The sequence below is a fragment of the Ascidiella aspersa genome, chromosome 1, assembly GCF_963924565.1.
Source record: "Ascidiella aspersa chromosome 1, kaAscAspe10.2, whole genome shotgun sequence".
Lineage (NCBI taxonomy): Eukaryota > Metazoa > Chordata > Ascidiacea > Phlebobranchia > Ascidiidae > Ascidiella > Ascidiella aspersa.
Genome location: NC_139447.1, coordinates 31,387,099 through 31,448,796, shown reverse-complemented (window position 1 = coordinate 31,448,796; position 61,698 = coordinate 31,387,099). Strand labels below are relative to the sequence as shown.

General features: G+C 36.1%; 6 protein-coding genes and 1 pseudogene across 11 annotated transcripts; 4 read left to right on the top strand and 3 right to left on the bottom strand.

The window, feature by feature from the left end:
* The first annotated feature begins 11,068 nt into the window (after positions 1 to 11,068).
* On the top strand, positions 11,069 to 11,994 carry LOC146169771 (M-phase phosphoprotein 6-like). The gene has a single exon (XM_083391009.1). The coding sequence runs from the start codon at positions 11,117 to 11,119 to the stop codon at positions 11,657 to 11,659; it is 543 nt and encodes a 180-aa protein (XP_083247135.1). The 5' UTR covers positions 11,069 to 11,116; the 3' UTR covers positions 11,660 to 11,994.
* On the top strand, positions 11,917 to 22,869 carry LOC146169770 (arylsulfatase-like). 3 transcript variants are annotated; one of them, XR_014501089.1, is made up of 9 exons: positions 11,917 to 12,166; positions 12,347 to 12,496; positions 12,867 to 12,979; positions 13,588 to 13,807; positions 16,633 to 16,797; positions 19,191 to 19,328; positions 19,961 to 20,115; positions 20,728 to 22,670; positions 22,833 to 22,846. XR_014501089.1 is itself a non-coding variant. In XM_083391007.1 (8 exons), the coding sequence occupies exons 1-8, from the start codon at positions 11,917 to 11,919 to the stop codon at positions 21,073 to 21,075; spliced, it is 1,539 nt and encodes a 512-aa protein (XP_083247133.1). In that variant the 3' UTR covers positions 21,076 to 22,869. The 3 variants fall into 3 exon arrangements, 2 of the variants coding, with proteins under 2 accessions (XP_083247133.1, XP_083247134.1); XM_083391007.1 differs by having other exon boundaries at positions 20,728 to 22,869; XM_083391008.1 differs by having other exon boundaries at positions 19,191 to 19,332; positions 19,974 to 20,115; positions 20,728 to 22,869.
* Positions 22,870 to 23,403: 534 nt separating this feature from the next.
* LOC146169769 (arylsulfatase-like) lies at positions 23,404 to 29,377 on the bottom strand. Its single transcript, XM_083387260.1, is given in 8 exon segments — positions 23,404 to 23,745; positions 24,229 to 24,380; positions 25,585 to 25,722; positions 26,425 to 26,589; positions 26,751 to 26,970; positions 27,574 to 27,686; positions 28,384 to 28,533; positions 29,197 to 29,377. Coding segments are annotated over 8 exon segments (1,425 nt in total). The 5' UTR covers positions 29,342 to 29,377.
* Positions 29,378 to 30,757: 1,380 nt separating this feature from the next.
* On the top strand, positions 30,758 to 33,602 carry LOC146169768 (M-phase phosphoprotein 6 pseudogene; annotated as a pseudogene). 2 transcript variants are annotated; one of them, XR_014501354.1, is made up of 3 exons: positions 30,758 to 31,160; positions 31,835 to 32,040; positions 32,999 to 33,602. The product of XR_014501354.1 is annotated as an M-phase phosphoprotein 6 pseudogene, transcript variant X2 (transcript). The 2 variants fall into 2 exon arrangements; XR_014501353.1 differs by having other exon boundaries at positions 30,758 to 32,040.
* A 248-nt stretch (positions 33,603 to 33,850) lies between these two features.
* LOC146169767 (arylsulfatase-like) lies at positions 33,851 to 41,629 on the top strand. 2 transcript variants are annotated; one of them, XM_083392588.1, is made up of 8 exons: positions 33,851 to 34,100; positions 34,281 to 34,430; positions 34,800 to 34,912; positions 35,521 to 35,740; positions 36,981 to 37,145; positions 39,604 to 39,741; positions 40,371 to 40,525; positions 41,013 to 41,629. In XM_083392588.1, the coding sequence occupies exons 1-8, from the start codon at positions 33,851 to 33,853 to the stop codon at positions 41,358 to 41,360; spliced, it is 1,539 nt and encodes a 512-aa protein (XP_083248714.1). In that variant the 3' UTR covers positions 41,361 to 41,629. The 2 variants fall into 2 exon arrangements, with proteins under 2 accessions (XP_083248714.1, XP_083248720.1); XM_083392594.1 differs by having other exon boundaries at positions 39,604 to 39,745; positions 40,384 to 40,525.
* Positions 41,630 to 42,555: 926 nt separating this feature from the next.
* Positions 42,556 to 59,947, bottom strand: LOC146169765 (arylsulfatase-like). The gene is made up of 11 exons (XM_083387249.1): positions 59,944 to 59,947; positions 57,792 to 57,960; positions 57,094 to 57,253; positions 53,987 to 54,227; positions 53,148 to 53,297; positions 52,367 to 52,479; positions 51,544 to 51,763; positions 51,212 to 51,376; positions 51,002 to 51,139; positions 43,366 to 43,517; positions 42,556 to 42,882 (listed from the first exon to the last, which is right to left on the bottom strand). Exons 1-11 carry the CDS (start codon positions 59,945 to 59,947, stop codon positions 42,556 to 42,558), a joined length of 1,839 nt encoding a protein of 612 aa, XP_083243375.1.
* Positions 44,025 to 49,037, bottom strand: LOC146169766 (uncharacterized). The gene is made up of 4 exons (XM_083391719.1): positions 48,907 to 49,037; positions 48,205 to 48,400; positions 46,694 to 46,885; positions 44,025 to 44,111 (listed from the first exon to the last, which is right to left on the bottom strand). The coding sequence occupies exons 1-4, from the start codon at positions 49,035 to 49,037 to the stop codon at positions 44,025 to 44,027; spliced, it is 606 nt and encodes a 201-aa protein (XP_083247845.1).
* Positions 59,948 to 61,698: the final 1,751 nt, after the last annotated feature.

Below are 61,698 nucleotides of genomic sequence, written 5' to 3'. Positions count from 1 at the left end.
TGGTCAACCAAATGTGCTTGCCATTCAACCAACACGCAAGTCCTGTCGATTTCCTCAGCAACTACCACTACTGTTTGCAGTCTGGTTGCGTGCTCGATTCGTCATTGAGCTACCGCAAAGTTCGCGACGTCCTTGATAACATCACAACCACCGTTGTGCCCCAACAGTATCGTCATGCATTCTGGAACAAAGTTTGCAGCGGCCATGTTCGACCAGACAACTGGAGAGTGATCCTTCGACAGATCAGCTTCCCAATATTCACACCACAGCCAAACCCTTACGTTCCGCTCCCGTTTTCGCATGAAATTAACTCATCTGAACCAATCGCCCAAGAAAGAGATTATGGTCTTGGGGACTTTTTCGGACATGGAAAGAACCCACTTCCCTATTGCCCAGGTGACGCACCAAGTTACCCAACTGGAGGTCAAGGTTAACCAACCGGGGGTCAAGGTTACCCAACTGGAGGTCAAGGTTACCCAACTGGAGGTCAAGGTTACCCAACTGGAGGTCAAGGTTACCCAACCGGAGGTCAAGGCTACCCAACTGGTGGTCACGGTTACCCAACTGGAGGTCAAGGTCCTCTTAACCCACAGCCATATTCTTACCAACAACCTCCATCTCATCCACGACCCCCGACTTATCCACTTCCACAATATCCTCCTTTCCCACAATTCCCTTACCCGCGACCCCAGCCTTGCCCATACGCCAACCACCATCTTAGAGGATACCTCAAACTGAAGGGAAGCTTCTCCGGTTGTTGTGAAAAGAATCTTTGCTACATCCCGCGTCCCCAGCTCTATAACCCGCATTCAGGCATCGCTCCTTACTATTCGCACTGGGAATCGTGGTCCGCATGCTCCAAGTCGTGCGCTGGAGGACAGAGGACAAGGAAGCGTCCCTGCGTCTCATACAAGAGAGATAACTGTTACGGCGGACAGGAAACCCAGACTGAGACTTGCAACTTGGGCGAATGTCCTTCCTACCAGAGTTGGACAAACTGGAGTCCTTGCAGCCAGACTTGCGGGGGAGGACGTCAGAGCAGGTCACGTGTTTGCTACCCCAATGGAAAAGGATGCTCTGGTAGTTCTGAAGAGTCTCGTGATTGTAAAACCGGCAATTGTCCAACACTCGCCTGGAGTGCTTGGAGCAAATGCAGCTCTTCATGTGGAACCGGTCAGAAGCACCGCACGCGCACTTGCACAAACCCCGGTGATTATGAGTGCCCAGAAGACAAGCATGTGTCGGCAGATTGTTGGATCTACTCGGGCAAGGTTGTTCTTACTGCCACTTCCGCTTGCGAATACCCACTTTGCAAAGTGACCAAGCATTACAAATGTCAATGCCCAGACGGCGGAAACGGCCACTGCATCGATTTCAAGCCTAAAGTATTTGAAACATGCTACGACGGTTACTGTGGAGGATTCTTTGGAAAAAAATAAATTTGTTCTGTGATTTAATAATCTGATCATATCAAAACTTTATCGATCGATTTATAGTTATTTATACTGCAATAAAAATGTTAATGAAAAATGGTTGTGATTTGTGATTTGGATCCAAAAAAAGTTAACTGAGATGCATGGCGGACAACATTTGTCTATAGCTCTAAAGATTTTGTAAAGCTTGACATTAACTATAAGGAAAACAATATTTGTTATTAGCAATAAGTATTTTGGCTAACCAACAAAAAAAACACTGATAATCAACCCATAAACATAGTTTAAATGCCTAATATATATATAGAATGCTCAGTCACTCTGAGTAAAACTAAATTGTTTTGCTTACAATATTTGAGCTGCCCTTCTTAAGCTATGGCGCACGAGTTTTCGAAAAGTTATTTTGATATTAGAGATCAACCATTATAAAAACTTTTTAAGAAAGTGGACGAAATATTTCTACCAGATCGCGAAGCAAATTAAAGTGGAACGCTTTTAATGTCTTCATAGCAGTCTTTAAATGCACGCGATTTCTTTGCGATACTCAACATTATTTGTTGAGGCTCAAAACAATTTACACCTCTTGCATATCAAAAACCTACTCTAATTTTGCATTTTGAAAAACAGCCCACCTCAGAAGTAATAAAATTCATTGGAAAGTGCACTTGCATAATTTTACCTTATTCATGTTATTAAAATATTATATACACATTACGAATTCATTAAATAGTTGTGTTTTAAAACAATTAAAAATGCGGTACTCTGGCCCACATCTATGTCAGTAACGTCGCTCTGAATTTCAGCTACTCTTGACAAAGAAAATTGTTAACTAAAACAACATGTTAGACTAAAAATTGATTATGACGAAAAGTAGAAAAAAAATTCTAATGACACCTCACCAATAAACGTGTGCCTATAAAGACAAAACAGCTTGAATATATGACAGTTAATTTATACTATTAAAATATTGTCGTGTTAAGTGACAAATTTACACTCCGATAAGGGAATTAGTTTTTTTTTAAACGACGCCCTATAAAGGTTGTTGTTTGGCAGTAATGCGACTTGTGCAAATAACGAGCTTTGTCGTGAGTTGTTCTATATGAAATGCTTACACAGTTGCCGCGATGTGTGACTTACCAACTTATTCAGTTAATTTTGTGTCGTGGACCGCTGTATTAAGCCAAGCGTGTAACGTCATAGAACTCTTACCTAGTTAAAAAGGTAAACAGAAATCAAACTATAATTTTATACTCATTAAATCAACGTTGTGATGTGTTTATATCAGCGTTTCTCAACCGGTGCGCCGCGGCGCACTGGTGCGCCATGGAAGGCTGCCAGGTGCGCCGCGAGAAAAAGGAAAAACCATGTCGAAATAGGCTAAGTCCAAAATTAATCGGAATAAGACTTTAATGGACAGAATAATGCTTTTAGTCTCAAAGGCTGGACCCCTTTAAAGATATGCAACTATAAAACCCATATAATAAAAAATGCAAGCAATTTAAGACAAATATAGGTACACCTAAAATATTTCGCGCTCGCTTCGCTCGTAAGGTGCGCCGCCACGTTTTCATACGTCTGAAGCAGCGGGTTTTATTGCAAGTCTTATTAAATTAATTTGCCTCGGCAATCAACCTCACTATTATTTCAATAAGTATTGCTGTTGTCTGATTACAATTCCACACAGTTTGTGTTGGCTATTATGGGCAAACCGGCTAATGCCGGCAAGCACAACCACTCACTGTATTGACTAGACAAGACTGGATATATATTGATATAACGCGCTGCTTATAACAAGGTGAAAACTTGCATGAACAAAAACAAAGGCGACACAGAAAAGCGCAAATGTTTCATATCCCGAAGCCTTTTTGTCAGCCGGGAACTGTTACAATAACGCGTTCACACAGGTGAAATACTTTTATCTATAACGAAAATATGTGTCACGATATAACATTATTCATGTGTGAAACAGCCGAATGCTTTGTTCTCAGAATGACAGCGAGTGTAGGTAAAAGGCGTGAAAAAGTGACAAATCATAAATCGTAACATATTTGATAAATACACAGATTCTATAAAGGTTTAAAATATTCAATTAACCTCTAAATTGACCCCTGTCGTTACAGATTTACTCGGCCGCTAATTTTTTGGGCCAGGGTGCATATAAAGCCCTGGCTATTTGTTTCATTGTTTGTGTTGTTATGTTTTTGTTGTTGTGAAATGTTTGTGGAAAACGTTGGACGCGAAATGCGAGAATTATCCGATCTTGCCCAATATGTTCTTTGTTTTGGATTCCTGTTTCTTGATTCATTTTCTCTTTTGTGCCCTGTTGATCCAATTTCTTTTGTCTTGGGAAACGCTGAATTGATGTTAGCTTTCGCTGGTTGGCGATCTCGTTGTTTCTTCAACGCGCCGGCAGAGCTGTGTTTTGGTTTTGTAGACAGCAATTTTGCAAATCGGGTGGGGAATCCCCTGTTCGGTGTTCGACAATTCTGACGTCACCGGAAATCATTGGCTGCACTGCGCACTCGCACGTCGTCCAACGCTTTGTTGTGATGTTTTCTGAACATCAAGTTGCATTTCGGCAGCTAAGTTGTCCAAATTAATTCAGAGTAGTCTGTTGCAACTTTAGGTCATTCAAACACTTACACTTTGACTCTTATTTAATATATATATAATATAAATTTTTCTTTTTGGTTTTGCATTATTTAATTTTTTTTTGTTTTATATATATATAGGCACTTTTTGGTTACATTTGAATAACGCACAAATTTGTTATTGCAATTCATAATTACTCACGTTACACATATCTTGCGATTCAATACAATAACACATGTAGTTTATAGCGATTACACATTTACTCAATCTCCATTATATGCGATTAATAGGCGATAAATGCAACGATTTAGGTTATAATGATTCACACAAGTGAAACACTTGTAGTTAGTGCTCGTGCAACGTGTATTTTCATTGAAATTGGCTTCATAATTTGATTTTTTTGCGCGGCAACTCTACGATTTGTTGGTTTCTGAAGTAGGGAAAAGCGTTGGTGGAGGTAAGTCTCCAACCATTTTGTAATTGCGGCCGTATATAGGCCTAGGCGGATAAGAGTAATTTTCTTATCATATTACCAATAGTAGTAATAGGTTATTAGGGTCAACGTAGCAAGAACATTACGCTAGCAATGGGGCCCGTGACCTGCAAGCAATTTGTAACGTGAAATACATTGGGCACTGGTGAAAGTTAGTTTACATCGTTGATGCTGTGCCATGTATTCTTTTGAAAAGATAAGTAAAATTTATCTTGAAACGTAGAATTATGCTGTACGTTTCGAGGAGTGGGATTTTAGTACTGGCGCCGAAAAACGCTGAAGTACTAAAACGCCGCTAATGGAGTTAGCCGGATTCGCGACTTCCGGCCTTTACCAAAAGAGATTGAGTTGGCAATTAAGCCTTGTAAGCCAGGCACGCCTTGGCGTAAGATTACAGATGAACAAGCTATTTTTTCAGATAGGGTTCAGGAGTCCTTACGGTACTTTTGTATCCTTGTTAATTAGAAAGTTTCTGCGCTTACTTGCGCAGATTGGTTCATGAAATAAAGTAATATAATGCAGACATTGCAGTGTACACTCGAGATTAGTCAATTTGATTGGCTTGCGTTTTGAAAGTGTTTGCGAATCCGTTTCTAGAAACGCTGTGTGTTTAAGGGTGAGAAAATACGGCTAGAAATGCGGTCAGAACACAATTGTAGAGCGCCTTAAGGAAATCGCTTGATTTGCGCTTTTTTAATTTTTAATTAGGGTTGCATTCGGTGAGCACTAAAGTAAGCGATGCATTGAAATTATTTACATAAAATATTTAAGACATTACAAACGTGAGTAGGGTTTACTCCTAAAGTCGCGTTTAAAGACTTACACGAATTGAATCATATAGTTTGCAAGTGAATGAATTACTATGCTTTTAAGTACTTCCGACTCGCGTGCAGCGTAGCCCATACAATTTAGAGTTTCCTGAACTAAAACTGAAACGCGTGAATTGTTCAAAACAATTTGGACATTACACAAAATTGTTTCGCGCACAACAAATTAAATCTTTTTGATATATGCATGATTTGCAAAATTCGACACATTTAAATGGTTTAAGAAAAATCGCATAAAAACAATTTACAGACCTTTCAGTCGATATTTTTACTTATTATATATATATATATTACTTTATTTTTATTTTAAAAGTATAATAGATTTTTCACCTGATAAACTAGGCAGAATCAGTTATTGTGAAATCCATGATTCCAAACGGTGGTGATGTCTTTATCGGCAACGCTAGTTTATATTTTGTGTTCCTTATTCCAAGCAAATGCTTTGCTGACGAGATGGAGCGTCTTTCGATGTATCTTTCGACGAAATCAATTCTTCCAACAGCTAGCTTCTTGCAGGTTTCAAGCATAATAGTTTTTAGGCGGTCGTTTGTGGTTGGTCCGTACAGATTAAGGCACATATTTTCTTTGAGCTGCGTTCAACGACTTTTCTTGGCCATAAGAAATAGAGTTCTTTCTTCCTCACTCGCGCGGAACCAATTTGATGCAGTCGGGTTTAATTACAAGTCTCATTAAACTAATTTGCCTTGGCAATCAACCTCACTATTACTTCAATAAGTATTGCTGTTGTCTGATTACAATTCCACACAGTTTGTGTTGGCTATTATGGGCAAACCGGCTAATGCCGGCAAGCACAACCACTCACTGTATTGACTAGACAAGACTGGATATATATTGATATAACGCGCTGCTTATAACAAGGTGAAAACTTGCATGAACAAAAACAAAGGCGACACAGAAAAGCGCAAATGTTTCATATCCCGAAGCCTTTTTGTCAGCCGGGAACTGTTACAATAACGCGTTCACACAGGTGAAATACTTTTATCTATAACGGAAATATGTGTCACGATATAACATTATTCATGTGTGAAACAGCCGAATGCTTTGTTCTCAGAATGACAGCGAGTGTAGGTAAAAGGCGTGAAAAAGTGACAAATCATAAATCGTAACATATTTGATAAATACACAGATTCTATAAAGGTTTAAAATATTCAATTAACCTCTAAATTGACCCCTGTCGTTACAGATTTACTCGGCCGCTAATTTTTTGGGCCAGGGTGCATATAAAGCCCTGGCTATTTGTTTCATTGTTTGTGTTGTTATGTTTTTGTTGTTGTGAAATGTTTGTGGAAAACGTTGGACGCGAAATGCGAGAATTATCCGATCTTGCCCAATATGTTCTTTGTTTTGGATTCCTGTTTCTTGATTCATTTTCTCTTTTGTGCCCTGTTGATCCAATTTCTTTTGTCTTGGGAAACGCTGAATTGATGTTAGCTTTCGCTGGTTGGCGATCTCGTTGTTTCTTCAACGCGCCGGCAGAGCTGTGTTTTGGTTTTGTAGACAGCAATTTTGCAAATCGGGTGGGGAATCCCCTGTTCGGTGTTCGACAATTCTGACGTCACCGGAAATCATTGGCTGCACTGCGCACTCGCACGTCGTCCAACGCTTTGTTGTGATGTTTTCTGAACATCAAGTTGCATTTCGGCAGCTAAGTTGTCCAAATTAATTCAGAGTAGTCTGTTGCAACTTTAGGTCATTCAAACACTTACACTTTGACTCTTATTTAATATATATATAATATAAATTTTTCTTTTTGGTTTTGCATTATTTAATTTTTTTTTGTTTTATATATATATAGGCACTTTTTGGTTACATTTGAATAACGCACAAATTTGTTATTGCAATTCATAATTACTCACGTTACACATATCTTGCGATTCAATACAATAACACATGTAGTTTATAGCGATTACACATTTACTCAATCTCCATTATATGCGATTAATAGGCGATAAATGCAACGATTTAGGTTATAATGATTCACACAAGTGAAACACTTGTAGTTAGTGCTCGTGCAACGTGTATTTTCATTGAAATTGGCTTCATAATTTGATTTTTTTGCGCGGCAACTCTACGATTTGTTGGTTTCTGAAGTAGGGAAAAGCGTTGGTGGAGGTAAGTCTCCAACCATTTTGTAATTGCGGCCGTATATAGGCCTAGGCGGATAAGAGTAATTTTCTTATCATATTACCAATAGTAGTAATAGGTTATTAGGGTCAACGTAGCAAGAACATTACGCTAGCAATGGGGCCCGTGACCTGCAAGCAATTTGTAACGTGAAATACATTGGGCACTGGTGAAAGTTAGTTTACATCGTTGATGCTGTGCCATGTATTCTTTTGAAAAGATAAGTAAAATTTATCTTGAAACGTAGAATTATGCTGTACGTTTCGAGGAGTGGGATTTTAGTACTGGCGCCGAAAAACGCTGAAGTACTAAAACGCCGCTAATGGAGTTAGCCGGATTCGCGACTTCCGGCCTTTACCAAAAGAGATTGAGTTGGCAATTAAGCCTTGTAAGCCAGGCACGCCTTGGCGTAAGATTACAGATGAACAAGCTATTTTTTCAGATAGGGTTCAGGAGTCCTTACGGTACTTTTGTATCCTTGTTAATTAGAAAGTTTCTGCGCTTACTTGCGCAGATTGGTTCATGAAATAAAGTAATATAATGCAGACATTGCAGTGTACACTCGAGATTAGTCAATTTGATTGGCTTGCGTTTTGAAAGTGTTTGCGAATCCGTTTCTAGAAACGCTGTGTGTTTAAGGGTGAGAAAATACGGCTAGAAATGCGGTCAGAACACAATTGTAGAGCGCCTTAAGGAAATCGCTTGATTTGCGCTTTTTTAATTTTTAATTAGGGTTGCATTCGGTGAGCACTAAAGTAAGCGATGCATTGAAATTATTTACATAAAATATTTAAGACATTACAAACGTGAGTAGGGTTTACTCCTAAAGTCTCGTTTAAAGACTTACACGAATTGAATCATATAGTTTGCAAGTGAATGAATTACTATGCTTTTAAGTACTTCCGACTCGCGTGCAGCGTAGCCCATACAATTTAGAGTTTCCTGAACTAAAACTGAAACGCGTGAATTGTTCAAAACAATTTGGACATTACACAAAATTGTTTCGCGCACAACAAATTAAATCTTTTTGATATATGCATGATTTGCAAAATTCGACACATTTAAATGGTTTAAGAAAAATCGCATAAAAACAATTTACAGACCTTTCAGTCGATATTTTTACTTATTATATATATATATATTACTTTATTTTTATTTTAAAAGTATAATAGATTTTTCACCTGATAAACTAGGCAGAATCAGTTATTGTGAAATCCATGATTCCAAACGGTGGTGATGTCTTTATCGGCAACGCTAGTTTATATTTTGTGTTCCTTATTCCAAGCAAATGCTTTGCTGACGAGATGGAGCGTCTTTCGATGTATCTTTCGACGAAATCAATTCTTCCAACAGCTAGCTTCTTGCAGGTTTCAAGCATAATAGTTTTTAGGCGGTCGTTTGTGGTTGGTCCGTACAGATTAAGGCACATATTTTCTTTGAGCTGCGTTCAACGACTTTTCTTGGCCATAAGAAATAGAGTTCTTTCTTCCTCACTCGCGCGGAACCAATTTGATGCAGTCGGGTTTAATTACAAGTCTCATTAAACTAATTTGCCTTGGCAATCAACCTCACTATTACTTCAATAAGTATTGCTGTTGTCTGATTACAATTCCACACAGTTTGTGTTGGCTATTATGGGCAAACCGGCTAATGCCGGCAAGCACAACCACTCACTGTATTGACTAGACAAGACTGGATATATATTGATATAACGCGCTGCTTATAACAAGGTGAAAATTTGCATGAACAAAAACAAAGGCGACACAGAAAAGCGGAAATGTTTCATATCCCGAAGCCTTTTTGTCAGCCGGGAACTGTTACAATAACGCGTTCACACAGGTGAAATACTTTTATCTATAACGGAAATATGTGTCACGATATAACATTATTCATGTGTGAAACAGCCGAATACTTTGTTCTCAGAATGACAGCGAGTGTTTGGTAAAAGGCGTGAAAAAGTGACAAATCATAAATCGTAACATATTTGATAAATACACAAATTCTATAAACGTTTAAAATATTCAATTAACCTCTAAATTGACCCCTGTCGTTACCCGTCTCTAGGTGCGCTCCCACGAAAAAAAGGTTAAGAAACACTGGTTTATATTATTTCTAGCTACATAAATATCGATTAAATAACTCATTCGCCTCTACAATTAAGCAACCCCTTAAACGAGACATTTGAGCCCCAAACGTAAATACATTACCATGTGGACGAAATTTTTTATGGGGATTACCCGATTTTTGTAAGGCATTGGTAAATTTTGTCCATTGCCCATGCACTCAGACTTTAAAAGTTGTAAATTTTTTAAACTGTCCAAGTGTAAGTAAACTTAACTAAGTCAACGTATGAAAGACAATAGCTTGTTTAATGCTAATAAGTATGCAGATTTACAGACATACAATAGCATGTAAATGTAAGAGAGTTTTAAATTTTAACGAAAACCATGAAATTACGGAATAATCCATTACATAAATAAATGAATGCTTAGTAATGCTGATGGCAAACTGTATTAAATGATCTATGTCACAGTTATCCATTGCTAAACAGCTTTATAAATATTCCATTATTAAAATAATAAATAAAACTGAATGGTGTGTTTGCATGGATTTTATGTCTCCTGTGCTTCTAAAATTATGTATGTCAAATAACCAAAGGGAAGTACACAGCTCGAAATTCTTTGCGTAATATCTCCGGAAGTAAACAAGATATCGATCAGAAATTTTAACACATTATGCTGGTTAGGATTCTATTATTATAGCCTACAGGTAAAACAGATTGGAAAGTTTGGATTTTGCGTGGGGAGACGATTCTACAGCTTGAAATTGCACGGCTGCAGTAACATTTCTGCCCAAATTTGCGCGGCTGTAATAACGTTATTCGTAAAATTTGGACGACTGAAAATGGAGTATTATACTGAAAACAATTAGCGCGACGAGAGTTTCAGCGATTTTTCGCGGCTGACCGTATTTAACCTTGACTTTACATGAAATGCGCGACTGTGACCGCGGCTGAGTGGGAAATTAAAAGCAATATATGTACACACTTTTTAAGTAAGGTACTAACTTTCAGTAAAAGCGTTAGCTTTTTCAACTTTCATGAGTGTTAGCTTTTTCAACTTCATGTGTGCATAAATTCTTAATTGCACACCTCAAAGTTTGGTGTTGTACACCCAGCATATCTTTAAAAAGTGACATAAGAAAATAGACCAAGCGATTGGACCCTATTAAAAATACAAAACTATGTGAAATCAGCATGATACAGTGTATTTTATATTTTTCACCCCTTGAAGGCAGTAGTACCTAAACAATATATATGTTAACCAACCTGTTACTAATGTTATATAATAATTGGTACTGTCCACCAAGTCCATTTACCAATCCAGTTATTAATAAATATGGTGCTATATTTTTAAAAAAATATTAAATTTTATAACAAAACTGAAGTTTTTAAGGAAATAGTATTTATGTCTACAGAAACCATTTTGTATTTTTGTGGACATATATTTAAATAATGTTTAAAAAATTCTTCGTAAATTTACCAGAACTAATCACCAAAACTGTTTTATTTTAGAAAATAGAATTTGCTCACTGTTGATTTTTTCTTACTGAGTCAACAATCAAAAATGACGCAGGCCAAGTCAAACAACAATGTCAAACTTTCGACGAACGTACGCAAAATGAAGTTCATGCAAAGGGGCCTCAGCGAAGCAGAAAAGAAGCTCTTAGAAGAGAGTGAAAGTAACGTTTCGACAAGTGAACACTGGGAACTTGATTTGCCGCCTTTGGGCAAAACCTGCAGCGTGTTTGAGAAACTGGAAGGACACAGCTTTTGTCTTACCTTAAGGCATGGACACATGTCTTTCGGCGGATACAACCGAGCCATTGAGAAGCTAATGGCCGACATTGAGGCAGCAAAAGGAAGCATTGTTGCCAATACAAGCGACAATAGCGACTGTTCCATTTCGGATGAAGAAATGGCAGAGCGCTTTTCCACACTTGTTGACACTGTAGCAAAAAAGTATAAAACAAAAAACTCACTCAAGGAAAGTAAAGTATCAAGAAAAGCTATTAGCACTGATAGGGACGATTCACCAGTGCCAAATAAAATTGCTAAAACATCTCCAACGCAAGCCTCTAAAAGATTTCTTAAACCACCCTCTGATTGACCTTAATTTGTTGTTTTAGTTTTATGCTTTTAGTTTATTAACCAATTGCATTTTGTGCAAGATCTGTGTGAAATTGAAATCAGAAAAAAAGTTTTCATTTTAAGGGTGCTTTGTACACAATTTTGGTATTATCTAATGTTGAACATGCTTTGGTTACCTTTTATATATTAAAAATTTAATCATACAATTTCTGCTACTTTCTGTTAACACATACTGGTGGTAGACAAAATCCTTGTCTTTCTAGGCAAACATATACAATGTTACATAGCCATGTATTAATGTTAGGCTTGGCCTTAATATGGCCCATGAGCTTAGGCGCCATTGTCACCAAACCAAATTTTGTAGTGATATTGGCGGATGATATGGGATATGGTGACCTACAAAGCTATGGTCATGCAACGCAAGAAAAGGGACCCATTGACATCTTGGCTGATGAGGGAATGCGTTTTACTCAGTGGTATGCAGCAGAATCATTGTGTAGTCCAAGCAGGGCTGCTCTGTTAACAGGTTGGAATTTTGTCATAGCATTTTCTTTTCTTTACAAGTATATTGTTTTAAATATTCTTTTAACTTTAAGCTATTAGAAGGTTTTGTTAAGTACATGCATTTTGATTGTCTCAAAGTGCTATTTGTATGCATATTGTTGCTAATTCTTTGCAAAAATTATTATATTTTACCCTTTTAAAGGCAGGCTTCCGATTAGGAATGGAGTTTATGGACCGGAAAGAGTTTTTTTGCAATCTGACTCCGGTGGACTCCCGAAGAGTGAAACTACAATAGCTGAAGCATTAAAGTTACATGGATATTCCACTGGAATGGTTGGGAAATGGCATCTAGGTTACTGTTTAGGGTCAAATAGTTATAACTGAATTTTATCATTAAATGGTTCGATTTTCTAGATGAGTAACTTATATCATCAATAAAATTTAAAATGCTTTATATCAAATATATAAAAATTAAAAACATTGCTCTAAATAAGTTTGATAACTTTGATATAATTTTATTATAATTGTTATTGTCATGCTTTAGTAGTAAATAAGCCCTTATTTTTTATTTTTGCTTTTGACAGAATTAAAGTGTTCTGCTGTAACTCAACCTTGTTGTATGTTAAAGTACTATGTTTTACTTAAACTTTAAGATTCTAAAAGCCCCTTAAATGGGGCGTCCCTGAATCACCAATGATTTAGTGTTTGTCTTGTTGTTGTAGGAATAAACGAACATGTCGTTAACGATGGAAACCATCTTCCGCATCACTACGGGTTCGACTACGTTGGGACCAATTTGCCGTTCACCTTTCACTGGAGATGCGACCCTGAAAAGGTTCGTAAATAATTCTAAAGCGTAATTTAATTGCGATGCGCAGAGGCCGAACATAGTAAGTCGTGCCAATTGCCTCTTACTTGCACATAGTCCTTAGGGTTTGAAACGTAGTTAGGCGTCTATTTGGTCTGTGTGTTTACCGACTTGGAAAAACTGGAATGGACGTAGTACAACATTACTTTGTTAAAAACCGTCTGTATTTATATTTTTTATGTCACAGAAGACTCCAGATATTAATCATGTAAAAAAATACTTTGGAGCATACTGCTAGAAGGTTGTAGTAAGACGTAGTAGGAATATCGATTTCAGAATGCTACCTACTCCAGTATGGGCTTTGATATTCTTAGTAAGATTTGCTTTAAAACATAATCTCAGTTTGCTATTGTGCTTGTCTTTTCCTAAGGTTACAACTTGGCATGTTAAGAAAATCATTTTTTTAAATCTTGTATGTGAGACGCACTTGCGCACAAAGTTTGTGCGATTTATCAGACTCAAACAAAATTATAACTTCTAACCGGATATATTTTTTGCATCTGTTCCTATCCGGGTACGGGCATTAGTGCACTAAAAATAAGTCCAGCCGCAGCAAACATCCCATTTTGTCGCAGTTTGAAGTGGACGCGATGGCGGAGAAATGCTTCCTCTTCAAAAACACCTCGTTCATCGAGCAGCCAATTCAGCCTGGAGTGCTTACCAAACGAATTGCCGACGACGCTACTGAGTTTATCCGGGACAGTCGCTCATCACCCTTCTTTCTCTACTTGTCAATGCCGCAAACTCACACGGCCATGATCTGCTCGGAACAGTTTTGCAACACCTCGAAGCGAGGTACTGTAGATCGTTTTAGGGCTGCTAAATTTAAGTTCGCCAAACAACCTCCACTGACATATTTTCTCCTGGCGAGCTTTTCGACTAAGGTCAACTTAATATGTAAAATCCTGTTGCGTTTCTTTATAATTTTGGTTAGTCTAAAGAAGGAAATTATAAACAGTTATGTATCGTTAAGTAAGGTCGCACTATTTTTGTCATATCATTGTGGCTTTTTTTACCAATGTCTGTATATAAAAAGTATGTCGACATTCTACTCGACAAGGCCTAATAATGTACGCCCCCAGGCAGTCTTATTATTTAAATAAAATTTATTACTAGAGAAAAATCTCTATAACCTAAAAATAAAAAAAATATTACTTATTAAAATATATGACATTATATTATTTTTTTAAGCATCAAGTTTATGCTTATCTCGGTAAATAACAACTCGCATGCAAGTTTTTTTTTTTTTTAATAATATGTTTTTGACAAGAACATGTTCGAAATGAACAAAACACATGTTTCAGTTTAAATCACTAGAAAACCTTAAATGTCGTCATTCGTCAGTAAACATTTACGTACAACTTCAGGTAGTGTTTAATGTTTCCGTCTGCAAAATTCCTGTTTGGACAAAGCATTGCTTTCAAAAGGGAAAATGCTCGCTCAATAGAGGCTGGAGAAGGCTGCCATTTTTCCTATTTCAGTGTTGGTGATAAATTTGGACACTTTTTTGTTCATACGTAGCTCGAATGTAAACAATTTTGAAACTTTAGAGTAAAAATTGTGTACCGAAGGTAATATATGTATACCCTTGGATTGCACAATTCCATGAAAAAATGGGAAGTGCCCGAAATTTTGCAAAATATGCGCTCAGTCCAGCAAGCTTCATGTTGTAAATATTTACTGAACAAAGTCGAAGTCGCGCCGTCAAACTATGGCTTGGCATTGGCCAGTGGCCAACACCTATTTGATTGGCTTTTGTTATAGGTTGCGCGGTATTTGTACTTTGACTTGTTGTGCTTCCAGTTAATCATCACAAAAGTTAGATTGACGCTATGAATGTCCAAAGCTATGTTAAAAAGTAGATAGGGAAGAAGTATCCAACATAAAAACGTATTCTTTAATATGTAAAGTTATTCAAAACCTAAACTGAAACTTTGTGGTTTAAGCACTGAAAACAGACAAACTTGGCATTACGGCTGATTAAAGTACTATTGAAGGATAAAATGTAAGCGTTGGTGGACATCTATGGTGGCCCATGACTGCCATCCTGTTTTTTTTCAATTTAACAAAAAAAAAATAATTTATAAAAAAAAAAAAAAAATTTAAAAAAAAAATGAAAATAAAAAAAAAATAAAAAAATTATTAAAAAAAAAAAAAAAAAAAAAAAATTAAAAAATTATTAAAGAAAAAAAAAAAAAAAAAAAAAAATTAAAAAATTATTAAAGAAAAAAAAAAAAAAAAAAAAAAAATTAATTAAAAAAAAAAAAAAAAATTATTGAAAAAAAAAAAATAAATAAAAAAAAAAAATATTAAAAAAAAAAAAAAAAAAAAAAATTAAATTTCGACGTGGCCCAGGACTGCCATTCCCATATAAAACGCATTACGGTCGGACCATCACTGCCAATCATAGAATACCTTCTATTGTGTGCTGTTAAGTTCCAAGCCAGCGCAGGGAGGTTTGCCACTTAGTCTTTTAGGCCTTCTGGTGGGATTCACCAAAGGGAAGTTGGCAGAGTAAACAAGATATCGATTAGAAATTTTTACACATTACTCAAAGCAACCTAACTTAGCCAGCAATCAGACTTTAAAAAAAAAAAACCATAAAAATATTCATATTTATGAATATTAATATTCAGTAATATTCGGCTCTTAAATTAAAATGTGCCCTAAGTGACTTACATAGGGTGATAGCTACGAGTCTACTCTTCAAAATGAGATAAGACTCGACCGCCAATTATTCGGGGATAAGTTATTAATATTCCTTCAAAAATTCATAAACGTCGAAAGTTTCAACAGCCTATAAACGTTTTGACAAAATTTGAAACTTTCGACCTTTATGAATTTTTGAAGGAATATTAATAACTTATCCCCGAATAATTGGTGGTCGAGTCATATCTCATTTTGAAGAGTAGACTCGTAGCTATCACCCTATGTAAGTCACTTAGGGCACATTTTAATTTAAGGGCCGAATATTACTGAATATTAATATTCATAAATATGAATATTTTTATGTTTTTTTTTAAAAAAAGTCTGATTGCTGGCTAAGTTAGGTTGCTTTGAGTATTGTGTAAAAATTTCTAATCGATATCTTGTTTACTCTGCCAACTTCCCTTTGGTGAATCCCACCAGAAGGCCTAAAAGACTAAGTGGCAAACCTCCCTGCGCTGGCTTGGAACTTAACAGCACACAATAGAAGGTATTCTATGATTGGCAGTGATGGTCCGACCGTAATGCGTTTTATATGGGAATGGCAGTCCTGGGCCACGTCGAAATTTTCAATAATGTTTTTTTTTTTTTTTTTTTTTTTTCAATAATGTTTGTTTTTTTTTTTTTTTTTTATTAATTTTTTTTTTAATAATTTTTTTTTTTTTTTTTTTTATAATAATTTTTTTTTTATTTATTTATTTATTTTTTTTCAATAATTTTTTTTTTTTTTTTAATGTATTTATTTTTTTTTTTTTAATAATTTTTTTTTTTTTTTTTTTATTTTCATTTTTTTTTAAATTTTTTTTTTTTTAAATAATTTTTTTTTTTGTTAAATTGAAAAAAAACAGGATGGCAGTCATGGGCCACCATAGACATCTGCGGTTGGTTGTCTTATCGTTTATTTTTTTCTTCAGGTATTTACGGCGACCAAATAAACGAAATGGCCTGGGCGGTCGGCCGCGTGGTCCAACAACTTAAGGACTTGCATCTGGAAGAGAACACCCTGGTGATTTTTCTGTCCGATCATGGGCCAGAAATAGAAATGTGTTTTCATGGCGGATCGTCCGGCCAGTTAAAGGGTAAGATTTGGGCAGCAACTATAGTTTTGCACATGATGGTACTCTTTTTTCCATTTTATTATAGTTTTCAGCTATAACAATTATTTCAAATAATTTCATGCCTACAGGTACTTGATATCTTTGCCATAAACGTTTAAAAAACAATTGCAACTTTGCCACTTGTCTGTTTGGAAAAAAATATTTTTTCCAAGAGTTCAAAATTTTTTTGAACATTTATAATATTTCAATCATGCTGTAACTTTAAGTAATGCTTAGCCCATAACAACATAAGTACGTGAGTCGTCAGGTTAAAATGTGAATTTCCCCTTATTGCAGAACTTATCGCGGTTAATTCTTTTTGTGCAATAAGCGCATAAGTTTTCACTGTGCGATAAGCTCATAAGTTGGTTACTATACAGAATAGACTTTAAGTCAAATATGTTGCCTCAGCGCTTAAGTTGTGTAAAGTGTGGGCATAAAAGCAAAGAATATTATTAAACGTAACCCCAAACTATTAAGTTCATATGATTATTATTAAAAACTATTCAAAAAGAACCAAAATATGGTTAAAAAGCGATATTTTATCGTTTCAGTTCAAATTTAAAACGATTTCATTTTGCTTGTATGAATAAATTGTTTTTTTTTTCATTTTTAGTCAAATGTTTTTACTCGGCATGCGTTGATTGTTCCTGTAAATTTGTCGTTTATATTCACTAGGACGTTGTGTTATAGCAATGTCTAGTTCTAAACATCCAACGGCGTATACTTTAACTGTTACACTAATATTAATTCGTACATTTTATTTATAAATTTATGGGCAAAAAAGTGCGCGCAGGACTGTAGATCCTTAACACTAATATACAGGTACCAAAATACCGAACTCAAATATACAAATTAAATAAAAATTAAGTTGTCCATTTATCGCAGTTAACCTGAATAAAGCTTGCCAGCATATTTTCATACCCGCGTCACTGTGAAAATAAGCAAGTTGGGTTAAGTGGCGGATTTTGTAAAAGCATCAAATCAGCTCAATTTCAATGACGCAATATACAGGATATCCGGGTTGAAGGATTTTTAGTTCGATTTGATTTGTTGTGATGTGATGGCTTTGTATTGCGAATGTTAGGCTTGCGAGGAGATACTCTACAAAACTTGAAAAAACGAATTAGATCTATGGAACACCAATGCAACGTTTGTTTTGTGGGTGACAAAGTGTTTTATTAGGATAATGCAATTCACACTAACATTTGTTCAGCGAGTTTTTTAGTACGTTTTTTTCTCAAAATAATTGTTTTTGCATTGTGACATTAAACAAACGAATTTAAGCTTTAAATATCTACTTTTTAAATATGTACGTAGGAAACTTACAAAAAAGTCGACTTGAATTTAACCCAAATACGTATTGGTTAACTGCAAAAAAAGCCAAACAGCGTGTCTATGTGTCGCAGTGGTTCTCAATCTGTGCGTCGCGGCATTCTGTTTAATTGTTCAAGGGCGCCACAAATTATTTCGATTCGTCTACTCTAAACTAAATTGCAGTAATAGATTGTCGGTATTATTAACTTATGTAATGACATATGCATTCGAGCTGATTGTGTTACGAGAAAATTACAACCATTGATTATGATTTTCTGATACACAATACAAGTAGATTAAAACTACGAAAAATTTCTACAGTTTGAGATCGCAGCAAGTCCAGCCTTATTTTCCAAAATCGCAAGAAATAAAGTTTGAGAGCCACTGGTGTTTTGCGTTTGTTGGTTATTTCCACTTTGAATAATGTCGTTCAGAGATTGCACGATAGTTGCCACGTATTCTTGCAAGCAGACTTGGACAACTACATAATTCTAGTTTCCTAATTCAATGAATTAGAGCAAAATGCAGCTAATTGTAATTCTAATCTAATTCGGTTTTACCAAAAATGCTTCTTTGTCCAACGGCATTTTTAGCCTTTTAGTCAAAACAAGGAATTTGAATTCAAACGCTTTGGTTGGAACGTAATTTTGACAGTCTGAAAAGCATGTGTCATGCTAAAAGGCATCAAAATTAACACACATATATTTACCATTCTTATTCTTATTAGAATACTTCTCGATTTGAATGAAGTTGATTGTGAATAATAATCAAATGTAATTCTAGTTCAAATTATTTTTTTTAATAATTTGGTAATTCTAATTCTAATCTAATTTGAGAAAACTCAAAACGATCTAATTCTAATTCTAACTCTAATTCTAATCTAATTTGAGAAAAACTGAAATGCTCTAATTTTAATTCTAATCCAATTTTAAAAAGCTAAAATAAATCTATAGTTGTCCAAGTCTGCCTGCAAGTACAAATCCAAGTCTTAAAAAAATAAGGTACAATCAGGGTTAAAACGTAACAGGAAAGCCGAGTAACGATGTATTAAAATGCAGGAGGAAAGGCAACCAGCTGGGAAGGGGGATTACGGGTTCCTGCCATTGCTTGGTGGCCTGGAACCATTCCGGCGGGAACAGTCAATTCCGAGATAATAAGCACCATGGACATATTTCCTACCCTTCTCAAGCTGGCGGGTAAGTTTGTCGAAAATTGTTGTGATTATAATGTTATTACAAACAGACTATATTCTCGCTGATCTCACCAAACTTTCATTGTGTAGTTTGAAAAATAAAAATTGCTCCAGAAAATGTTATCGTTTACTTAAAATAAGTATTGTCTGCCAGCGTTTAACAGCATAGTATTTTTCTAGACCTTGTTAAATATTATCTATAAAACAAAAATCCCTACCATTCACTTTTATTTAATAGTTTGGGATTTTGAACTCGAAAACCGGTGAGCACTGATTACCTATTTCTGTCTAGAAATAAATCCATTCCTGTCTAGATGTTTTTTATTTGCTTTAGGAATTTAATAACCCTTGCTCGGTTTGTATTTTTGGGTGAGAACTTAGCAAGTCTAAAGTTAAACCGATTTGGGACTCGAAAGGTTTCAAGTTTTTAAGTTGACAGTGAAGCGAGGGGCGTTTGAATTAGCTTCGTGTTCAGTATAAAAAAAACAATAATAGAGGGAGAGAGCAAAAGAAAAAAAGAAATCTTCCCGGTTCGGAGCAATTATAAAGTATGCGCCAGGAAACATATAGGAAAGCCTCTTTAATAGCAATATATTCCTTACGCCATTTCTTAACGTAAATTCATATACCCGTTAGGCGCTGCCCCAAGGAACGAATCCGATGTTGTGTTGGACGGAGTGCCAATCGACCACGTGTTTTTGAATGACGATCGTGACACCACTTCTCCACACGAGGCGCTGTTTCACTACTGCTCCGACATACTGATGGCTGTTCGCTTGGGCCGCTACAAGGTATGTGGCCTTGCACAAAGCGAATATATATAATAATACAACCAGCAAGTGCCGGTATAAAAATGTGCGCCTGTTACTCAAATCGAGTTTTTAGTGATTCGGTATTTTCTGGTAGAACTTGTTTTTCTTTTTCTATAACATTTATGTCTCCCAAATTGGCTGCAGTTCTTGTTGTTTTGTCTTACGAATACGTTTTACCGATATAAAAAAACGAAAATACTCACTCGGTCAGGATTTCTTTTTTACTTTTTAAGTTGTGCGAAAATAGTTTGAGCAGATTAAGTTCGTAGAAAGATTTTTTTTTGAAAAGTTGGAAAATGTTTGCTTCTTTTTACAAGAAATATTTAAATATAAAACAAAACTGCCCAAATGGGAGCTTAATTGTTTTGTCTACTTTTTGCTGTCTAACTGTTTTTTTCAAACTATATAATTTTATTTTCGCCAAATTCTCACTTTTTTCTGAAAAAAGCTATGTGAGTATTTTTTAGGGGTAGGAGGTTAGTGATTTTTTTTGCTAAAAAAATCTGTATAAAATACAGTCTACTCGTGTCACAAATTGTCATTTCCTCCCCCGTATTTGTAAAAGCTTCAGTTTCGGCTTTTTTCCCGCAGATCCACTACCGCACGCAAGACTTCTCGCTGTACCAGTCATCCACCCTTTGTCGCGATGGCGTTCCCACCCACGAAGAGCTCCTGAACCTGGCCTGCGAAAACGGCCACGCCCACGACCCGCCCCTTCTGTTCGACCTTGACTCCGACCCAGGCGAGCAGTTTCCGCTTGATCCGGAGCGCCACAGTACTACACTAGAGGTCGCTCGCGAGCTGGTTGCAAGACACCGCGAAACGCTGGTTCACGTTCCCAGCCAGTTGGGCCGTTGGAACGAGGCGCTGCAGCCTTGCTGCGACCCGCCTTTGTGCAAGTGCAATTTTGTTGACCCAAGTGCCAAAACCGAGCTTTAAGTCAGTGTTGTAGGCTCCCCCCCTTTTTTTAGCTTTTTTGCGTTATATTTCTAATTCGAAAGCTGTAAATCTGACGGTAGTGCAGAAAAAAAAATTTTGACATGCTATGGGTATAACCGTGCTTAAAGATATATTAAACATAAAAAGCGAGAAATAAAATGCATAAGCGCGGAAAACAACTTTCTTCTTTATTTGTTTTAAACACTGTTACCTGATTAGTAAACTTTGACGCAATACGTCGTTTTTTCTCATTTTATTGTCTCGTTCAACCTATTAATTGGGCCAGTTCCGCCAGGCTTTTAATTTTTTTGTTTTTAAATTAAATCCTGCCTTAGTATCCTGCACTTTCTTATTTAATTTATTTCTGATTTTTGCTGTATTTTTTGTTTCGCAAGTCGCAATCATGCTGCAATTTAGCTACTAAATGTATTCGCGAATGTCTATTTCAGGGATGTCCAACCTGCGGCCCGCCTGATATTTACGTGCGGCCCACTACTAATTCTCACTTTCAGTAACCTTTATTAAAAACAGTTGTTTCGAATATCATCAAAACGTGAAGATCGCGCAGTATTTGATGTAGGCATAATCTTGTGTTTTTTATAATCGAGTCTAATGTCGCATTTCAACATCCATCGAGCACTTTGTGCACCCATCATTGCTAAGTAAGATGTTTGTTTTTCTAAATGTGTGTTTTTCCGGACCGTTTTAAGGAAATATGTCAGCCCAAACACGTGAAAACTTAAATTTTTGCATATTTGCGCATAAGTTCACTCTCGAAGAACAGGTGTTTATAAGTTAGGTTGTTTTATGACGTCACGATATGACGCAACTTATGACGTCACCCCTTTAATTTGAGAGATTTTGCGGCCCATCGAAATTTTTAAAGTGGCAATGCGGCCCATTCTGCTAAAAGGTTGGACATCCCTGGTCTATTTAAACTTCTGATATGTAGCCGATTAAGATAAGCGAAAAGACAACTAATTGTGTTCTAGTGTTACGGACAAAATAACAATATTTATATAAGTGTTCTATGTTTCTCTGTCAAGTGCAACCATGCGTTACGGTATGATTCCTTTGTGTATTTCGGCTTTGTTTTCGCACCCCTTTTTAGTGCAGTCTTTGTTCACTTTCTGTTGCAGTCTTCGTATGGCAGTTATCTGTTGGAATCGGCTAAGTTTAGTTGTTTATATGCTCGTTAATGTAAGACAATTGCAATTTAGTTAATGTCTAGTTATGTAAAGTGTTTTGGTAACATTTTGTTCGTTGTTATTCTTTAAATGTTTAGACGATTAAACCAACACCGTAATGCTAAACACCTAGGTACTGTGAACTTCAGAAATCTCAATGTGTCCTCTACTGTATAATCCCAACATGTTCTGTATGATGTAAACGCCTTTCAATGTCATGATTTGGAATGAACCCTCTTTGGATACGAACAGTATTTGTTTATCCGTTGCCGAATTCGTGCACCGTTCTTTCACCTTCATCGCCATAATATAACACTGAAAACCACAGTTTGTGCAGTTAGAGGACAGTTGTGAATTTCTGACTTATCGTGCCCGATGACGTCACCTACGACAAAGGCAAAAGCCTAGGTTTGCTAACTTGTAAGCCTATGCGTGACCGTCCTAAAATTTTGGACGTCACATTTAGTGATATTTATTTACCTTTTGTTTCGATAAGTTTGATGTTTATGGTAAAATCTTGGGTGTGTTGCTCAGCTGTAGAAAATATTTGCCTTTGTAAACTTCATGTAGGTCACCGAAAAGCCCTGTATGATATGCTGCTAATGCAAACAGGTAAATAGCTCATTTGTTTTGATAAATTTTAACGCTAAAAACTTGAATAATAAAGGAAATATTGCTCAATCCTTTCTGCTGTCTGTATCAAACTAATATTTTTTACCTCGAAACATTTATTGGCAAAAGCTAAAATTACGTATTTATTATTAAAAAAGCATTCCATTGTTGCAAATTTGCAGAATTTGTTGTTAAAGAAGATATATATTGTTACGAACTGCAGAATGATGGCAAAATTATTTTAACACCCAACACTCAAGTTGTGCAGGCCAAACTTGACTTGTAGCCTAACTTTTGGTCAATTAGTCTAACTTCAATTATTGCGCGTAACGTTGCTCTTTTTGAAAATTATTGCAACTTTTTAGTTTCATTGTATTCGGAGGGCATAATACAATTACACCGAAAAAAAAGTAAAGAAAATTTAAACATAATTACGCAACCTTTTTATACGAACACCACCAATAAAGAACCACACCAAATTATTTAAAAATCATCTTATTGTCGCATAACATGCGGTTTGCAGTTAAAGCTATTTTCCCAGGAATTGATTATAATTACATAAGCACGAGGGCGGTTCGCAGCAAGGGCGCAATTCATCGTTAAAGTTGCCGAGTTGACTCGGGGCTTTCACGATTGAAGCAAGATGCTGGGAAACCAATTCATTGGCGCGCTCCAAAGTGCTGCTGTACAGGTGCGGATGAAGCGGAAACATCTCGCCAGGGTCAGAGTCAAGGTCAAAGATCAAAGGTGGATTGTGACTTGTACCGTCGTGGCAGTTTATATAAAATACGCGATTATCCACAGGAAAACCATGTGGGCAGTTGTCTGACGCATTGTTTAGCTTCAGCAGATCTTGGGTGTGGAAAGCTATCTGCAATCAAAAACACAGCAATATCATGAATGAAGTACATAACGAAAGGAGAGATAAAGGGCATTAAACATGTGACAAAAATGTAGTGTCATACTGTCTGTCATAAAAAAGCTTTTCTATCAAATGACAATTGGTCTTGTAAAAATACGCATGCAATTTAACCGTTTGTGGAATATTTTCTGTTCTAGCCATAAGCTTTGATTTTTATAATAAAGTTTGTCAAGATAGGCCTAAATGCAGATATATTGAACTCCATTAAATATCTATTACGTTTTCTTAATGCCGCAAAGCGACGTAATAACTTGGGATTTATCAAGTTAAACAAGATATATATAAAAATTAACTTTGCACGAGTGTTTAGTGTCAATCGAAAGGGGGGCCACGACTCCTAAAAGGTTGAGAACCACTGCCTTAGTGCATTTTTTATGTTTACGTCAAGGATCTGGTGGGTATATGTATTACTAGACAATAGATATAGGCTACCTTGTAGCGGCCCATGCGAACAGCCATCAATCTGTCAGAGCAGTAGTGAAACAAAATTTCGTGTGGAGGACTGCTGCTGAGTTTGGAATTGTCGCCGAACAAAATATGCTCGATTGGCACTCCGTCCAAGACACCAGGTGGCGCACTTGCACCTGTAAGACAGCAACAATAAACGGTTAATTTCGCCTAAAGTTATACCAAAAAATACCACTTAGAGACGTAATAACAACGTACCAATCTACACCGCTAGTCAAGGATAAAAGCTTTAAACATCGGTGTTGTAATAACTTAAGTCACTGTTTTCAAATACCTTGACGTGACTTGAATCGATTTGGTAAAATGACTAGACTTCACCTAATTGTTTTAGACGTAAGTCTTCGGGTCATTTGCATTGGGTTTAAATTTGGTGTTTTTATTCACCCGATCCGTTAGAAATTAGTGCATTTCCAAGCAAAAAGGTCTACGACAATTAGTGCATCCAAAGGATCAAAAAGTCCGACTTTTAGGTCTCGGACAATACACTAATTTGACTTAACAATGTGCTTCAAAAGATTAAGCTTAATAATACTTGACCCACCTAAACCCAAACGCTAACCAGCACCCGTCCCTAACCCAAATAAATGTGCATTTAATTAACAATTACAGAAACGCTTTAGGCTCCAATACCTCAATTTGTGACGTAACAATCCTATGGTACCATAGACGAGAAACTTTCTTATGCCCATCCGAGTTTTGGCTTTTTCACCAGCATTCAAATATTTATTACATTAACGCACATTATTTGGGTTAGGGTTCGTGTTAGCGTTTGGGTTAGGGTGGGTCAAGTGTTATTAATGCCATCTCACACTTTTTGTAATCTTTTGTGAATGTTCAACGAATATTTTCAATTTATCTACGCCGGGAGTTTACCTAAAGGTCCAAATTAGTGCATTGCCAGGACCTCAAGGTCTAAAAGTCTAGACTTTTCTGCCATTGGATGCCCTAATTGTCGTAGACCTTTTTGCTTAGAAATGCACTAATTTCTAACGGATCAGGTGTTTTATTTAACATTTTATTATAAAATTGATCTATTTATCTCAAGTTTCGCACGTAAAACGATTAGGTTGATACATGTTGAATCTGGTTATTTTTTGTTTAAATTATTGCTCATAATCGGAAGAGTTTACAGAATTTAATGGTTTACATTTTTATTCATTATAACTGTTTTGACTTGACTTTGGCAACTGATGACTTGGACTGAGTTTATTTTTTGTTTTAGGCTAAGTCCATAAATAAGACTTGACATGCCAAACCACTTTGTTTACAATATGGTAAATCCTACATATACTTAAAGCTAGTTTACAGGTCGCAACATACCCGCTAGTTGAAGAATTGTTGGAAATATATCCATAGTGCTCAAGATCTCGGAACTAACCGTTTCGGCTGGAATTGTGCCCGGCCACCAAGCAATAGCAGGAACTTTTATACCAGCATCTCACGTTGAACACTTGTCACCTAAATAAACAAACTTCATTACACAATTTGCTTTTCTTTCAATAAATGATAATATAGTCCTACTGCAGATCCTCTTCAATGTAAAGTTGCGTTTTCTAACAGAATGTAGCAAGCATTTGGTATAATTGTTTGTCTAGCCTGCTTTGCTTACATCAGTGGTCGCCAAACTGTAGGCCGCGGCTTAAATGTGGGCCGCAGAGCCATTATAAGTGGACCTTCGAGTTACTTTTGAATAGCTTAGTGTTATAATGTAGTTGTGGGTTTGCTTAGCTTGGAAGGGCCCACGTGCCAAATGTCTAACTATATTTTTTTGACAACTTAAACGTTATGTTATTAAAAAAAATTTCGCTCTTCGCACGTATTTTCTTCGTTTTAAAGTATGTTTTACATCATGATATGTCAGTGATTTGGGCATAAAGGCGCCGTGTAATATTTCACCTTAGAATCAAATATCCTGAATCCGCCACTGTTTCTTAATGGTTTTACGTTATTGGGCCTTCAATAGCTCTGAAAAGAGTACTTTGGGCCGCGACAAAAAAGTTTGCCGACCACTGGCTTACATCAATGATCGACAGATGCGGTGAGTCTGCGATTGCTTTCGGTGTACAAACAGTTTTCTTCTATTTGTGTTAAAGTTCAAACCTACTTTTGTCCCATTGCCTGGGAATAAAGTGGTTTGCTTACCGACATTGACGTACTTACCCGAGAGGTGTCCAGCAGACCCGCCGGTGAAACAGAGCTCTATGTGAGGGCCGTTGTCCGACAAGAAAAGCACCAACGTGTTTTTGTCCAGATTAAGCTGCCTCAGTTCGCTTACCACGCTACCAACAGCCCAAGCCATCTCGTTTATTTGATCACCATATGTCCCTAAATCAGAATATGTACTAAAAATTTAACAACAAGATAAGCGGGATTCCAATACAGTACAACAAGCGGGATTTGAATACAGTTGGCTGTGCGAAAAACTGCTTGTGAATTGTCCCGTGTTTAAAGCAGAACGTATAAACATATTCAGCAAGAAATAATACCTCGTTTGGATTTGCCGCAAAATTCTTCCGAGCAAATCATTGCGGTGTGTGGTTGAGGCATCGACATGTAAAGAAAGAACGGCAGGGTTCGACTCTCACGAATGAACCCCAAAGCGTCGTCCACAATTCGACGAGTTAAAGTTGCTGGATTGATTGGTTGTTCAACTATAGTCGCGTTCTTGTAGAGAAAGCAGACATCTGACATCTCGCCTACGTCAAACTGAGAAAAAGAAGATGAGGGTTAATTTTAACTGACAATCCTTTGAAAACAGTTAGTCGAATTTGTTGTATTGCTATAAACGATTGCATTACAAAAACCACTGCGTCCAACAAAAAATACGGTTCGTTCTTAGGCTACGATCTTTATGGGAGTGCAGGGAAACAAGCATATATTAGCGCCAAAACTTCAAGCAGTTCATTTCTGTTCCGTACAAGACAAGCGAACAATTAAACCAAACATCAATGGAGCCTGATGGGGCTTCGCTTTGCCAGCCTTGGTGCTGTTTCTGACGAAACTCAGAAACAGAATGAGTGACGAAAGTCTTGATGCATTAATTTTAATGCGTCATTATTACGCAAATCAGCGAAAAAGTGTGATTTCTTAAAACAAACCGAAAATTGACATTTCGTTAATAAAACACAAGGTATTTTATAGTACATATCGATTGAGTCCATTATTGAGAGAAAAACTCGCTTTTATTCGCCCCCTAAAAATCGGGTTTACCCGGTTATTTACTGTCACATATTCAAAACCCGGGTTTACCCATTTGGCCCCGAATTGCAATCTCTACTTGCCGGGCCTTTTTGGCCTCTTTTAACAAACCTGCTCTGGATCGCAATTGTAATGGAAAGAGAATGGTAGGTTTATTCCGACAAAATCGAATCCGTGGTGAAATGGAAGGTGATTTCCGTCGTTGGCAGCATGCTCGTTTATTCCTAGCCAAAGCTAAACAGGTTAAAGTTGAGCCAAATAAAACAAACGCTTAGCTTGGTTTTAATTAAATCGTTTCCAGGGTCAAAATATTGCCATAACTTAGACGGCTATACAATTTTTGTACAACCCAAGCGTTTGATTGGCAGTAATCGCATGTGTATAGCATAACAATGCATCATTGAATTCTGGTAATGGGCCTCATTTTGCCTAACATGTTCCTAATGACTAAAATGTTTAGTTCAATAACACAAGGATATTAATAAGTTCACTTAATCAATTTGATGCAAGAAAGTAGCAAAAACGTAACGGCATAACGGCTTTTGGTTAATCATGCTTTAGTGAATGCTGTTTGTTCTATTAAAAATATCTTACAAATAAACCACCCTATTCACTGAGCTCACTATTGAAATTCAACAACTGTTGTAACAGGCATTGCTATTCCGCAACATAGGTCTTTACCTGGTCTAATCTTGAGCTAAACAATCTCATTGCAAAAAATGAGCGCCGATTCTTACCTACATTTTTTTTTTTTATTATTTAGAAGTACATAACTAGCATATAAGCTTAAGGCTCATTTTTGAACAGTTTTACATAGCAAAGAATGTTGGTTTCATAGCGGTCAAGGCAAATTCCATTGATCACCTTATTGCAAATTTTTGCAAAACGTTGCGAAATCACTGCAAGAAAAGATAAAGTTACCTAAGTGCCACTTTCCGACCATTCCAGTGGCATAACCTTCAAGCTTTAACGCTTCAGCGATTGTGACCTCGTTCTTCGGAAGACCACCGGAGTCATCTTCTCGAAATCCCCTTGAGTCGCCGTACACCCCACTTCTGATCGGCAGTCTGCCTAAAATATACAGGAGTATGTGAGTCGCCAAACGTCAACGTTGTTCGAACAAATGAATGAAAGACGTCAACTGTTATTAAACACATATGTGTGTGTGTCTTTCATTGATTGATACGGACTGCTGATCCCCCAATGTAAAGTTGCTTATACTAACAGAATGTGCAAGTAGTGGCGTATGGTTGTTTCTCGACTCGCTCCTCTCTAAGCCTGCATAGCTCAGGTGGTAGAGCGACGGTCCCGGCTTGACCGGAGGTCGTGAGTTCGAACCTCACTGCAGGCCAGTTGTTTTTCTGGCTTGCTCTGCTTGCATCATAGATCGACAGATTCGGCGAGTCTGCGATGGCTTTTCGGTGTACTATTGTTCTAAGAAACGCATTCAGTCAGGAACTTTAAAAACTGGGAAAACATGGATTTTGGAAGGCAATAAGCGACTTACCGGAAGAGCTTAATTATTTCTCCTTAAATTGATTCGCCTACTTGGTAATACGTCTATGTGGAATTAATGTTACCATGACGGACGCGATGTAGTTAGCATGACTGAAAACGATACAACAAATATTGTAGTATCAGAAAACATATATATTTTTTTAATTAGTATTGCGAAATAGTATTATGTCCAGTCCAAAATTTAACCGGCACAAACTGTTGTCTAGTATAGTTTACCTGTTAACAATGCAGCCCTACTAGGGCTGCAAACTGATGAAGCCGAGTACCACTGGGTAAAACGCATTCCCTCACCAGCCAGAACATCTATAGGTCCCTTTTCTTGCGTTGGATGACCGTAGCTTTGCAAGTCGCCATAACCCATATCATCGGCCAATATAACAATGAAGTTTGGCTTTTCGGCATTGCATTGTGCAAGCCACAAAAGCGTTAAAGTTAAAACTATGCCATACATCCTGGATTAGAATTACATACAAGTGGTCAGTAATTACATGAATTTAATTTTAGTTATTACTGAAGTATTCCTGAAAAGTAAATATTATCGACTTATTGTCTTCTGGGCTAATCGTAAACCAATACTTTCGCCAGTTTTATATTCCGGATAAACCAAGCCAACTTAATTAACAGCACATATGTACAAAGACGCACGGATAGACTTGAGCAAACGGTCTGGGAAAACAAAGTCAACGTCAAGTAGTCTAGTGACCTAGTCTATAGGCGGAACACATGACGTTAAGATAAAACGATCAATTGTATAAACTTTAGAATGTTTACTCATCGATATAAAGTGTACTCCTACCTGTTGGTGTGAGATCGACGTGCGACAGTTTCTTTGTATAATTGTACAGCAACGTGAGGTAATGACAATAAACACCGATATCTGAAAATAAAAGCGAAATTTGTTCTCAAACCTCTATTAGCGAAGTACCAAAATTATGACTTGGAAAGAGAAAACTTGCATACCGTGGATATATAAACAAAGAAAGTTGCGACCTAATGTATCTGAATGCGTTTCGCATAAATCCAGTACGTCTATGTAAATGTGAATATAACATGGAGTACTATGGTGGCCATTTTAAATTACACCATATACTATATCAGGGTTGGCGAACCTTTTGATTGCGCGGGTAACAAACACGACCTTAATCCTTACAAAATTTACAAGTGGGTCATATATTTAACTATATTCTAATTTCATGCGAAACTTTTTTTCTGCGTCGTTTGAAGTTTGAGTGTTATTGTCTGGGTTAGTAAAACAAGGTTTTTGGACGATTTCCAAAACGGATTTCCCCGAATATTTAGAAACTAAATAGTAAACAAATGCTTCAGCATTTTTTATGGGATTGTAGGAGTTCAGCAAAAAGCTTTTCAGCATGGCTTAACCAGGGTTTTCAGAATTTTAGTCTGCCAGCTCCTAATTTTCCTTAAAGGATCGCCACCCTTAACGTTTTACAGCAATAAACAAAATTATTTTATTTATCTGCTTTCCTGCGCTCATTTGTTGAAGTACGGTTAATGTAGGCCTCCTCATCGCCCCTAAATCACTTTTGCACAACCCACAGATTAGGCAACCCTGATTTAAACAGTAGGATATATAATGCCATCTAACGAAGAATTGTTTTTACATTTATACTTTCCTGAAAATGATTAATAACATTTCGGTATTTCATAATGTTGTTTTCATTTTGGTTATGATCTTGGATGACACCGCGTGGACTCAACACTAGAACGGCAATTTTTTCAACCCTTATTGTTCGCCTTTTTCTTGAGTGTAACCAAACCCATTTTCAATTGGAAAAATTGTCCTTGATTAACAGTTGTTGTCATAAAATGCTTGAAACAAACGTTTTAACAAAAAAATTGTCAGCTAAATTTATTACGGTCCGCCAAAACTTCCTCCTTTGACTTTAGCTCGAGACCTGGCAAAAGTTCACCACTGATTTGGTGGAAGGATTTATTAGTTTGCTATATCGAATAATAGTATTCCAAAAACAGTCATTTGTTCATGTTTAGTAGCAGGAAGCTTAAAGTTTTATCTCGCTCGTCGTGTAATCGTTAGCAACTAATTCTGTAAATCACTTTTACGGAAAATCGCCACAATGTCAGTAAAAGGAACTTGCTCGCGTGACACCCAAAACTGCTTTTGTCACAGAGTTCATTTGCCTAACTATACTATCAAGCTCGTAAGTAGAAGCAAATTTGTTAATTTTTGGTGAATCGCGTAATGTCGGATAAAGAAGTTAAATGTGGTTTTCCTTGTATAACTGCAATACAAAATTCCATAAATCGTTGTTTAAAAAATAGAAATAGATATGTGCCGTTTCTCAAACAAAAATTTATTTGGAGCAATTTGAAAGTTCCGGTTCAGCTCTGATTTTCATAACCGGTTCATAAAGTTCTCGTTGGGATAGAACATAAGTTGGGTTAAATCTCAAAATGTAGGTCAATAAAGGTATAGAGAATAATTATTGAACTGTAACTCGTTAAATCAAATTTTTGTGGCGTATTAAAAAGCAACCAGCTCAATATTAAAATATGTGAAAAATTGAAGACAACGTTTTAATTATTAAATATTTATTTTTTTCATAAAATTTTGAACATTGCATAACTTAAACCCGCATAAAAAGTTGTGTCGTCGTGCTAGGGTGAACTGTCCTTTTTTTGACAGTTTCGGTTCAGGTTCTTTTAAATTTTACGAAAAACGGTTTAGATTCAGTTACGGTTCGGAAAAAATGGCCCAAAACCTGTTCATTAAGTTCCAGTTCAGGTTTGGTTCGACTTCCTAAAACCAACTTTATTATTTTTAATCTATTCTCATATTGATTTTTTTATCATTTAAATTGTTTTTGAATTTTAGGCTCCTTCCACGGCCGCCAGCTCAGCTCGTAGACGCGCTGTTGCTGAGATTATTAACTTGATCGCGACATGCGCTCTCTGCTTGATCTTCGGGCTACGGTTTTCAGGTGCTCAGCCCACAAGGGGTTGCATTTACACTTCTATAGACTTCCATAGAAGTTTGCCACTATGAGAACTTCAATAAAGGAGATGGCACAAAGCCACAAAGTGAGTTATTTTTTGTTATTTTGCTGTTACTTCTAAGTATGAGTGAATAACTTAAGACAAAAACAAGGAAACAAACTATAAAACACTTTTAGAAACTTGGAAAATGAAAATGCTGTTTGAAGGAAAAGCTGGAAATTCTACACATGGGCAACATTGCCTTTGGGGATTTTTTAGTTAACAAGTGGATTTGAATTTAGAACACGAACGAACACAAAATTTTGAACTTGTTTCAACAGTAGTTGCATTTAGTGTGATGGTTGCGCATGTATAGTTTCCACTATAGTTTTTGCAAACGCGACTCCAGTAGTAACATTTCTGCCCAAATTTGCGCGGCTGTAATAACGTTATTCGTAAAATTTGGACGGCTGAAAATGGAGTATTATACTGAAAACCATTAGCGCGACGAAAGTTTCAGCGATTCTTGGCGGCTGACCGTATTTAACCTTGACTTTACATGAAATGCGCGACTGCGACCGCGGCTGAGTGGGAAATTAAAAGCAATATATGTACACACTTTTTAAGTAAGGTACTAACTTCCAGTAAAAGCGTTAGCTTTTTCAACTTTCATGAGTGTTAGCTTTTTCAACTTCATGTGTGCATAAATTCTTAATTGCACACCTCAAAGTTTGATGTTGTACACCCAGCATCTCTTTAAAAAGTGACATAAGAAAATAGACCAAGCGATTGGACCATATTAAAAATACAAAACTATGTGAAATCAGCATGATACAGTGTATTTTATATTTTTCACCCCTTGAAGGCAGTAGTACCTAAACAATATATATGTTAACCAACCTGTTTTATAACAAAACTTTATAACAAAACTGAAGTTTTTAAGGAAATAGTATTTATGTCTACAGAAACCAGTTTTGTATTTTTATGGACATTTATTTAAATAATGTTTAAAAAATTCTTTGTAAATTTACCAGAACTAATCACCAAAACTGTTTTATTTTAGAAAATAGAATTTGCTCACTGTTGATTTTTTCTTACTGAGTCAACAATCAAAAATGACGCAGGCCAAGTCAAACAACAATGTCAAACTTTCGACGAACGTACGCAAAATGAAGTTCATGCAAAGGGGCCTCAGCGAAGCAGAAAAGAAGCTCTTAGAAGAGATTGAAAGCAACGTGTCGACAAGCGAACACTGGGAACTTGATTTGCCGCCTTTGGGCAAAACCTGCAGCTTGTTTGAGAAACTGGAAGGACACAGATTTTGTCTTACCTTAAGGCATGGACACATGTCTTTCGGCGGATACAACCGAGCCATTGAGAAGCTAATGGCCGACATTGAGGCAGCAAAAGGAAGCATTGTTGCCAATACAAGCGACAATAGCGACTGTTCCATTTCGGATGAAGAAATGGCAGAGCGCTTTTCCACACTTGTTGACACTGTAGCAAAAAAGTATAAAACAAAAAACTCACTCAAGGAAAGTAAAGTATCAAGAAAAACTATTAGCACTGATAGGGACGATTCACCAGTTCCAAATAAAATTGCTAAAACATCTCCAACGCAAGCCTCTAAAAGATTTCTTAAACCACCCTCTGATTGACTTTAATTTGTTGTTTTAGTTTTATGCTTTTAGTTTATTAACCAATTGCATTTTGTGCAAGATCTGTGTGAAATTGAAATCAGAAAAAAAGTTTTCATTTTAAGGGTGCTTTGTACACAATTTTGGTATTATCTAATGTTGAACATGCTTTGGTTACCTTTTATATATTAAAAATTTAATCATACAATTTCTGCTACTTTCTGTTAACACATACTGGTGGTAGACAAAATCCTTGTCTTTCTAGGCAAACATATACAATGTTACATAGCCATGTATTAATGTTAGGCTTGGCCTTAATATGGCCCATGAGCTTAGGCGCCATCGGCACCAAACCAAATTTTGTAGTGATATTTGCGGATGATATGGGCTATGGTGACTTACAAAGCTATGGTCATGCAACTCAAGAAAAAGGACCCATTGATGTCTTGGCTGATGAGGGAATGCGTTTTACTCAGTGGTATGCAGCAGAATCATTGTGTAGTCCAAGCAGGGCTGCTCTGTTAACAGGTTGGAATTTTGTCATAGCATTTTTTTTTCTTTACAAGTATATTGTTTTAAATATTCTTTTAACTTTAAGCTATTAGAAGGTTTTGTTAAGTACATGCATTTTGATTGTCTCAAAGTGTTATTTGTATGCATATTGTTGCTAATTCTTTGCAAAAAATATTATATTTTACCCTTTTAAAGGCAGGCTTCCGATTAGGAATGGAGTTTATGGACCGGAAAGAGTTTTTTGGCAATTTGACTCCGGTGGACTCCCGAAGAGTGAAACTACAATAGCTGAAGCATTAAAGTTACATGGATATTCCACTGGAATGGTTGGGAAATGGCATCTAGGTTACTGTTTAGTGTCAAATGGTTATAACTGAATTTTATCATTAAATGGTTCAATTTTCTAGATGAGTAACTTATATCATCAATAAAATTTAAAATGCTTTATATCAAATATATAAAATTAAAAACATTGCTCTAAATAAGTTTGATAACTTTGATATAATTTTATTATAGTTGTTATTGTCATGCTTTAGTAGTAAATAAGCCCTTATTTTTTATTTTTGCTTTTGACAGAATTAAAGTGTTCTGCTGTAACTCAACCTTGTTGTACGTTAAAGTACTATGTTTTACTTAAACTTTAAGATTCTAAAAGCCCCTTAAATGGAGCCTCCCTGAATCACCAATGATTTAGTGTTTGTCTTGTTGTTGTAGGAATAAACGAACATGTCGTTAATGATGGAAACCATCTTCCACATCACCACGGGTTCGACTACGTTGGAACCAATTTGCCATTCACCTTTCACTGGAGATGCGACCCTGAAAAGGTTCGTAAATAATTCTAAAGCGTAATTTAATTGCAAGGCGCAGAGGCCGAACATAGTAAGTCGTGCCAATTGCATCTTACTTGCACATAGTCCTTAGGGTTTGAAACGTAGTTAGGCGTCTATTTGGTCTGTGTGTTTACCGACTTGGAAAAACTGGAATGGACGTAGTACAACATTACTTTGTTAAAAACCGTCTGTATTTATATTTTTTATGTCACAGAAGACTCCAGATATTAATCATGTAAAAAAATATTTTGGAGCATACTGCTAGAAGGTTGTAGTAAGACGTAGTAGGAATATCGATTTCAGAATGCTACCTACTCCAGTATGGGCTTTGATATTCTTAGTAAGATTTGCTTTAAAACATAATCTCCGTCTACTATTGTGCTTGTCTTTTCCTAAGGTTACAACTTGGCATGTTAAGAAAATCATTTTTTAAAATCTTGTATGTGAGACGCACTTGCGCACAAAGTTTGTGCGATTTATCAGACTCAAACAAAATTATAACTTCTAACCGTATATATATTTTGCATCTGTTCCTATCCGGATACGGGCATTAGTGCACTAAAAATAAGTCCAGCCGCAGCAAACATCCCATTTTGTCGCAGTTTGAAGTGGACGCGATGGCGGAGAAATGCTTCCTCTTCAAAAATGCCTCATTCATCGAGCAGCCAATTCAGCCTGGAGTGCTTACCAAACGAATTGCCGACGACGCAACTGAGTTTATCCGGGACAGTCGCTCATCACCCTTCTTTCTCTACTTGTCAATGCCGCAAACTCACACGGCCATGATCTGCTCGGAACAGTTTTGCAACACCTCGAAGCGAGGTACTGTAGATCGTTTTAGGGCTGCTAAGTTTAAGTTCGCCAAACAACCTCCACTGACATATTTTCTCCTGGCGAGCTTTTCGACTAAGGTCAACTTAATATGTAAAACCCTGTTGCGTTTCTTTATAATTTGGTTAGTCTAAAGAAGGAAATTATAAACAGTTATGTATCGTTAAGTAAGGTCGCACTATTTTTGTCATATCATTGTGGCTTTTTTTTACCAATGTCTGTATATAAAAAGTATGTCGACATTCTACTCGACAAGGCCTAATAATGTACGCCCCTAGGCAGTCTTATTATTTAAATAAAATTTATTACTAGATCTCTATAACCTAAAAATAAAAAAATATTACTTATTAAAATATATGACATTATATGATTTTTTTAAGCATCAAGTTTATGCTTATCTCGGTAAATAACAACTCGCATGCAAGTTTTTTTTTTAATAATATGTTTTTGACAAGAACATGTTCGAAATGAACAAAACACATGTTTCAGTTTAAATCACTAGAAAACCTTAAATGTCGTCATTCGTCAGTAAACATTTACGTACAACTTCAGGTAGTGTTTAATGTTTCCGTCTGCAAAATTCCTGTTTGGACAAAGCATTGCTTTCAAAAGGGAAAATGCTCGCTCAATAGAGGCTGGAGTAGGCTGCCATTTTTCCTATTTCAGTGTTGGTGATAAATTTGGACACTTTTTTGTTCATACGTAGCTCGAATGTAAACAATTTTGAAACTTAAGAGTAAAAATTGTGTACCGAAGGTAATATATGTATACCCTTGGATTGCACAATTCCATGAAAAAATGGGAAGTGCCCGAAATTTTGCAAAATATGCGCTCAGTCCAGCAAGCTTCATGTTGTAAATATTTACTGAACAAAGTCGAAGTCGCGCCGTCAAACTATGGCTTGGCATTGGCCAGTGGCCAACACCTATTTGATTGGCTTTTGTTATATGTTGCGCGGTATTTGTACTTTGACTTGTTGTGCTTCCAGTTAATCATCACAAAAGTTTGATTGACGCTATGAATGTCCAAAGTTAAGTTAAAAAGTAGATAGGGAACAAGTATCCAACATAAAAACGTATTCTTTAATATGTAAAGTTATTCAAAACCTAAACTGAAACTTTGTGGTTTGAGCGCTGAAAACAGACAAACTTGGCATTACGGCTGATTGATAAAATGTAAGCGTTGGTGGACATCTGCGGTTGGTTGTCTTATCGTTTCTTTTTTTCTTCAGGTATTTACGGCGACCAAATAAACGAAATGGCCTGGGCGGTTGGCCGCGTGGTCCAACAACTCAAGGACTTGCATCTGGAAGAGAACACCCTGGTGATTTTTCTGTCCGATCATGGGCCAGAAATAGAAATGTGTTTTCATGGCGGATCGTCCGGCCAGTTAAAGGGTAAGATTTGGGCAGCAACTATAGTTTTGCACATGATGGTACTCTTTTTTCCATTTTATTATAGTTTTCAGCTATAACAATTATTTCAAATAATTTCATGCCTACAGGTACTTGATATCTTTGCCATAAACGTTTAAAAAACAATTGCAACTTTGCCACTTGTCAGTTTGGAAAAAAATATTTTTTCCAAGAGTTCAAAATTTTTTTGAACATTTGTAATATTTCAATCATGCTGTAACTTTAAGTAATGCTTAGCCCATAACAACATAAGTACGTGAGTCGTCAGGTTAAAATGTGAATTTCCCCTTATTGCAGAACTTATCGCGGTTAATTCTTTTTGTGCAATAAGCGCATAAGTTTTCACTGTGCGATAAGCTCATAAGTTGGTTACTATACAGAATAGACTTTAAGTCAAGTATGTTGCCTCAGCGCTTAAGTTGTGTAAAGTGTGGGCATAAAAGCAAAGAATATTATTAACCGTAACCCCAAACTATTAAGTTCTTATGATTATTATTAAAAACTATTCAAAAAGAACCAAAATGTGGTTAAAAAGCGATATTTTATCGTTTCAGTTCAGATTTAAAACGATTTCATTTTGCTTGTATGAATAAATTGTTTTGTTTTTTTCATTTTTAGTCAAATGTTTTTACTCGGCATGCGTTGATTGTTCCTGTAAATTTGTCGTTTATATTCACTAGGACGTTGTGTTATAGCAATGTCTAGTTCTAAACATCCAACGGCGTATACTTTAACTGTTACACTAATATTAATTCGTACATTTTATTTATAAATTTATGGGCAAACAATTGCGCGCAGGACTGTAGATCCTTAACACTAATATACAGGTGCCAAAATACCGAACTCAAATATACAAATTAGATAAAAATTAAGTTGTCCATTTATCGCAGTTAACCTGAATCAAGCTTGCCAGCATATTTTCATTACCCGCGTCACTGTGAAAATAAGCAAGTTGGGTTAAGTGGCGGATTTTGTAAAAGCATCAAATCAGCTCAATTTCAATGACGCAATATACAGGATATCCGGGTTGAAGGATTTTTAGTTCGATTTGATGTGTTGTTGTGATGGCTGCTCTGTATTGCGAATATTAGGCTTGCGAGGATACTCTGCAAAACCCGAAAAAACGAATTAGATCTATGGAACACCAATGCAACGTTTGTTTTGTGGGTGACAAAGTGTTTTATTAGGATAATGCAATTCACACTAACATTTGTTCAGCGAGTTTTTTTAGTACGTTTTTTCTCAAAGTAATTATTTTTGCATTGTGACATTAAACAAACGAATTTAAGCTTTAAATATCTACTTTTTAAATATGTACGTAAGAAACTTACAAAAAAGTCGACTTGAATTTAACCCAAATACGTATTGGTTAACTGCAAAAAAAGCCAAACAGCGTGTCTATGTGTCGCAGTGGTTCTCAATCTATGAAAGACACACACAATCGACAGATTCGGCGAGTCTGCGATGGCTTTTCGGTGTGGTTCTCAATCTGTGCGTCGCGGCATTCTGTTTAATTGTTCAAGGGCGCCACAAATGATTTCGATTCGTCTAAACTAAATTGCAGTAATAGATTGTCGGTATTATTAACTTATGTAATGACATATGCATTCGAGCTGATTGTGTTACGAGAAAATTACAACCATTGATTATGATTTTCTGATACACAATACAAGTAGATTAAAACTAGGTAAAATTTCTACAGTTTGAGATCGCAGCAAGTCCAACCTTATTTTCCAAAATAGCAAGAAATAAAGTTTGAGAGCCACTGGTGTTTTGCGTTTGTTGGTTATTTCCACTTTGAATAATGTCGTTCAGAGATTGCACGATAGTTGCCACGAATTCCTGCAAGCAGACTTGGACAACTACATAATTCTAGTTTCCTAATTCAATGAATTAGAGCAAAATGCAGCTAATTGTAATTCTAATCTAATTCGGTTTTACCAAAAATGCTTCTTTGTCCAGCGGCATTTTTAGCCTTTTAGTCAAAACAAGGAATTTGAATTCAAACGCTTTGGTTGGAACGTAATTTTGACAGTCTGAAAAGCATGTGTCATGCTAAAAGGCATCAAAATTAACACACATATATTTACCATTCGCATTCTTATTAGAATACTTCTCGATTTGAATGAAGTTGATTGTGAATAATAATCAAATGTAATTCTAGTTCAAATTATTTTTTCTAATAATTTGGTAATTCTAATTCTAATCTAATTTGAGAAAACTCAAAACGATCTAATTCTAATTCTAACTCTAATTCAAATCTAATTTGAGAAAAACTGAAATGCTCTAATTTTAATTCTAATCTAATTTTAAAAAGCTAAAATAAATCTATAGTTGTCCAAGTCTGCCTGCAAGTACAAATCCAAGTCTTAAAAAAAATAAGGTACAATCAAGGTTAAAACGTAACAGGAAAGCCGAGTAACGATGTATTAAAATGCAGGAGGAAAGGCAACCAGCTGGGAAGGGGGATTACGGGTTCCTGCCATTGCTTGGTGGCCCGGAACCATTCCGGCGGGAACAGTCAATTCCGAGATAATAAGCACCATGGACATATTTCCTACCCTTCTCAAGCTGGCGGGTAAGTTTGTCGAAAATTGTTGTGATTATAGTATTATTACAAACAGACTATATTCTCGCTGATCTCACCAAACTTTCATTGTGTAGTTTGACAAATAAAAATTGCTCCAGAAAATGTTATCGTTTACTTAAAATAAGTATAGTCTGCCAGCGTTTAACAGCATAGTATTTTTCTAGAGCTTGTTAAATATTATCTATAAAACAAAAATCCCTACCATTCACTATTATTTAATAGTTTGGGCTTTTGAACTCGAAAACCGATGAGCACTGATTACCTATTTCTGTCTATAAATAAATCCATTCCTGTCTAGATGTTTTTTATTTGCTTTAGGAATTTAATAACCCTTGCTCGGTTTGTATTTTTGGGTGAGAACTTAGCAAGTCTAAAGTTTGACCCTTTTGGGGCTCGAAAGGTTTCAAGTTTTTAAGTTGACAGTGCGAGGGGCGTTTGAATTAGCTTCGTGTTCAGTATAAAAAAAACAATAATAGAGGGAGAGAGCAAAAGAAAAAAAAAGAAATCTGCCCGGTTCGGAGCAATTATAAAGTATGCGCCAGGAAACATAGAAAAGCCTCTTTAATAGCAATATATTCCTTACGCCATTTCTTAACGTAAATTCATATACCCGTTAGGCGCTGCCCCAAGGAACGAATCCGATGTTGTGTTGGACGGCGTGCCAATCGACCACGTGTTTTTGAATGACGATCGTGACACTACTTCTCCACACGAGGCGCTGTTTCACTACTGCTCCGACATACTGATGGCTGTTCGCTTGGGCCGCTACAAGGTATGTGGCCTTGTACAAAGCGAATATATATAATAATACAACCAGCAAGTGCCGGTATAAAAATGTGAGCCTGTTACTAAAATCGAGTTTTTAGTAATTCGGTATTTTCTGGTCGAACTTGTTTTTCTTTTTCTATAACATTTATGTCTCCCAAATTGGCTGCAGTTCTTGGTGTTTTGTCTTACGAATACGTTTTACCGATATAAAAAAACGAAAATACTCACTCGATCAGGATTTCTTTTTTACTTTTTAAGTTGTGTTTTGTCTACTTTTTGCTGTCTAACTGTTTTTCTCAAACTATATAATTTTATTTTCGCCAAATTCTCACTTTTTTCAGAAAAAAGCTATGTGAGTATTTTTTAGGGGTAGGAGGTTAGTGATTTTTTTTGCTTAAAAAATCTGTATAAAATACAGTCTACTCGTGTCACAAATTGTCATTTCCTCCCCCGTATTTGTAAAATCTTCAGTTTCGGCTTTTTTCCCGCAGATCCACTACCGCACGCAAGACTTCTCGCTGTACCAGTCATCCACCCTTTGTCGCGATGGCGTTCCCACCCACGAAGAGCTCCTGAACCTGGCCTGCGAAAACGGCCACGCCCACGACCCGCCCCTTCTGTTCGACCTTGACTCCGACCCAGGCGAGCAGTTTCCGCTTGATCCGGAGCGCCACAGTACTACACTAGAGGTCGCTCGCGAGCTGGTTGCAAGACACCGCGAAACGCTGGTTCACGTTCCCAGCCAGTTGGGCCGTTGGAACGAGGCGCTGCAGCCTTGCTGCGACCCGCCTTTGTGCAAGTGCAATTTTGTGGACCCAAGTGCCAAAACCGAGCTTTAAGTCAGCGTTGTAGGCTACGCCTTTTTTTAGCTTTTTTGCGTTATATTTCTAATTCGAAAGCTGTAAATCTGACGGTAGCGCTGAAAAAAAAATTTTGACATGCTATGGGTATAATCGTGCTTAAAGATATATTAAACATAAAAAGCGAGAAATAAAATGCATAAGCGCGGAAAACAACTTTCTTCTTTATTTGTTTTAAACACTGTTACCTGATTAGTAAACTTTGACGCAATACGTCGTTTTTTCTCATTTTATTGTCTCGTTCAACCTATTAATTGCGCCAGTTCCGCCAGGCTTTTAATTTTTTTGTTTTTAAATTAAATCCTGCCTTATAGTATCCTGCACTTTCTTATTTAATTTATTTCTGATTTTTGCTGTATTTTTTGTTTCGCAAGTCGCAATCATGCTGCAATTTAGCTACTAAATGTATTCGCGAATGTCTATTTAAACTTCTGATATGTAGCCGATTAAGATAAGCGAAAAAAACAACTAATTGTGTTCTAGTGATATTTATTTACCTTTTGTTTCGATAAGTTTGATGTTTATGGTAAAATCTTGGGTGTGTTGCTCAGCTGTAGAAAATATTTGCCTTTGTAAACTTTATGTAGGTCACCGAAAAGCCCTGTATGATATGCTGCTAATGCAAACAGGTAAATAGCTCATTTGTTTTGATAAATTTTAACGCTAAAAACTTGAAGAATAATAAAGGAAATATTGCTCAATCCTTTCTGCTGTCTGTATCAAACTAATATTTTTTAACTCGAAACATTTATTGGCAAAAGCTAAAATTACGTATTTATTATTAAAAAAGCATTCCATTGTTGCAAATTTGCAGAATTTGTTGTTAAAAAAGATATATATTGTTAAGAACTGCAGAATGATGGCAAAATTATTTTAGCACCCAACACAAGTTGTGCAGGCCAAACTTGACTTGTAGCCTAACTTTTGGTCAATTAGTCTAACTTCAATTATTGCGCGTAACGTTGCTCTTTTTGAAAATTATTGCAACTTTTTAGTTTCATTGTATTCGGAGGGCATAATACATTTACACCGAAAAAAAAGTAAAGAAAATTTAAACATAATTACGCAACCTTTTTATACGAACACCACCAATAAAGAACCACACCAAATTATGTAAAAATCATCTTATTGTCGCATAACATGCGGTTTGCAGTTAAAGCTATTTTCCCAGGAATTAATTATAATTACATAAGCACGAGGGCGGTTCACAGCAAGGGCGCAATTCATCGTTAAAGTTGCCGAGTTGACTCGGGGCTTTCACGATTGAAGCAAGATGCTGGGAAATCAATTCATTGGCGCGCTCCAAAGTGCTGCTGTACAGGTGCGGATGAAGCGGAAACATCTCGCCAGGGTCAGAGTCAAGGTCAAAGATCAAAGGTGGATTGTGACTTGTACCGTCGTGGCAGTTTATATAAAATACGCGATTATCCACAGGAAAACCATGTGGGCAGTTGTCTGACGCATTGTTTAGCTTCAGCAGATCTTGGGTGTGGAAAGCTATCTGCAATCAAAAACACAGCAATATCATGAATGAAGTACATAACGAAAGGAGAGATAAAGGGCATTAAACATGTGACAAAAATGTAGTGTCATACTGTCTGTCATAAAAAAGCTTTTCTATCAAATGACAATTGGTCTTGTAAAAATACGCATGCAATTTAACCTTTTGTGGAATATTTTCTGTTCTAGTTATAAGCTTTGATTTTTATAATAAAGTTTGTCAAGATAGGCCTAAATGCAGATATATTGAACTCTATTAAATATCTATTATACGTTTTCTTAATGCCGCAAAGCGACGTAATAGCTTGGGATTTATCAAGTTAAACAAGATATATATAAAAATTAACTTTGCACGAGTGTTTAGTGTCAATCGAAGGGGGCCACGACTCCTAAAAGGTTGAGAACCACTGCCTTAGTGCATTTTTTATGTTTACGTCAAGGATCTGGTGGGTATAGTTATTACTAGACAATAGGTATAGGCTACCTTGTAGCGGCCCATGCGAACAGCCATCAATCTGTCAGAGCAGTAGTGAAACAAAATTTCGTGTGGAGGACTGCTGGTGAGTTTGGAATTGTCGCCGAACAAAATATGGTCGATTGGCACTCCGTCCAAGACACCAGGTGGCGCAATTGCACCTGTAAGACATCAACAATAAACGGTTAATTTCGCCTAAAGTTATACCAAAAAATACCACTTAGAGACGTAATAACAACGTACCAATCTACACCGCTTGTCAAGGATAAAAGCTTTAAACATCGGTGTTGTAATAACTTAAGTTACTGTTTTCAAATACCTTGACGTGGCTTGAAACGATTTGGTAAAATGACTAGATTTCACCTAATTGCTTTAGACGTAAGACTGCATTGGGTTTAAATTTGGTGTTTTTATTCACCCGATCCGTTAGAAATTAGTGCATTTCTAAGCAAAAAGGTCTACGACAATTAGTGCATCCAAAGGATCAAAAAGTCCGACTTTTAGACTCTGAGGTCTCGGACAATGCACTAATGTGACTTAACAATGTGCTTCAAAAGATTAAGTTTAATAATACTTGACCCACCTAAACCCAAACGCTAACCAGCACCCTAACCCAAATAATGTGCATTGAATTAATAATTACAGAAACGCTTTAGGCTCACTGATCTCTATAAAACCTGGATAGCGCAACTAGTGGCACACGTGAGCGGTTTTTGAAGCCAATTAGAAGGCTGAAACGCCATCTTGTAAAGGTCCTAAAATGCGCAAAATTTGCATTACGCCTTATGGAGAAGGGTGTTAGTGACAGCGTTTTCTGACTATTTAGGAATGCTTGTGACTTAAAATTAGTGGTTTCTAAGGCCGCAAGCCATACTTCAATTATTTAAAGGAGAAAAAATAAATAAAACTGCATAATTAACGCAAAAATCTGCTTTTTAAAGACGACTAAACCAGTGTATTTTTCCCATTTATTTTTAGACTACTTATAACTTAAAGTTGGTGGTTTCTAAAGCGACAAGCCAATATCTGACTATTCAGAAATAAAAAAACGTTAAAAGCACCTATTTTTTGTGTTTTTTTACGAGACTAAACCAGTATGACAGTTTTACACTCAACTATACTTATCTTTTATTAAATCTTTTGTTCAATTCTTTCTGCTTGTTGGTTACTTTTGAGTTAAAACTATAATAGTACTAAAATAATGCTCTGCATTTTTGTTATGTAAAGGCTTCTATTTAAGTTTTATTTTATTTTGTAGACAAACATGGAACAAAACTCGTGTTCGGCTAGGATATCCTTAACCAGGTTATAATTTAAAAAACCCAAGGATGCATTTTATTGGATGTCCTGAAGGTTAGCCATATTTTTGCATATACTTCTATAGACTGACACAGTCGGTTTTAAAAGTAACTTGGTTGCTTGCAGCAAAGAAAAAAACGCAATAATTGAAAAATATTTAACAACAGTAGCAATAAACAAATAGTACAAATTTAAAACAACAAGTGAACATGTGATTAATAAAACTTATTGATTGTTAAATAAAACTAGTTTGCTAAGCTTTTTTCTTATTTTTTCTCCCACTATTTTTTCAGAGGTTTTCTTTCCAAGATGGTACAGCCTTATCTTACTGTAGCACTTCGATACAACTTTGATCAGTTGAAAGACATGATTATCCATCACTGTACTGTCAAACATGTGACTATCTAAATCAGGAAATAATTGGGATGCATTAATACTGTGTAATACTGATGTTGCAATGACATCTGGAATTCCTGTATTAATCGGTAATTTTCCACCAGAACATGCCAACAATCTTAAGAAGCATTTTTCGGTGTCAGAGCACACTCTAATTACACTTTCTGATGGTTTCATAAGACCTCCTCTGTCTTTGAATGTCAAAAAACTGGGTTGTGCTATCATTTTCTGGGAACCAAGTGCCAAGGAGCAGGTAAAACATGTTGTTTGTTTTTTTGCCATCTTTGCAACATACCCAGCTATGTATGTAATAGCTGCTTTTTTATATTCTGATAACATTTTTATGTTTTTACTGTCACAGTAATCATGGTCTGTTGAAATGGGCAGACGTTCAATGAGGTCATATTTTTTAATTAATGCCACATCAGTTAACTTTACCTCCGTATAATTTGTTTTACAGGTGTCGCTTATTGCATCCAGAATTGTTGTTGAATCCTGGTTGGAGCAATTACCATTTGTACCTTTAATACAGCTTCTCATCAAAAGACGCTTGAAGGCTGCTGTGAACTGTTGTGCTGTTGGGTTATTATTGCAGCCACCAGCAGTTCGGACAGCACTGAAAAACAATTCTAGGTGATCTTGGCTAAACTTGTACATTAACAAATAACTTAGTGGAGCATTGGCTCTGGATACAGGCTAAAAAACCAACAAAACCAGTTTTTCTTCTGGAAATGTGCATTGGAGTGCTGTCAGTTGTTTTTAACTGCATTATGTAAGTAAAACATTCTGAAAGAAAGGGATCCCATACAAACTTATTCGCAATCCGAAGGGCAGACTTAAAACCTTTGGCGAGGGGATTTCTTGAATTTAAAAAGTCAAATAAACGATCAAACATTCGTAAGAACCTGACAGTTGGTGCACATCCCTTAAATTCCTTTAGTTTTAAATTCTCTGCACAATATTGGATGGCATCAGCCACACTAGAACTCAATGCCTGTGCTGCAAGGTTTACCTTCATTTTTTGCTGCTGCCATTTGATGTGTGCCAGCTTAAGCTTGTTGCCCAAACGCAAACCTTCATTTTGTTGGAGTTTTTGCAATGCAATAATGTATTGCCATTTGATTTTTCCTCCATCTCCATCTACCAAAATTCCCCAATCAGCAAAAGTATTTCGCACAAGTTTAAGCATATGGCAAACATCAAGAAGAACATAAATCCGCTCGGTTTTGTTCGAGGGATGTTCAAAGTTTGCTGTTAAGCAACCTGGTATCATAGATGCACCGAGTTCTCGTAACATAGTGAAATGACAAGAAGGACCGTCGCATGTCAGAGATACTACCTTTGCACCAGTGTATGAAACACACTGAATACATATTTTGACGATGTTTGCACGCTCTGCACCACTTAAGCCATCTACAAAAAAATATGCACATGGCACCTTCCAACCACTATTAATACATACAACCATTAAAACGAGAACATCCTTCGCATATGGTAAAAAGACTTCATCATAGAGACCATTTCCATGATCTACAAAACCACGAAACTTTTTACCATCCCAAGCAATATGTTTCCTAATAGACATCTCGTCAAGCATAAGGGAGCACATAACTTGTTTACCATTGTTGTGGGCGATTCTCACCTTTTCTTTAATTGCAATAAAAGCTGGTTTTGTAAATCCTGGATCCGCATCTATTTTGCCGTACCATTTTCGAATCTGGGCTTGGTGAGGTAATGAAAAATCGAAACTTTTACGGACAAATTCATATGCTTTAGAGGAATAAAATTGTAGAGTAAGTGCAAATGATTTTAAAGCTGCTGAATATTTAAATCCTTTGCCAGATTTTGTTTTTTTTATTCTTGTTAATAGTTCAAATGGTACCTCTGATAAAAACTGCTTTAACATGTCTTCACAGCGAGTTGAAATTAAATTTTTATCCTTTTAAATTCTAATAATCCCCTTTAAAGAATTGACCTTCAATTTTAATCTTCTCGCTTTTTGTCTTGCAACTTTCATTTTCTTTTTGAATCGTATAATTTTTTCATTGCTTTCTTTCAATTTGTTCTCTTCGTTTTTTGAATAAATGTTCAAGCAGTAATTATGGTCATGTGTTATGTAGTTCTTGGGAATCTTAAGTTGGTTGGTTGATCCTAGCACTTGTAGTCTGGCATTTGGTAGTTTTCTTTCTTTTGTTTGCTAAAAAAAGTTTTACACTTTATTTAAACTTCAAGTGTGTTTTAGTTTACAATGTAGTTAATGTTCAATCTTAGGGTGCTTTAGTTTTTTTTAAATAATATTTAATACATTTTGCTTAGGATACACAGTGGTGTGTCACAAATGTTTACTTTTTACATAGTATTTTTTAATGTTTAACTATAAATGTCGTTCATTGTAATACCCTAATTTGTTATATGGGTCATTCCACATTTAATTTAAAGTTTTTCAAAATTTTTGCACCCATCTATCAAAGACCTCAAAGGGAAAATAATTTTGCAACAGACTCCAGCTATAGTGGCACTTTTAATTTTTATGGCTTGTCTAACTTTGACAAACTAAATCAATGGGTTCGAAAAAATTATATTTAGAAATAGCTAGATATTTTACAGGACAATCTAGAAAGTAATTAAATTAATCAATACATTTGTACAAAATATAAATATTATTAGGCATATTGCCACATAAAGACCAGTGGTTCTCAGCCTTTTATAAGTCAGGTCTCTGGACATACTGCAAACCAAAACAAAATGGTTTAACTAACTAAAAATTAAAATATGACATGTCTGTTGCCCCCTGAAGACTTCTTTGTGGCCCCCTGGGGCCTGAGGGACACATTTGAAAAATGCTCCTTTATTATTATGTGTATTTCATGAAACAAAACCATTTAATTGAAATTTTTTTATACCTAGTTAATAAATATTCAATATTAGTGAATATTTGAAATTTATAAATTAATAATCTGTGTTGGGTTTCCGGCTCTTTAAATTAAGCATGGAATGACTATCCAGGTAATTTTGGAGCTGATGCGAGGTTTCTAATAACTAAACTACTATAGTATAGTATAGTAATTTAGTTATTAGACATGTCTATCAGCTCTGATATTATCAGTATGGTATGTTTATATACATATATATATATAGAATGTATATATCTACCTTTTTTAAGTATTTTGGAAATTTTTTATGTCTGGTCGGAACCGCATCGCTGGCAAGTCGCACTTTATATCCAGTCCGAATTATTTTTTTCTCAGCAAAATGGTCGGAACACACCATCGAATGTTTCGTCGGCGCCCAATTGCTACGGTGAATGTTTGCCACCCAAAGATTTTTTCTTTCCTGATCTGCTGGAAATCTGTCAAGAGTACTATTACATAACTCATCTATAATAGAGAAATACTTCTAAAATTCTACGGAAGTGATTTGTAATAATTATATAGAAATTGATGTGACTTCTAAATGCTAATTACTAGTGTTAAAACCTGTCTAATACTAACAACTTTAATCTGTCCTCATAGCTTATAGGTAACTAGTAACTGAAAGTTAAGCTAAATTAAGAACTAATATTTTCAATTAGCTAAGTGAGTAGGTAAACTAATATTCAATCTGCAACTATCTAAGCTAACTGCATTTATTAAAAGTATGTATATTTACAGGGCCAACTGATTATAAGCGTTGTTGGTCAAAAACAGTATTATCAACCAGCATAGTAAAGATGTACCAAATTGAAATACATCTACAACACTGACCAAGAAAACCATTTTCAAAGATTGGCTATACTACTACAGTTATTATGAGTTTTATAACCAGTAAGACAACACTCAAACTGGATATTTCTGGCATCTATTATAATTATCATACTTATGAAAAGTTCTCGGAAATTTTCTCTTTAGGACTGTTTCTTCATCCGAGCTACCATCACTGTCACTTCTACTAGCTTTTTTGCGTTTGCGCTTTAGGCAACCAAACGCACAGCATTGCATGCCTGGCATTTTTATACTTTATTTGGATAGTTAAAGCAAAACTGGTCAACTGCAATACATATTCAAATATTATCATCAGCAGTCGATTCTCATTACCCATCTATAGTTAGGTAATACTAATTTACGGAATGATGAATGGTCGGAAATGTCGGAACGCTCAATAATTTAAGTGTTACACCGTTAAAACAATTATTAAACCAACGCACAATATTTGGGTTACAGTGGGGGTTAGCGTTTGGGTGAAGGTGGGTCAAGTGTTATTATATTTAATAATAATACTGTGAGCGTTCCGAACATTTATCTTTCCATAAATTAGTGTTACCCATCTAGTTTGAATTTGTGAAAAATAGCTACTTCAAAAGTATTTATATACATGCCACTGTCAGTGCCTCCTAAGAAAAAAATAGACAGAAAATGGCCAATCTGTTCACGTTGTGCTCAAAATTACTATTAATAAATTTCTGGCCGGTAACTGTCTATACTCCAGAGTTTTACCAGCAGCTTCTCAATCAAAAACTAAGCTGAAAGGTTGGGTGGCATTAAAGTGGGAAAAAAATCATACTGACCTAGAATTATACCACAACGATGACCCGACAAAACTTTTTAAGGAATTGCAATTACTTAAAATTTCAGAAATATATAAATTAGAATCAATTTAAAATCATTATATATAGTGAAATGGGGCACCTTGACTGGTAAACCTGTTGGTTGTATCGGTGCCTCCTGGCATAATATTCTTATTGCATTTGTTGTTGTATTAACGTTATGTGCCAAAATAATAAAATTGAATTGAACGCACATAATTTGTGTTAGGGTGTGCGTTAGCGTTTTGGGTTAGGGTGGGTCAATAATGAATATAATAATACCTGACCCACCCAAATCCAAAGGCCAACTCGCACCCTAACCCAAATATTGTGTGTTGATTTAATAATTGTGGTAGGATTCTAGACCAGCGCCGTGCCTATATATTGAGTATATATAGGCACGGGTTTCGTCGTTCTAAAAATGCCGATTTTTGCGTTAATTATACAGTATTAGGTTTTTTTCTCTTCCAAATGATTAGAGTATGGCTTGCAGCCTTAGAAACCATTAATTTTAAGTAATAAATGTTAATAAATAGTCGGAAAACGCTGTTACTAGCACCTTCCTCCATAAGCCGTAATGCAAAATTTACGCACTTTAGGACCTTTTCAAGATGGAGTTAAAGCGTTCTAATTGGCTTCAATTTTCAACCACTAGTTGCGCTATCCAGGTTTTATAGAGATCAGTGTTTAGGCTCCAATACCTCAATTTGTGACGTAACAATCCTATGGTACCATAGAAGAGAAACTATCTTATGCCCACCCGAGTTTGGGCTTTTTCACCAGCATTCAAATAATTATTACATTAACGCACATTATTTGGGTTAGGGTTCGGGTTAGCGTTTGGGTTAGGGTGGGTCAAGTGTTATTAATGCCATCTCACACTTTTTGTAATCTTTTGTGAATGTTCAACGAAAATTTTCAATTTATCTACGCCGGGAGTTTACCTAAAGGTCCAAATTAGTGCATTGTCAGGACCTCAAGGTCTAAAAGTCTAGACTTTTCTGCCATTGGATGCCCTAATTGTCGTAGACCTTTTTGCTCAGAAATGCACTAATTTCTAACGGATCAGGTGTTTTATTTAACATTTTATTATAAAATTGACCTATTTATCTCAAGTTTCGCACGTAAAGCGATTAGGTTGATACATGTTGAATCTGGTTATTTTTTGTTTAAATTATTGCTCATAATCGGGCGTTTACATAATTTAATGGTTTACATTTTTATTTATTATCACTGTTTTGACTTGACTTTGGCAACTGATGACTTGGACTGAATTTATTTTCTGTTTTAGGCTAAGTCCATAAATAAGACTTGACATGCCAAACCACTTTGTTTACAATATGGTAAATCCTACATATACTTAAAGCTAGTTTACAGGTCGCAACATACCCGCTATTTGAAGAATTGTTGGAAATATGTCCATAGTGCTCAAGATCTCGGAACAGACCGTTTCGGCAGGAATTGTGCCCGGCCACCAAGCAATAGCAGGAACTTTTATACCAGCATCCCACGTTGAACACTTGTCACCTAAATACAAACCTACTTTTCTCAATTTGCCTGGGAATAAAGTGGTTTGCTTACCGACATTGACGTACTTACCCGAGAGGTGTCCAGCAGACCCGCCGGTGAAACAGAGCTCTATGTGAGGGCCGTTGTCCGACAAGAAAAGCACCAACGTGTTTTTGTCCAGATTAAGCTGCCTCAGTTCGCTTACCACGCTACCAACAGCCCAAGCCATCTCGTTTATTTGATCACCATATGTCCCTAAATCAGAATATGTACTAAAAATTTAACAACAAGATAAGCGGGATTCCAATACAGTACAACAAGCAACAAGCGGGATTTGAATGCAGTTGGCTGTGCAAAAAACTGCTTGTGAATTGTCCCGTGTTTAAAGCAGAACGTAAAACATATTCAGCAAGAAATAATACCTCGTTTGGATTTGCCGCAAAATTCTTCCGAGCAAATCATTGCGGTGTGTGGTTGAGGCATCGACATGTAAAGAAAGAACGGCAGGGTTCGACTCTCACGAATGAACCCCAAAGCGTCGTCTACAATTCGACGAGTTAAAGTTGCTGGATTGATTGGTTGTTCAACTATAGTCGCGTTCTTGTAGAGAAAGCAGACATCTGACATCTCGCCTACGTCAAACTGAGAAAAATAAGATGAGGGTTAATTTTAACTGATAATCCTTTGAAAACAGTTAGTTGAATTTGTTGTATTGCTATAAACGATTGCATTACAAAAAACACTGCGTCCAACAAAAAATACGGTTCGTTCTTAGGCTACGATCTTTATGGGAGTGCAGGGAAACAAGCATATATTAGCGCCAAAACTTCAAGCAGTTCATTTCTGTTCCGTACAAGACAAGCGAACAATTAAACCAAACATCAATGGAGCCTGATGGGGCTTCGCTTTGCCAGCCTTGGTGCTGTTTGTGACGAAACTCAGAAACAGAATGAGTGACGAAAGTCTTGATGCATTAATTTTGATGCGTCATTATTACGCAAATCAGCGAAAAAGTGTGATTTCTTAAAACAAACCGAAAATTGACATTTCGTTAATAAAACACAAGGTATTTTATAGTACATATCGATCGAGTCCATTATTGAGAGAAAAACTCGCTTTTATTCGCCCCCTAAAAATCGGGTTAACCCGGTTATTAACTGTCACATATTCAAAACCCGGGTTTACCCATTTGGCCCCGAATTGCAATCTCTACTTGCCGGGCCTTTTTGGCCTCTTTTAACAAACCTGCTCTGGATCGCAATTGTAATGGAAAGAGAATGGTAGGTTTATTCCGACAAAATCGAATCCGTGGTGAAATGGAAGGTGATTTCCGTCGTTGGCAGCATGCTCGTTTATTCCTAGCCAAAGCTAAACAGGTTAAAATCGAGCCAAATAAAACAAACGCTTAGCTTGGTTTTAATTAAATGGTTTCCATGGTCAAAATATTGCCATAACTTAGACGGCTATACAATTTTTGTACAACCCAAGCGTTTGATTGGCAGTAATCGCATGTGTAGCATAACGATGCATCATTGAATTTTGGTAATGGGCCTCATTTTGCCTAATATGTTCCTAATGACTAAAATGTTTAGTTCAATCACACAAGGATATTAATAAACTTCACTTAATCAATTTGATGCAAGAAAGTAGCAAAAACGTAACGGCATAACGGCTTTTGGTTAATCATGCTTTAGTGAATGCTGTTTGTTCTATTAAAAATATCTTACAAATAAACCACCCTGTTCACTGAGCTCACTATTTGAAACTGTTGTAACCGGCATAGCTATTCCGCAACATAGGTCTTTACCTGGTCTAATCTTGAGCTAAACAATCTCATTGCAAAAAATGAGCGCCGATTCTTACATTGGAAGTACATAACTAGCATATAAGCTTAAGGCTCATTTTTGACCAGTTTTACATAGCAAAGAATGTTGGTTTCATAGCGGTCAAGGCAAATTTCATTTATCACCTTATTGCAAATTTTTGCAAAACGTTGCGAAATCACTACAAGGAAAGATAAAGTTACCTAAGTGCCACTTTCTGACCATTCCAGTGGCATAACCTTCAAGCTTTAACGCTTCAGCGATTGTGACCTCGTTCTTCGGAATACCACCGGAGTCATCTTCTCGAAATCCCCTTGAGTCGCCGTACACCCCACTTCTGATCGGCAGTCTTCCTGAAATATACAGGAGTATGTGAGTCACCAAACGTCAACGTTGTTCTAACAAATGAATGAAAGACACAGACACACACACATATGTGTTTAATAACTTGTTATTAAACACATATGTGTGTGTGTCTTTCATTGATTGATACGGACTGATGATCCCCCAATGTGAAGTTGCTTGTACTAACAGAATGTGCAAGCATTGGCGTATGGTTGTTTCTCGACTCGCTCCTCTCTGAGCTTGCATAGCTCAGTTGGTAGAGCGACGGTCCCGGCTTGACCGGAGGTCGTGAGTTCGAACCTCACTGCAGGCCAGTTGTTTTTCTGGCTTGCTCTGCTTGCATCATAGATCGACAGATTCGGCGAGTCTGCGATGGTTTTTCGGTGTACTATTGTTCTAACAAACGCATTCAGTCAGGAACTTTAAAAACTGGCGAAAACATGGATTTTGGAAGGCAATAAGCGACTTACCGAAAGAGCTTAATTATTTCTCCTTAAATTGATTCGCCTACTTGGTAATACGTCTATGTGGAATTAATGTTACCATGACGGACGCGATGTAGTTAGTATGACTGAAAACGATATAACAAATATTGTAGTATCAGAAAACATATATTTTTTTTTAATTAGTATTGCGAAATAGTATTATGCCCAGTCCAAAATTTAACGGGCACAAACTGTTGTCTAGTATAGTTTACCTGTTAACAATGCAGCCCTACTAGGGCTGCAAACTGATGACGCCGAGTACCACTGGGTAAAACGCATTCCCTCACCAGCCAGAACATCTATAGGTCCCTTTTCTTGCGTTGGATGACCGTAGCTTTGCAAGTCGCCATAACCCATATCATCAGCCAATATAACAATGAAGTTTGGCTTTTCGGCATTGCATTGTGCAAGCCACAAAAGCGTTAAAGTTAAAACTATGCCATACATCCTGGACTAGAATTACATACAAGTGGTCAGTAATTACATGAATTTAATTTTAGTTATTACTGAAGTATTCCTGAAAAGTAAATATTATCGACTTATTGTCTTCTGGGCTAATCGTTATACCAATACTTTCGCCAGTTTTATATTCCGGATAAACCAAGCCAACTTAATTAACAGCACATATGTACAAAGACGCACGGATATACTTGAGCAAACGGTCTGGGAAAACAAAGTCAACGTCAAGTAGTCTAGTGACCTAGTCTATAGGCGGAACACATGACGTTAAGATAAAACGATCAATTGTATATAGCCTACTTTAGAATGTTTACTCATCGATATAAAGTGTACTCCTACCTGTCGGTGTGAGATCGACGTGCGACAGTTTCTTTGTATAATTGTACAGCAACATGAGGTAATGACAATAAACACCGATATCTGAAAATAAAAGCGAAATTAGTTCTCAAACCTCTATTAGCGAAGTACCAAAATTATGACTTGGAAAGAGAAAACTTGCATACCGTGGATATATAAACAAAGAAAGTTGCGACCTAATGTATCTGAATGCGTTTCGCATAAATCCAGTACGTCTATGTAAATGTGAATATAACATGGAGTACTATGGTGGCCATTTTAAATTACACCATATACTATATCAGGGTTGGCGAACCTTTTGATTGCGCGGGTAACAAACACGACCTTAATCCTTACAAAATTTACAAGTGGGTCATATATTTAACTATATTCTAATTTCATGCGAAACTTTTTTTCTGCGTCGTTTGAAGTTTGAGTGTTATTGTCTGGGTTAGTAAAACAAGGTTTTTGGACGATTTTCAAAACGGATTTCCCCGAATATTTAGAAACTAAATAGTAAACAAATGCTTCAGCATTTTTTATGGGATTGTAGGAGTTCAGCAAAAAGCTTTTCAGCATGGCTTAACCAGGGTTTTCAGAATTTTAGTCTGCCAGCTCCTAATTTTCCTTAAAGGATCGCCACCCTTAACGTTTTACAGCAATAAACAAAATTATTTTATTTATCTGCTTTCCTGCGCTCATTTGTTGAAGTACGGTTAATGTAGGCCTCCTCATCGCCCGTAAAACACTTTTGCACAACCCACAGATTAGGCAACCCTGATTTAAACAGTATAGGATATATAGTGCTATCTAACGAAGAATTGTTTTTACATTTATACTTTCCTGAAAATGATTAATAACATTTCGGTATTTCATAATGTTGTTTTCATTTTAGTTATGATCTTGGATGACACCGCGTGGACTCAACACTAGAACGGCAATTTTTTCAACCCTTGTTCGCCTTTTTCTTGAGTGTAGCCAAACCCATTTTCAATTGGAAAAATTGTCCTTGATTAACAGTTGTTGTCATAAAATGCTTGAAACAAACGTTTTAACAAAAAAATTGTCAGCTAAATTTATTACGGTCCGCCAAAAACTTCCTCCTTTGACTTTAGCTTGGGACCTGGCAAAAGTTCACCACTGATTTGGTGGAAGGATTTATTAGTTTGCTATATCGAATAATAGTATTCCAAAAACAGTCATTTGTTCATGTTTAGTATAGCAGGAAGCTTAAAGTTCGTCGTGTAATCGTTAGCAACGAATTCTTTAAATCACTTTTACGGAAAATCGCCACAATGTCAGTAAAAGGAACTTGCTCGCGTGACACCCAAAACTGCCTTTGTCACAGAGTTCATTTGCTTAACTATACTATCAAGCTCGTAAGTAGAAGCAAATTTGTTAATTTTTGGTGAATCGCGAAATTTCGGATAAAGAAGTTAAATGTGGTTTTCCTTGTATAACTGCAATACAAAATTCCATAAATCGTTGTTTAAAAAATAGAAATAGATATGTGCCGTTTCTCAAACAAAAATTTATTTGGAGCAATTTGAAAGTTCCGGTTCAGCTCCGATTTTCATAACCGGTTCATAAAGTTCTCGTTGGGATAGAATATAAGTTGGGTTAAATCTCAAAATGTAAGTCAATAAAGGTATAGAGAATAATTATTGAACTGTAACTCGTTAAATCAAATTTTTGTGGCGTATTAAAAAGCAAGCAGCTCAATATTAAAATATGTGAAAAATTGAAGGCAACGTTTTAATTATTAAATATTTATTTTTTTCATAAAATTTTGAACATTGCATAACTTGAATCTGCAAAAATAGTTGTGTCGTTATGCTGGAGTGAACCATCTTTTTGACAGTTTCGGGTTCGCTTCAGGTTTTTCAAATTTTCGGCTGCTTAAAATTTTACGAAAAATGGTTCAGGTTCAGTTATGGTTCGGAAAAAAATGGGCCAAAGCCAGTTCATAAAGTTCCGGTTCTGGTTTAGTTCGACTTCGTGATACAAACTCTATTATTTTAAATCTATTTTCATAATAACATTTTTGTATTTTATTATTTAAATTGTTTTTAAATTTTAAGTTGTTTAAGTTGAGTATAGCTTCTGCGCTTGATTACAAATTTCCATTAAGATAAAGTTGACTGTATTTTAGGCATATTTTTGTCGTAAATATCATTATGTTGAAAACGTCATTCTGTTTTTGTCCGTACCACAAGTGTATTTGGCAAAATAGTTTCAACAAGGTATCTAGGTAAACCAAAATTTCCACTGCATTGATTTTGATGACAAACTAATTAGGTTGGATTACACGTAAGCCGAATAACTTACATAAGTGAAAATAACCATGTAAACAGTTTCGTTAATTGTATTGTACACAATAAAAACACCTTAATAAACTAATTGACGCAATTATTTGAAATTAGAGACCTTGTTCGAATTTTAAGGGGATTTCGGAACAAAATTTACATCACCGATTGTAATTACAGAAGCACGAGGGCGGTTCACAGCAAGGGCTCAAAGCAACGTTATATTTGCCGATTTGGATTGGGGCTTTGACGATTGAATCAAGATGCTGGGAAACCAATTCATTGGCGCGCTCCAAAGTGCTACTGTACAGCTGCGGATCAAGCGGGAACTTCTCGCCAGGGTCAGAGTCAAGGTCGAAGACCAAAGGTGGATTGTGGCTAACAACACGATGCAGTTCTTAAAGTATGATATGTTTTCTAAGGGATTCCTTGTGGGCAGTTGGCGGAAGCGATTTGCTTCATAGACAAGTCGTGACTGAAGAACACTACCTACAAAAAATTGGATGGCGTTTTTGTTGTTGACAAGTTGTAAGTTTAAAATATTTTACGGTGCAATCCTAAAACGAACATTTTAAAAAGATACCATTATAAACAAAAGCTTTATCACCATAATCGGAGTCAACGTTTATGCTTTTAATTTAAAAAAAACAATTGATATTGACAAAGTTTAAATGCAATATTGTTCTCGACTTATTTATAAAAAAGTAAACAAAATTACATTTATAACTGTTAATAATTTCGAGTCTACTTGCAGACCCCCTGCAACCTTTTTACGTTAACCCATGATCGGGAACTAGGCTTACTGCCCTAGAACTACTATAGTTAATCATTATTTTTTGCAAAAATAAAAGCTCTAATACTTTCTAGCAAGGGTAATTGAATGATATAAATATTGCCTGAGATTTAAACCCTAAACCTATTTACCTTTACCTTGTAGCGGTCCATGCGAACAGTCATTAGTGTGTCAGAGCAGTAGTGAAACAAAGCTTCGTGTGGAGGACTGCTGGTGAGTTTTGAATTGTCGCCGAACAAGATTTGGTCGATTGGCACTCCGTCCAGCACAACGTCAGATGGGGCAGTTGCACCTTTGACAATCAACCATAGAAATTTAGGTAGTGCATAGATTTGGTGTGTACAGAGTTAAGCAATAATTAATTCACGTAATAAAAGTAACAAGTCAAGTCCCATAGTCATCAGCTGCGCAAGTAGAGCCCCAGTCAAGTCATTATTAGAGCAAGTCATCTCTGTGTTAAATCATTATGACAAAGATAAAACGATAAAGCGTTATAATTGATGAACGTTCGAATATGAGCAAGTATTCAACTAAAAATAACAAATGACAAAAAACAATTTGGAGCAATCTAATCGTTTACGAGCAAAACTTGGGTTAAACGGCTCAATTTTATAATAAAATGTTATATGAAAACACTTAATTTAAACCTAAGTCATTTGACTCAACAACTTAAGTTCATGTAGGGTTAATTGTCCAAAATACTCAAGTCAAGTCAACTTTTTTACCAAAACGACTTAAGTCAAGTCAAGTTATTTCAAAACAGTGAATTTTTGCGCTTAAGTCAACCCTTAAGCCATTGCAATACAATAATCTTAGCTCTTGCTATCTTTCAAACTAAAATCGTTTTTTATAAAAGCTGTTAATTTTGCATTCAAGTACTTTAATTTCCTTTTTGTTTAGCACAGACAAATAATTCAAATATAAAATAATATAAAAGTATTACCTGCTTCAGGAGGGTCGGAAATATGTCCATGGTGGTCACTATCTGAGAACTGACTGTGTCGGCTGGAATTGTGCCCGGCCACCAATCAATGCAGGAACTTCCAGACCACCGTCCCAAGTCGTGCCCTTGTCACCTGATTATAAACACGTGTTAAAATGCAATAAGCTTCATCTTTAGTGTACGTATTGTAATCACTAAGTCAAGTCGTTGTGATGACTATACAGTCAGGCGTTTAAGTAACTGTTTTGATATAACTTGACTTGACTTAGGTATTTTAGGTATAATGACTTGACTTGACATAAGTCATTAAGACAAACTACTTGACTTATACCTATGTCATTTTCACATATGATTTATGTTAAAGTGCTTTATTTGAATAAATTTTAGTAAAAATGAGTCACTTAAGCAATTAGGACATAAATGTTAACTTTTTGTTTGAACAAAAAAATCAACCTTGTAAAGTGTATAGCGATAGACAGAAACAACTATATGTTATACCACCACAATAAATGTAAAATGTTTAACAATTCAAGACAAGTGTTCTTGGCTCTTTCCAAAACACCAATGCGCATTCCAGGTTAGGGAACTGTAGCGAATTTGCAACATGTTTTAGCGTTAAATAACTTGAAACTTGGGATTGAACTCCAGCAGCTTTAACTTAAAATTTAACTTCGTATTAAATTTATTGGGGAGCATTAGGCCAATGAACTTGAATTGAACTATTGGTTATTTAATGTTAACATTAATTAAGGTTGTAGTTTGATGTTAATTTGTTTAATATAGTGAGATAATTTTGTTTGGCAGAACAAATATAGCACTTGATCTCAGAATTACAATTTAACATTTCCAATTTATACCTCAAAACATTTATTCATTAGCGGGAAAAAGTTATAATAAAAAACAAAGCTTTAAATAATATAGTCTGTGGTGTAAATAAGTGTAAACTCCTATATCCTAAGTAACCGTTTAACGACTTTAGATCGTGCGTATAAGAGTATTTTATAGATGTCCAGAAGAGCCGCCAGTAAAACACAAGGCGCTGTTTAGTCCGTTGTCCGACAAGAAAAGCACCAACGTGTTTTTTTCCAGACTAAGCTGCCTTAGTTCGCTCCCAACAGCCCAAGCCATCTCGTTTGTTTGATCACCGTATTCACCTAAATCACAATAAAAATATAACAAACACATTAGTAGCCATGTTATATATATCCATACATTTTTATTCAGAATAAACTTATGTATTACCCTAAACATAAAGCAAGTGTGTGGATTTTAAACACACAAAAGATGGAATTCCAATTATCGTTCAACTGTGCGTGGAATACTGAGGTTCACCCATCTCAGAAAACCGATAGTTTATGGTTATTTATACAATGGGTTAAATAGACCTACCGCTTAGATTTGCAACAGAATTCTTTCGAGCAAATCATTTGTGTGTGGTTGAGGCATCGACATGTAAAGAAAGAACGACAGGGTTCGACTCTCACGAATGAACCTCAAAGCGTCGTCCACAATTCGACGAGTTAAAGTTGCAGGGTTGATCGGTTGTTCAACTATTGTGGCGTTTTTGTATAGGAAACATCGACCTTTCATTTCGTCCACGTCAAACTGGGAGAAGTCATACAACTATATGTTTTAACAGTTCAGGGGTTTAGGTAGAGGAGTAATAATATCATATAGGTACAATTTTCCGAAACCAAGTGGAAGTATCGGTATTTCTCTAAACTTACGTTGTTATCGGTTCTGATCCGATACCATATTATGGTGTATTTAAGTCATGGTTTGCGTCCTGAGGCAACCTTTTTTTACCTTGCAAAAAATACATCTCATAAAATAATTTAATAACTGTCAAAAGTTACTTTTTGCCACGGTATAGCAGCTTCACAAGCTGCAAAAAAGGACTTGCCGAACATTAATTGTCAGTTGTCCAACGGACCTTTTTAAAAATGATTTGTCTTTTATAATAATCCGTGCGCTGTTTGGTGTGTAGTATATTATAGCTAACAAAGATGTAAAAAGCGCTAATAGCTTAGCTGATGATTTAAAAAAATTTTTTTTTTAACTGCAAAGATTTAACAAAACGGTGGACCCCAATACATTTGCAAACAAGAAAAAATAAAAAAAAACATAGAAGAATAACACTCTAATATTTATGTCAGTAGGCATATTAAAACAGACTATATTAACCATCAAATGTATCAATAAAACCCAATGAAAGGGTGTGCTCCGCTAACATAGGCTAACAAAGGCTTTCTATATTTAATTTGCTTTTAGCTTACTTTTCTGTTAATAAACTGGAGACAAATTAAACGTTTATCATAGATTCTCTAAGGTCCGCATTACAAAACAGAGTACACAGTACGATACTGCCACGATAGATTTCGCTCTAACGACACACTATCTCTCTACACAGTGCACTAAAAGAAGATAATAAAGGAGACTATCTACCATACACAGACAAAATTACGGAAAATCACGTTAACGAGAAATCCACTTAGTCGTTTGAAAAATTCGTAAAATAAGAATAAAGATTAACAACAATTTGGCATTTCAGTTTTGGCATACACTTTTTAATAGATTTCCTATTCTCAACGAAAACTATTTTGATGCGTTGCAACTTTGGCACAAATATTCTTAAATCAAAAATGGGCCTAGAGCATAATCCTATAGCTAATCGTAAGTGCGCTGACTGAAATAAACAAAATCGAGATATTCCTAATTAAAATAAAAAAGTTAAAACAAATAAACATCCTAAATCATCTTTACGCGGTTCAAACAATCATTTGTAATAAAACACTTATATAACGTTAGTCTCCGACAGTGTTAATATTACCAAAATTAATATAAGTGTTTAGTTTCACCTATTTTTTCTTATCCCAGTTCTTTTTAAGGGGAATGGAGTTAAAAAAAAAGTTCGATAAAGACCACAAAATCGGTCCTTTTTCGACCAGCAAGGGGAAAGTCAAGGCACACGTTAGGTCCAGGGTAAAAATTTATCTGAAGGGGTTAATATTAACTTAGGAGCACCCTGGAATTCTACAAAATCAACTACTTGCGTGGCCAATAGCGAACCGCAAAGTATGGTCGCTG

Excerpts from the sequence above, each read along its gene's own strand:
- LOC146169771 (XM_083391009.1), top strand. The coding sequence starts at position 11,117 with ATGACGCAGGCCAAGTCAAACAACAATGTCAAACTTTCGACGAACGTA.
- LOC146169770 (XM_083391007.1), top strand. The coding sequence starts at position 11,917 with ATGTTACATAGCCATGTATTAATGTTAGGCTTGGCCTTAATATGGCCC. Across the intron at positions 12,167-12,346 it reads CAGGGCTGCTCTGTTAACAG|GCAGGCTTCCGATTAGGAAT; the intron begins GTTGGAATTTTG and ends ACCCTTTTAAAG. Across the intron at positions 19,329-19,960 it reads TACCCTTCTCAAGCTGGCGG|GCGCTGCCCCAAGGAACGAA; the intron begins GTAAGTTTGTCG and ends TATACCCGTTAG.
- LOC146169767 (XM_083392588.1), top strand. The coding sequence starts at position 33,851 with ATGTTACATAGCCATGTATTAATGTTAGGCTTGGCCTTAATATGGCCC. Across the intron at positions 34,431-34,799 it reads GGTTGGGAAATGGCATCTAG|GAATAAACGAACATGTCGTT; the intron begins GTTACTGTTTAG and ends TTGTTGTTGTAG. Across the intron at positions 37,146-39,603 it reads ATCGTCCGGCCAGTTAAAGG|GAGGAAAGGCAACCAGCTGG; the intron begins GTAAGATTTGGG and ends ATTAAAATGCAG.
- LOC146169766 (XM_083391719.1), bottom strand. The coding sequence starts at position 49,037 with ATGCCAGGCATGCAATGCTGTGCGTTTGGTTGCCTAAAGCGCAAACGC. Across the intron at positions 48,401-48,906 it reads TTTCCGAGAACTTTTCATAA|ATTTCCAGCAGATCAGGAAA; the intron begins GTATGATAATTA and ends TACTCTTGACAG. Across the intron at positions 46,886-48,204 it reads TTCCAAAATACTTAAAAAAG|GGATTTAAATATTCAGCAGC; the intron begins GTAGATATATAC and ends AAATCTGGCAAA.
- LOC146169765 (XM_083387249.1), bottom strand. Across the intron at positions 57,254-57,791 it reads TACAAGGTAAAGGTAAATAG|CCACAATCCACCTTTGGTCT; the intron begins GTTTAGGGTTTA and ends TCGTGTTGTTAG. Across the intron at positions 52,480-53,147 it reads GGTCAGAAAGTGGCACTTAG|GAATAAACGAGCATGCTGCC; the intron begins GTAACTTTATCT and ends AGCTTTGGCTAG.